This window comes from Kryptolebias marmoratus, linkage group LG2 (assembly GCF_001649575.2).
Source record: "Kryptolebias marmoratus isolate JLee-2015 linkage group LG2, ASM164957v2, whole genome shotgun sequence".
In the NCBI taxonomy this organism is placed as follows: Eukaryota; Metazoa; Chordata; class Actinopteri; order Cyprinodontiformes; family Rivulidae; genus Kryptolebias; species Kryptolebias marmoratus.
Genome location: NC_051431.1, coordinates 16,652,243 through 16,706,440, shown reverse-complemented (window position 1 = coordinate 16,706,440; position 54,198 = coordinate 16,652,243). Strand labels below are relative to the sequence as shown.

Sequence of the window (54,198 nt, the reverse complement as noted above, 5' to 3'; positions counted from 1 at the left end):
CCCCCCCCCCGCGCATCGCCTCGTGTCTCCATCAACTCCGCGCGCAGAAACAGAGACGAGCTTTGCGCCATTTCAGCCCATCTGACGCCAATCTGCACCCAGGCAGCTGAAGAGGAGGAGAAAAAAGGCTGGGGATTTTTATTATTATTATTATTATTATTATTATTATTATCTAAAAGATTATAACTATTTTGTGCTCAGATTCTTGATCTGACAATGGAAATATTTCCCCTCAAAATACAATTACAACAAAAGTCTGCCAAAGTCTTCATTAATTTAGGGTTAGACTTCGATTTCCTTCACAAATCTGATACATGCGAAGGTATTAATGTCTAACTGTAATGTCTACTTTGAGCATGTTTATTAAAGAGGCCCATATGTTTGTTAAAGAACATAAAAAACCAAACATAAAGGTCGTATTGTCTCTTTAAAGCTGCTGATCTAATGCGTCATATTTGTCCACAAGGTGGATAAATGGGTTCTGAATCTATATATTCTTTAATTCGATCTGATAAGAAAACAGGCAGCACGTTGTTTTTTTTAAATTTAGTTATTCCTTCCCAATAACCTGCGGGGTTCTAATCCTTATAATCGGGGTTCTCCTCTCTCTCTCGGGGTCCCTCAGGAGTCTCCAGGGGACCATTGTGGCCCTCCTCCCTCCCCTCCTCCCCCCTTGTTGACTCAGACGCCATGAATGCTAAAGCTTTCCCCCGTTACTGTTTCCGTCCCACCGCTGCCCCCCCATGAATGTAAGAGTCCAAAGTTAAAACCTCCGCGCTGCGTGGAGCTAAAGGGCGGATTAGCGGCCCCTGGAAGAGACCCGGGTCCCGCTTTGAAGGGATTAAAGTTTAAATGCGGCAGAGCTAGAGTCGCTCCTGGATGCTCCTTTTTTAAAAGTTCGGGAGGGGGGTGATGGGGGGAGAGTTTAACTTCGAAACAGTTTAAGTTTCTCGGTAAACTCACCTCTGAACCTCGCAGCAGACGGACGGGAGGCTCTGGGAGCCCAGGGCTGATCCATTTCCACCTTAATGTGCGCATCCGAGCGGCCTCCGTGGACCCACCTCATGGGGACGGATGCTTTTCCAGAGAGCGCTTCTGCTCCAATGTGGGAAAGAATTCCAGCCTCTCGTTGAGACTCTGATGGGTCTTGCGCGCCTGTGGAATCAGGTGTTAGAAAATTCCTCCTCGCAGCACAGTTTACTGGAGTCTCGATTTACATCAAGCGTTTTCCTCTAACCCCTGCGTGGAAATGACATCCATTAATGAGAACTAAAGAACCTAATACGCGTAAAAAGACGCACCAAACGTGCCTGGGTTTGCGCTTGGCTTTCAATTTGCTGTCTTTTAAGGTCAAATGAGCTAACACACACTAATTCTTTTCAGGGTTTTTTTTTCTTTTAAAACCTGTTCAGACTTTTATTAAAGTCCTTATGATAAAAACTGATCTGAGTTCAGGGCTCCTTATTTCATACAAGGTGCCAAATAAAGACGTTGGACACATTTTTACGCACAAAATTAAAACAGCCGGAAGTTATTTTTAATTAAACTAATAAGAAAGAAAATATGCAGAGGGATAAAGGAACGGAAGTGCAGGTCAGCCTTCATCCATCCATCCATCCATCCACCCATCCATCCATCCTTCCATTCATCCATTCTTCCATCCACAACTCCTAGAAACAGATCTTTATGCAACTTCAGTGGGGCGAACGCTCACGCGCGCGCGCGCGGAGAGCGGGTTAATGTCATTAAGAAGCAGCACCATGCAGCCTCTGGTCGAGGCAGAGATAAGAGCGCGCACTTTGGGCCACTTTACGCGCGGGCGCGCGAGCCAAACTCAATTAATTTCCTCCCTTTGCACGCACAACGCAATTTTGGTTTGCGGATTATATTATTTGGTGAAGTTTATCCACTAATAAAAAGCCTGTTCATTTCACGAAGAGAAGACATTAAAAGAAAGGAAAGGAAAGGAAAACGGCTGCGGGATTGGGAAAAAAACTTGCTGCCTGCCTGGTTCCAAAACCCTCCGTGTGTGTAGTGTGTGTGCGTGCGTGTGTGTGTGATGGGGTGGGGGGCCGTATGGGATATGACTTATCACATTGTATGACACCGTACAATAAACTTAAACCAATTTATGAAGCGTCAATGCGTTTATGGTTAGCCTGTCGCGGCTGCTCGGTTGTCTCTCCTCCTCTCTCTCTCTCTCTCTCTCTCTCTCTCTCTTTCTCTCTCTCTCCGGTCCTATACATCAAAGTGACGCGCGCTCTGGTGACATCTGGGTAAAAGTGATCGGAATCAAATCAAAGCTTTTAATCTGAGCAATCACCGTCACATCTGGACGGTTCCCCTCGCATAAAGACTCGTGTGGCTGAGCTGCGGCTGGTTCTGGGGCAGAGGAACGGTTCTGACCTGCTGCAGAGCATCCCTGGGGGGGATTGTGGGCTGTATTTTAGTCATATGGCTCACCTAATCGTAGTACAATAATTCTAATGACCAGTGTGGGAGATATCCTCCCACATTGGTCATGTTTGGTTTTTTTTAGGATGAAGCCTGATATTTTAACTCGGTTCCTAAAACCTTGGACAGGTTTTAGGCCTTTTTTGGTACAACTTCATCCTAAAAAAAAACAAAGAAACAGCCAAACTGCAGTCCTTTGCGCACAGATGGAGCGACCTGTTCGAAAGCGGTGTTTTATCCAAAATGCATGAAACAGCCTGTGAGCTGAGTAAACTCGAAATTAACTCGGATAATAGCAGCACATCAATACAACGCAGCCTCTCAAAGGAAGTTTGATTTTTGTTCCATTTGAGATAAATAGAAGAGGTGGATTGACCCAAATTTTGGCGCGTCCGATAAAGGAAGCACGCGGTTTCTAGCCGATTTAAATGAAGAAACTCCCCCCCCCCCTTCCCTTCTTAAGCTTCTTGATTTCAACCTGCGCTGCTGCCGGTGCTGCGGACGGGGTGGGCGGCGCTGCGAGCTGCGGGAGGGGAGGGGAGAGGGGAGAGGGGAGCGTCCGTTTTCCACGCTCACTCGCCCTGCTGCCATTGTCATGGAAACAGGACCACCGCTTCGCCATTGTCTCGCGCCCTGCCGAGTTTATTATAAACGCCGCGCGAGCCGTACCGCGCCGTCAAACGGAGCGCCGAGCGAGCTGAGCTGAGCTGAGCTGCGGCAGAGAGAGAAGGAGGCGAAGCCAACCGTGACAAGAACAAAACATCTGCATTTCAAACATCTGGCTGATTTAACTAACTAAAAAGAGGAGACGAAGTTCGGACATTCTGGGGGGACGAACTGCGGTCCGAACCGACACCCGGAGCCCGAAGCAGCTCACCGGCAGCCCGGTGTGTGTGTGTATGAGTGTGTGAGTGCGTGTCTCCACCGGCTTCTCCTCCATGTATAAGATGGATTACTCCTACCTGAACTCCTATGACTCCTGCATGGCGGCCATGGAAGCGTCGGCCTACGCGGACTTCAGCTCGTGCAGCCAGGCCAGCTCGTTCCAGTACAACCCGATCCGGACCGGGCCGTTCTCCAACCCGGGCTGCAGCCCCCTCAGCACGGCCAGCTGCACCCTGGGGGCCCTGCGCGAGCACCAGCCCACCCCGTACTCCTCAGGTGACAAAGAGCGCGAAATAATTATAATAATAATAGAAAAAAAATGTTTTTTTTAGAAGGACAGATTATAACAATTAAGGTTTATTTAACTAGATTTATTTTATAAATTGAGGCCCATAAAAACAAGCTGGACAAATGTGTTTGAAAGCCCAGCTTTTCATTAAAAAAACAACAAAAAAACTTGGGCCTAAACTCTTTGATTTGAATAAATAAAGTGGTTCACAGGAAACCAGACAGAAAATCCGCTGGAAGCGTAACTGATACATCTGAAATGTAGATAAACATGAATCTGACTCAGATCTATTATAAAGAAGCAGGACTTGAAAATAAAACACACAAAATAACTATTTTTCATTCTAGTACAAGCTAAACGGAACTTAGGATCTTAAACCTAATTTTTGTTTTTTTTTAATCATAAATGTCTTCATTGTGCGTAATTATTATTATTAATTTGATTGTTACAAATTGTTACAAAATGAAATGCTTATTTTGTTCACTGTTTATGATTTATAATGTCGTTAGATTTTTGTATACAAAACCTTGACATAAATTCTCAGAATAAACAGCCTGATTATTTTATTTATTTATTTATATTTTTTGGTAAAAAAATCTGCGGAATTTCAAATTTTATGGCACCAGAAAGGTCAAAAACTCTCAGTGCTCATATTATGCTTGGTAGATTAAATAAAATCGAACGTTTTCCATATTAAATTAGATTACATAATTGTGTTGAATGAAGCCTTTCTCTTACAGTTTTTATTTTCCACAATGCAGGACCGAAAAATTACTATTTTCTTTCTTTCAGGCATTATTTAGCCAAAACCTGAACCCGGTAAATCAATCAAATTATCAGCTTAATTATGTGCAGATTTATTCTAAACGAAAACTAAAATTTGAAAATGTAATTCCCTTTTTCATTTGCTAGATAATTCAATCAACGCGAGCCGGATTCTTCCTCTTGTCGCTGCGCTTTGCCCGTTTTAAACCCCGGTTTTATGGAAACCTTTTTTGCATCCTTTTATACGTTGAAAAAGACAATAATATTCCAATTTTTCCTCCCAGTCCCGTACAAGTTCTTCTCGGACCCCTCGGGCCTGAACGAGAAGAGGAAGCAGCGGCGCATCCGGACCACCTTCACCAGCTCGCAGCTGAAGGAGCTGGAGCGGGTCTTCGCGGAGACGCACTACCCGGACATCTACACGCGCGAGGAGCTGGCGCTGAAGATAGACCTGACCGAGGCCCGGGTCCAGGTGAGAGGGGCGGGGAAATCAGACCTTTTTATTCCTCCACCCATGCGCCAATCAGTCACGAGCGCTTGCTTGTGTCTCCAGGTGTGGTTCCAGAACAGACGCGCCAAATTCCGCAAGCAGGAGCGCGCAGCCAACGCCAAGGCCAACAGCTCCGGCAGCGCCGCGGGCTCCAACAGCAGCAGCAGCAGCAGCTCCGGGGGCAAGAAAGGCGGGGAGGCCAGGTCTTCGTCGGACGACGACGAGTCCAAGGAGTCCACCTGCAGCCCCACCCCGGACAGCACGGCCTCCCTGCCCGGCTCGGCCGGCGGGAACCTGGGGAGCCCCGCCCGGCTGAGCCCCAGCCCGGCTCCGCCCGCCAACGGCGGCTACGCGCCCAACGCCTCCGCCTCGCCGGTTCTCCAGGGGCTGAAGCCGCCCAGCTGGTCCAGCCTGGGCCCGTCCAACCCGGCCGTGGCCCAGCCGGCTGCCCAGACCCAGGAGATCCTGAAGGCCTGGCAGCCGGCGGACAGTATGACGGGGCCTTTCGCCGGGGTCCTGTCCTCCTTCCACAGAAAGCCCAACCCGGCCATCAAGACCAACCTGTTCTGAAGCACAGAGGAAGGGGAGCTCAGGGGGGGCTAAAAGAAAGAGGAAAAAAAATATAAAAAATAAATAAAAAAAACAGGAACAGAGAGGAGTCTCTAGCTTATATGGGAGAGTTAAAAAAAAGCTGCTCAAGGTGAAGCTGAATTCACTGAGGGGAGTCAGCTCAGATAAAACACAGGTCTGGGAACCCCAACCTGTTCCACATCTGTGTTCCTCCAGGAACCTGCCTGGATCCTGGATCCTGACAGTTTGTCTTACAGTTCGGCCACAAACCCCTTCACTAGAAGATATTAACCACGTTGAGCTACACATGAACTGACCCATCCCTTATTTACACACACACAGGTCTTGTTTTCTGCATCTTCCTCTGTCTTTGTTGCACACACACACACACACACACACACATTCCCACACTTGCACTGCAGCGGCTCTGATGAGCATGGAGGTCAGGTATGACTCTAAAGCAGAAGTCCAAACATCAGTTCTCTGCAGAGGAAACAAAGCGAACCTTTTACCCCCTCGAGCACAACTTGACTCACAGACTTCTAGCAGAGGGAACAGGGTCCCCCTCCCACTCCCCCCTCCCACTCCTTCAAAAGTCTCTTTGCTGAGCGGAGCCAGGGCACCCCCAAAATCCAATTAGAGCAGCCGGGTCCAGACCAGACACCTCCCCAGATCCACCCGTCCCTTCCTTCCTCCTTCTCGGCCACACTGGGTCCCGACTCCCACACTCCGACAAACAGATGTTACTTTGTTAAAAACCCAGGACAGGATGGAGAACTCGAGGCGTTTGACCCACTCCCCCCCTCCCTTCCTCCCCATTTACTGCAGCCCTGTTGGGTAAAGAGGAGTGGGGTGATGGTGAATGCAGAACTGAGCGCATCCTAAAAATGAGAGAATTTAACTCACTTCAACCCACTGTTTTTGGACGAAAGCAGGCTCAGATCTTCACAGAAACACTTGTTGAGAAATCTGCTGAAACACGTGCAGTTCTGTTTTCTTTAAAAACAACAACAGCACCAAAAAAAGGTGCACCTCTCTTTGTACTTCCTTTCTCCTTGCAAAGTTGCTTTTGTTCAGTTTGGTTCAAGAGCCACCGCCACGAGACTCTTCTCCAAATGGACAAAACCTCATATTTATTAACAATTTTTAAGTCGGTAAGAAGCTCGGGCTTTTCTTTGAATTGCTCCATGAAAAGTTTGTGACTGTAAATTCTGTAATTAGTAATATAAATATTAGATAGTTGGATTTTCTTTTCTCTTTGGTTTTGTTTGTTTTTCGGCCTCCACAGATCTATTTCATCGCAGAGCATCTTTGTCTCACAGGCGGGGAGCTCGGGTGAATGAGAAGTTATAGCACTACTCTGAATATTCTAATAAATCTACATTATGAAGGCACTGCCTGACGCATCCTGTCGTCTGGTTTCCTTGCGTGTGACAAAACGACGAGTGTGTTTTTGCATTGAAACTGACTGAGGAACTGCCTGGTAACAAACAAAAAACATCATTTTACCTAGAGTCTTGCTTCATCTCCTTAGAAACGACAGAGGGAATCTAAAAAAAATAAAAAATACAAAAGATATTAGAGTTTAATTGAAAAAAAAAAAACAAAATACAAAGGATGAAGGATTTACATTAACTTAAACACAACCAAAGCAGAAGACTTCATGAAAACAAATAGGGAGAGTGAGAGGAAAATAATAACGGGAAGTCTCCTTTTTTCTCCCCCTCACAAGAAAATACACACACACACACACACACACACACACACACACACACATCTCTGCAAACACTGATAGGCCTCGGAGGCTTAAAAAAAAGACTAAATTTAACACATCTGTAGGACAGATCCATGGTCTTATTTGGTTGTTTATAGATTAAACACATGAAACATGAGACAATACAATCTGATTTTGTGTGAGGGGAGGAGCAGACAAAAGTATATGGGAGCAAAAAGAGGACAGTTTTTATAACACTGAGCCTCGATTATATGTCAGAGCAATAGTTTTAGGATTTAGTGTGGTCCTAGAAAAGGTGTCAGGCATTACTAAAAAAAATGAGGTTAAGAAGTTAAAACTGCAGTCAGTCTCTGCTAAGGGTGTTTGTTTGGGGCAGCAGCACCACCTACTGGTTCAATCAGGAACTGCGTCTCTGCTCATTTAACAGCAAATCTGCAGTTTTTTTTTTTTTTTTTTTATTTTCCTTTACATATCTTTATTACTTTTGAAATTTGATTTCTCTTTTACATCTTTTTTTTTTTTTTTTTAATTTTCCTTTTTGTTTGTTTCTACTGTCTTGTAAGATGTGAACTCTTCTCCCATATATACAACAGCTTAAAACAAAGAAACGTGAACAGGTAGTTTAAAAACAAAACAAAAAAAACATTCTGGCTACAAATGACAACGTGACGGCTTACTATTGCTCCGTTCAGCTTCGTTTAATTCCCTGAAAATTGCACCATTCGGAACATTTAAAATGAAATGAGTAAAAAACGAAAGCTGGGTTGTGTGACGTTAAATAAAAACACCTTCAGTAAATTGAAATTTAGTGTCTTAACAGACAAAACATAAACATGTGAAATGTATTATTCAGTCATCGCTCACCTTGATGCAGCATTCATTATCTTACGTCTACTTACAGGTTTTTGTATGCATATAAGAAATTTGTACAGTAATGTTTGGGGATAATAACAGCCTCTAGTAGTATATAAAAATATTGCAAAATGTATCAGAAAAAAGGTTAGAACATCAGTTAAGAGAAAAAGAAATGTGCTTGTGACAAACACTAAAAATATTAATTTGGTTTGATGAAGATTCCCTTTTGACACAAAATAATAAACATACAATCATAAATACATGCAGACAAACTCTGCACAGGCCACCTCTCAACAGAAAGTGACCCGAACATCACAACAACGATACACAATTTAAAAAAAGCCGAGTTGAGCTCACTTGAATCAGACCAACTAGCTTTTTTTTCTTTTTTCCTGTCACCACATCCTGTTCGCCCTCGTAGCTGAGCTTAATGAGATAATTTGTGCAACATTTTCCTCCGGAGAGCTCGCTAATGATCCCCTCGGTTCACCCACACTGATGACGAGTGGTGAAAGAAACCCTGAGACTCAGTGTCTTTGAAAGAATTCAGATTGTGTGAAACACAAGCAGCGGGTTTAAAAAGTTTCCAAATTGTGAATTAAGTGAGAAAAATCTCCCCCCACTGCTGATGGGGCCTAAACTCAGCTCCTCCTCAGCTCTAAACATGCTCTAAAATGTGCAGCTACAGGTCAGATCTGATGGTGCAGCAAACATGACACAGCATCTTGAAATCTGTCTTAAAGGAACACTTACATTTACGGTTATGTAGTGATGTTGGACAGACTGAAACGATTATCGTTAAATAAGGCAACATCTCGAGCGACGACATTGCGCAGACAGTACAAATGAAACAGGACGGTGGTTCAGAAAGTGTTTTTTGAAAAAGTTAATGGAGTGCAATTTCTCTCAGAAGGCACTGTGCGGCATCACTTCCATCCAGCGCAGTTTGGTGCAGTTCTGCTGAAATTCGGCCTCTCGGGAACCCTGATGTGGTTCCAGGCCGGTTTGGACCGGTCAAAGGTGCAGTTTATTTCTGCTGCTGCTGCTGCCTGAGGCTCTCCAGCAGGATTTTCTTATGAGTGGGATCCAGAACTCCGGCCTCCTCCAGGTCCTCCTCAGTGATGTCGCTGGGGAGAAAATAAAAAAGGAAATTCTATTCAATTCAGTTTTTTTTATGTAGCACCAAGTCACAACAGAAGTCATCCCAGGGCACTGTGCAAAAACATTCACTTGCATTATAAAAACCAATTAATTAAAGTTATCTATCTAAGGAAGCCAGATGAGGAAGTGGGAAACAAGTGATGACAAACCAAGCTAACGAGGATTTAATGGAACAACTGATGTTTTACCAAAACATAACAAGATTATTAGCAAAAAATTTCAAAAAAACTCACATCCTTTGTACTTGGTTAGACCCTGTATTCCAGTCTCGTGATGTATTAACCGAAACATAAATGTTTCCATTTAAGCGTGCGCCGGTGCGTACCTGAGGAACTCCAGATCGTCCCAGCCGTTGTGTAGGAGACCCTGCTCATACCGCTCCAGGCCCAGTCTCTGCAGCCACTCCCCGACTGAAGACTCCCCCACGGAGAGCGATGAGCTGCTGCTGCCCCAGAGTGCCTGCACCAGAGAAATGCAATGCAGGATCAACTAAAACTGCTTCGAAAACTTCTCAGCTCGTTGCAGCAACATAAATAATGCTGATCACAATCCAGGGGCGGTAAGAGACACAAAACATGGAGGCTGGAATAGTTTTGTTTTTTTCTTCATACCAAAAAAGCGGAACTAAAACAAACAAAAAATAGAAATCCAGATCCTGTGGTAAAGCAATAAATTGTTTGAAACTAATGTGTCCTCAAAGAAATGAGCACAATCCAGTTGAAGTGGATCTAAAAACAGCCTGATAAAGAGAACTGAGCTGTTTACCTCCTCTGGCATGTCCTCGGCGATGCTCTCTGGGATGGGGTTTCTGGGAGGGAACGTGCGGCAGGCTTCCAGACCCAAACCCATCGGCTGCCCTCGAAGAGGCGGAGGTGCCGAGGGCGCGCGAGGAGGCTGTCCGGGAAACTCCGTCTCACTCAGAGTCTTTGCCATCTGCAGGACGGAGCACGACTGATCGTCCAGCGCCCCCGCGCCAACCCCTCCTCGCCTAAAGCCCTCTCCGGGTGCGCCTGGGCCGCCAGGACCAGCGGCGGCGCCGGGGCCAGACGGTGGGATCCTGACCTCGGCCAGGTCCGGGTACAGAGAGCGAGGCTTGTTGAACGGGGCCTCTGCAACCATTTCCAGGGCTCCTTTAGGGAGAGGCGGCGGGGGGAAGTCAGGAGGGGGTCGATTGAGCGTGCCTCCGACTGTTCCTGCCGTACCTCCGCCCTGTGCCCCCACCAGACCAGCACCTCCGTCCTCCTCCGAGGGGCTCTCTTGTCCTGCTGCAGGTCTGCGTGAATGAGGAGGCCCTGAAGGTGCAGGGGGGGGTTTGGTCCGAGCCCCGGCTGAGGGAGGGAGGGCTTTTGGTGCTGGGGGGTTTGTGGAGGTGGGAGATGGGAGGAGCTCGGGGGAAAGCGCAGCAGCGGATTGGTTGGGAACACCCTCCAGGATGTAGTAGGCAGGGTTGTTGTAGCTGTTCTTGCCGACAGACAAATCAGGATCCGATGTGTCCTGTTTGGGTCTTTACAGCATAAACAAAAACAGAACAGATAATTTAAAACCATTTTTAATAGCTTTCATTTGTGTTTTGTATCATAAAACAATGTCTCTGTAGTTAACTAAGAGTGTGAAGGACATAAGGATCTCTCATGAATTCGGACCTTGCAGCGGTTTCCTCTTTGGCGCTTCTTTCTCCCTCTTCGCTGACCTTTCCCAGCTCTCCGAGCTGTTTACGCACCACAGACTGTCTGCATTGGGAAAAAAAACAACAAAACAAAGCAGAACAAGTTAGAAGATGAAATAAAACAGGGAATTCTAACTGATGTGTGCACATCATTCACACAGGATATAGGACGCAAAAATATGTAAGCTTGCTTAATTAAAACTTAACTATAAAGACAAAAGAAAACATTTAAATCCCTCTGGGTCAAAAAATGGCCACTGTGACAGATTCAGTCAAAGGTTTTGGGGGTTTTAAACCTTACTTTACTTACTCATCCAAGTCACTGCAATCATAAATATTTAAGCAGAAGCAACGGGCTTTCTTTCTTGGTTCTTGAAGATATTTCACCTCTCATTCAAAAGGCTTCTTCAGTTGGAGCTGACCTTTGACCCCGTGACCTTGAAATCAGTAAGGATCATCGTTTACCCATGAGGTGTCCAGCCTTGCAGTTTGGCATTCCTACATTAAAAGGTTATCAATTTCGAGCATATATTAAAAAAAATAAAACACAACCAAACCCTTAAGCAGGAGCTGGCTTCAGGATCCACCTGTCAACACCTACAGCAGTTTTTACTCTCCTCCTGATGTGGGGAGTGAAATGAATCTTGGAGAGTGACCCAAAAAAAACCAGCAGATTAATGACTGGGTCAGTCACCCCAATGTGATTGTTCCAACGATAAATCATAAACTAGAAATCAGTCAGAATCAAAAAAGCCTATGGTCGAGAAGTCAATCCTACCTTCAAGAACCAAGAAAGGAAGTCCAGTTTCTTTTTACTTACATTCACAAAGTTACATTAAAAAAACACTTAGTCCAAGAAAAAAACATTCACATCTTTCTCACCTACAAAGATTGTAGTTATAACACGTTTTAAATAATTGATATATTATTACTTCTGCTGAATTTAACCACATAAAGAGTATGAACGAAGAGCAGAAACTCAAAAGAGCAGCATGTACTGACTTGACATACTCATGTCCCGCTCTGGATACCATGGTGGATTTCCCTTTAGGTCCACCGGTCTCATCATTGTCCACGCTGATCCACTCTGAAATAAAACCATAAAAAAAAAAACTGTTTTCAGCTTTTTCAGTCTTTGGTAAAACTCCATTCCCTCGACAAATCATGTCTGCAAATATAATATTTAAAAACTCCTCAATTTGGATCTCTCTTTGCTGTTTTCTGTTTTTTTTTTAAATGATTTGATCTGAATTCCTATTCAAGCTTGTTGCCTTTAGCTGCCTGCAAAGTACAGCTGCATTACCATACAGCCTCTCTCTGGTTCCCATCCTCTCAGCAGGGACTCTAACCCTCATGGACCCTCGGATATTTCCTGTCTCCTCGCCTCGGTGGGACAGGTACGTGTGGAACTGCTGCGCCGTGCTGCCGATCATCGACTTAAGGGCCAACACACACTCTCCTGACAGTGGAAACCAGACACACAAATGGTTGTCAGACAACACAAACACCATCTCTTTGTCTGCGTCAAACACAAAAACACGTTGAGTCTCCTTTTACCGTAGGACTCGTATCCGTCCACAGATTTGACAGTGAGCAGCAGATGCTGGTCCTGCAGGTACTCGATCTCTGACAGCAGCGGTTTGAGGGTCGTCAGCTGCTTGTTGGACCAGCCCACACGCAGGAAGTTGACGTTGTCGCTGTTCTGGCTGTCGTTCTCGTAGCTCTTCTTAAACTCTTTGCGTGTGAGGATTAGCGGAGGGAAGAAAAGGGCGAAGGGAACAAGGTGGGAACGAGAGAAGGGGAGAGGAGGGAGACATTTCAATCACATTTCACTCAAAAGTACATGGACAGGAAGGCGAGCATGCAGCGCAGGTCAAATATGGATACTGACTGTCTGATATAAGGAGGAAGGACAAAGGAGGGAAGGAAGGGAGGATGCAAAACAAAATCAGACTCAGATTTATGACATCTGGACTGTATCTCCTTGTGTTTTTCTTTCTGTGAGCATGACTGAGAACAGAAAGGCGCGTTTGTCTCACCTTCCAGACAAGTAGAGTAGAACTCAATGAAGAACTTAGTCCTGCTCGCTGTCTTCACGATGGCCTCGATGCTCTCAAACTCAATGTAGGCCTGCTCCGAAGACTTTGGCAAACCTGCAGAGGGAAAACAAAGGTAAAGAGGAAGAAACGGAGGATCGAGGAAGAGAACTGAAAGAGAAAAATACTAAGAAGTGACTCAGCTGGAAAGTTTTAACATCACTTACGGCAGACAAAACTAGCAAGAATCAAAGTGATTTTTGCTCGAATGAGTGACCAGAAACATGCTTTTAATCACCCACTGCCACAAAAAGCGGGCGATAATGTAACTGGATGTCTGTTTGGATGTATTTTAATGAAACTCTTAGAAAGTAATCATTGAATATACGTCTATAACTGATTAACCTTTGGAATCAACCTGATTCACAGCTATTTAAAAACACAGAAATGGCTATAACTCAGTAAATTTGACATATACTGAGCTAAAGTTTAGTGTGGTAGTCGCTGAGAGTCATCCTCAACACACACAGATCATGATGTTTGTATAAAACTCTGGCATACGAGGTGACGAGCAATATGCAATCCTTCAAGGAATGCTAGTTAGTTTGCTTAAAAAAGTGACCAAAACAATTTACAGATATTATTTATGTGCTTATGTCCAGTGTTGTGAACAAAGGAGCAGGCAGAAAAAGAAACGAGATGAAGTAAAACCAGATGGAAGAAAAAAAAATAAATAAATAAAAATAAATATATATAAAATGAAAACCAAAGATAAATTTTTACCTTTTTTAGAGACGAACTGAGACGTCACTCCAACCTCAAATGTAGCAAATACAGGCGAATGGTCGCTGGTCACGATGTCATCCGTACAGCCTTGGTAAAACATAACCAATCACTTCATTATAGGACACATTTGGAGTTTAAATCTTGTTTCAATAACTGTTGAAAATGGATTTCCGTCTCACCATAAGAGTTGCACACAGTGTAGGTTTCTGGGTACGACTTCCACAGGATTCGGTCACACCAGGACGGCACGTTAGTCCTCATCTGAAGAACCAGAAAATACAAGACGAGTCAGAACTATCATTTCGTATAAAGAGGAAATAAAAGTGGATCATTGTTTGCCAGGACTGTCCGTGACGTTCAAACCCACCCCTGTGGCTTTCTGCTTCTGCCAGACGTACGTGTCCCTGGAGCCTCGCTCGTAACGGTATGTTGGAGGGAACGAGATCTCCTCCTCCGCTGCAAAAAGCAAAACAACCATCTTTATTGTTGGGAGTGTGCAAAGGGTAGGACTTTTAAATCGAAGTCACACGTTTTCAGACATCTCAATTGTTCCCCCCCACACACACACATTTGAGCAAAAATTGTCAGATTTTTATCAAACAATCGACATCTAGTGGTGAACATGAATGTTACATTAACTGTGCAAGCAAGATGATGACCTCACTGTTCATGTTTATTTGTTACTTGTTTTCCTAAAGAGTTTAGCATCTTTAGCATTAGATTAAAGTCTTTTTTTTAACCCAAAATGTTGTTCTATTGTTAAAGAATACAATCCAGGTTGGTAAACCTTACAGCTCTGATAACTTGTTATTGACATGATGCTCACAGCCCCCTTTCAAAAAAAAAACCAAACAAGTTCAAGTAGGTCCTGAGATGCCTTCCTGCTCTCTTGGTGTGATTATTGAAAGGAACGAGGCAGCAGAGGGGGGTTGAAGACAACCTGCTACTGTTAACTCTGAGACACCAAACAAGGTAGTCACAGAAAGGACTGATGCATAAAAGGGTAAGCATTGGGATTCAAGGATGTAATGTAGTGATGACAGGCAGTCTCTGTGTGACCAGAAGATATCAGACACATTTTTTACGTGGCACTCTACATCAGTGCGTTAGAGTTATACTCCATGGTAACATGACTCCTCTGTTTCAGCTTCATTTATGAAAGATGTGGTGATTTAGGAACACCCAAAGGAAGCTTAAAGAGGGCCTCATCTTTGCAGCCATTTCACAAAACTGGGTGAGACGTACTGAACTTGTCTGAGCAACTCCATTTTATAGTTTTTTTTTTTTTTAATATTTTATTTAGGAAACAACAGAAAAACTGTTTCATTATTCGTCCTTATCCAGACTTGCCAAATGCTAAAAACTAATGCCTTACTTTTCAAGATTGTGTAAGATTAATACATTTTAATGAGCACATCTCAATGCTTGAATCAAGCAAATTAGCAGCTTCTAAGATTTAATAAAAATTCTCTCCTCTGTGTGAAAACAACAAGCCTGAGTTGGATTTTCTGCAGGGTGTCTAAGGCAGGACACACATTTGGTTTTCCCAGCTGACTTCTGTTTGTGGTGGAGCACACTCTTTGTGATACACAGCAGTCAGTGAAAGCCACTTTTCTTGTTATGATTAAAGCTTTAAAAAAGCAAATATGTGATGCAAATCAGCTGCCACAGACTGAAACAGTGAATAATGTTGCTTTAATCCTTTATAATAACCAGTAAAGGGGGTGTAAAACTAAATAATAAATTCTGTGTTACTTAAACAATAACGAAGAATATTCAAAGCAAAAAAATAACAAGGGGCCTAATTTGAGCTATTTTAGATCATGATGTGTTTTCTTTAAGTTTCAGAAGCCCGAGTGACGAAAATGTGAAAGGTTGAGCTTCGTATTTCTACATTTACTGCCCAGCTTAACCTTTTTCTCTGGTTTCTTTCTTTCTCATCGTAAACTCAGGAAACCAGTGGTTTTGGTGAACTGACTCAGAGGCAGCAGTGCACAGAAGGTGCTTTTGGCAACTCTGAGTCATAACCGAAGCTGCAGTTGTTAGACCACCAAAACTTTGTTTTTGGAACAGGAACTTCCCGGTAATAAGGAGATTTTACTGTTCCTAAATATTATTTCCCTACATTTAAACAAATCTTGACCTGAAGATTTGTTTATATAAAATAATAGCTATTTATATCTTCTTGTGCACAAAGAAAAAAGGAACCGTGAGTGGCCAAGTCATACTCACCAAAACGTAAAAAGACTTTATTCTTTTCCCTCTCCAGGTTGAGCTGGTCCACTTTTAGCAGCGGCTCAAATTCCTTCCTGTTTATGTAGTTTAAAATTTCCTGCAGAGTCAGAAACAAAGAAGCCCAGGGTCAGAAAGTGAGGTTTCATTCAGCTTTCAGGGCACGTCATCGTTGTTTTGACTGCTTGTTCCGCTTCACCTGAATGTCCATATCCAGCCTGTAGTTGAGGTCTCCGAGCCAGAACAGATGTGTGAAGCGCAGCGAAATGTCGAAGGAATTCAGCTGTTTGTCTCCGAGTGATAGCAGCCGTAAAATATCAAGGTAGTTCTGGTTCCTCCTGGACGGGTCGCAGACAGAGGAGAAATCCAAATCAATTTATTTTTTTTTATTAAATGAAGCTCAACATAAAAACAAAAAGAGGACTGATTTAAGCAGCAGAGTGATCCAAATTATTGCCTCTTTGTGTCTCTAAAGGACTACAAAATTATGTTTTTGAAACGACCGTTTTCATGTCCTTTTTGCATCAAAATAATTAAACAACTTATTCCACTTCAGTCCATTAGGTGACAGAAAAGATTAAGACAAGAAGAACAGAGAAGAGTCAAGGCTGCGGTTTGAAACAAATACTTTAAAGCTCTGGAAATAAGACCATTAGTTTAATGCTGAAAGAACGCCACAAAAGTCATTTCCAAATGTCTGAAAAGTTGAATTAAAAAGAGGCAAACACATGTTTTTTTTTACCAAATGATTACAAAGTTTTACTGTACAATGACTCGAACAGGTTGGCTAAAAATAGTTTTATCCAACAAAAACAGTTCAACACAAAAGGTTTAACATTCAGAAAACTGCAGCTCTAGAGCAGCAGGAGACACCAAGTGTGACTCTTAGATTATCTCTGGTTGTCAAGTGGTGTTTAAAAATGATTGATCTTGGCATGTTTTCACCATAATTGTTGTAAAGAATACAAGCAATAGTCATAAATGAATGCAAAACATGGTAATGTCGTTGTTAAGACTGTCTGTGTTGCCATTGTGCCTTTGTTTAACAGCCTTATCAGAAAAGTTTGTACGTTTAAACCAACAGTAGATGGGGTCACAAGCCTTCGTTGATGCCATTTGGTGGCTCAGAAGCTAAAAGGTTTAAAGCATAGACTTGCAGAGGTGTGTGATGCAGGTGATACCTGGCAATCTTCTCATTCCCTGACGTCAAGTGACAATTCACAAAGCCAAACGACGTTCCATTGAACATGAACGACACGCCCACTGCTCCTTTGTTGCCTAGACAACCATCGAAATAAACATCCAAAATGAACAAAGAGCAGTGTATGTCTAACGGAAGAAGGTTTTCTTGTAAAATGAATTCCAAAGTTCAGACAAAAGCTTTGATTGTTCCCTTATTTCCTTCACAAAAATGACTGGCAACTGTGAGTTTTTGTTACCCAACGTGTTAGCAATCCCTGTCTTGACACTGGACATCCCCACGTGGCTGATCCTGTTCTCGTGTTCCGGTTTCGCCAACACAGCTAGTTTTATGTTCCACAGGGTCTGCACTGCGATCTGACAAAACAAACCAAAACGACGAGGTCATCATTTTTGCATTCAGACCACATTAAAAACAGCTCAGTTTGAAACACATCCACTCCATTTGTTTCCCCTTATACCTTCTTCACGATTTAAACTGATTTGGAAGACATAAACAACATTTTATTTCCCGTTTCCTCACCGACTTGTAGTCCAGCTCTGTCTGTTCTTTCAGAATGGCGCGTAGCGACTCCACCCATTCTCTGTCGCACACCGAGTTCTCCTGGGTTCCAAACACATAAAGGTCGTGAGGGATGGTGACGGTCATCTCATCCAGAGTTTTCCCCAGGCCGCGACACAAAACCCACGAAGCCACAGACTTCGGCGAAGGAACCGAGCCTGAAGACAAGAAATCAAAGCTGCCTGTTCTCATCAAACACTTCACACACTGCGGATGAAGGAATTAATCCACGTTGAAGGGTGTAGCTGGGTGTCTGACCCATGTTCCAGGTGCCTATGAAGATGGAGATCATGTCTGGCTCGTCCTGGTTGGAATGTTTGTTCTTCATCAGCTGCAGCAGCTGACAAAACGCCTCCCGCTTCTGAATCAAGCACACAAATCCGTGAGCGCAAAAGGATCCAGAGATCATCTGTGACTCAACATGGTTTGGTACATTGACTAAAATATTTCTGATTAAACATACAGAAGTCTTGAGTCACTCCTCAGTTTTTTGCAGTTGTTTAAATTGGTCTTGATTAATCTTTTTCCAGACTTTTGGAGTTTCTCGTGTTTTTTTCGTGGAGATTTAAAGTTTCTCTTTTCTGAGTTTGCCTGCTTTTTCACTCATGATCACCCCAACTCTTTACCCATTTCAGAAGAATGTTTATTTTGTTTGTTTCCAGTGAACCATTCAGGCATTAAAAAGGCTCCTAAACTCAAGGGATAAACCAGCGTTGTTCACTGGGTCACAGTAGACAATCAAGTGAGGAATGACGGTCTATCAGGACCTGTGTCAGGAATTTGGTAATTTTTTGGTAATTAAAGACATGACTGTAACTTGCTGTTCAGAAGGTTTGTTCTTTGGCCTCACATTTTTTTTTATCTGTTGTCTTTCACTTGGCCACTTTCCTTCAGAAAACCTGGAGAACTACCAATCAAGACCATTTTTTCTAAATTACAAGAAAGTCTGGCTGCTTGGAAACAAAATATATTAGAATGAGGGGTGGTTTAAAACACCTTAGTGTTTCTGTAGTTTATACCATTTAATAGCTATACCATATGACAGCTGCATCTATGGGTTTGAAGAGTGAACTAGCTATATTAAGTCTTTGTGTGGTTATATGTGTACGAGCCTTGGCACTAGCAAAGATGAAGTCTTTCCTCTGACTCTTATCCTTCTCCTTCTCGAACACAATGCCCAGTTTATTCTGAACCCGCTGAGACTTGATCAGCTGACGGACTGGAAGAGACGGACAGACGAGGGACAGCGGGGTTAGAGATGGGTATGCAGAGGGGGAAAAAAAAATTGGACTGGGGATGAAACACCTCGACAGGAACATTTGTAGTGTTTTGTGTGCGACTCTTACTTTTGTCATGAGTGAAGGTGTTCCAGTCCTCCTGGTTGTCCTTCACCTTCTTCATCACCACCAGCCTCCCTCCCTCCACGTCCACAGATAACGTGTACTTCTGACTCTTTCCGATCTTTGTCAGCTCCGCAAGGTACACGTCAAGCTTCACCTGGGATGAACCACACGGGGAGGATAGTAAACACACACGCTGAGAAAACAACCGTGTAAAAACTGCCCCGGGCGTCAGCAAATATTTGTCCGCATCATTTTACGGTGTCCTCCAGTGTCGTCATTGTCATGTTTTTCAGTCTCTTGTGTCAGTCAGTAAGGGAGATGACTCTGACTCGCTGTTCTGCATACGTTTGTGTTATTTTTAGACACACAAAGCTTCAAAACCTTTGTTAGGTTTAGGGGAGCAGCTCAAATCTGACGGTCAACTGCACGGCTGGTTTGAGACTCTTTTGTTTGGCTTCCACCTCCTTTGTTCTCTGGGTTTTCTAAGGATCAATTTCACTGAGCTTATTTTAAAACACTGCAACCATCCAGAGCAGCGGTATTCCAATCTTGGTCCTGGAGGGCCACTATCCTGCATGTTTTAGTTGTGTCTCTGCTTTGCACAGCCTGAAGACCAGCTAAAGAGCAGGGAAACATCTAAAACATGCAGGATAATGGCCCTCCAGGACCAGGATGGAACACCACTGATCTACAGCTACGTTAAATGCAATAAAACTACAAAGAAACCAAATTTACTCAAACTTGGATGAGAGTTCATTCTGCGCTTGTAGAGTTTCATTTCGCCCAAGTGACTTTTTGATACTTTCCAGAGCTTTTCTTTCCTGAAATGGAGGCGACATGAAGAGAAACGTCAGGGCGGTCTTTTGTTGTTTTGATGGAAATTGGGCAAGTGACGTGGAAAACATGCACACGAGTCCACCATGGTCATTTCACACCACCAGGGGTCTCCAAGTTTAAACAAATTAAGTTCTATTCTTAATTTAAAATCCTCTTTGTAATAATAATAATTGTAAAAAATAAATAAATTGGACTTTTATCTAACAGAGAAAATGTCCAGAGTCTCTCCACGCCTGTTTAATAAGGCAGTAAAGTCATTTCTGTTCGTCACGAACTAAAGTCTTTACAAGAATAAGACCCATAATTACCCACTAAGACTTTCATTCTTCCAGAACACTGAATCATAACAGATAAATACTCACAGGGTGTGTTTGTGTGTAAACCTTTATGTTTCAGGGCATCAGGAAGTTTCTGAAAGGCTGTCACCACTAAAGGATGCCAACTTGGCTGACAGCTAATATTTAGATCACTTCTCTTCCTCCCTCTTTGCCTCGCCTCCCTACGTCTACATGAGCGCCCTCTGACATTTTCCTCTTACCGTTTTCTCCTTACTTTCTTCACCTCACTCACTCTCACTCCAAACTCCAACGTGATTTTAAAACATTAATTAAAGTCTATTCTCTACATGGCAGCATGTTAAAAAGTAATAAACAGCATGATGACGTCACAGATGATACAAAAAGGAAGTGCATTGCAGGCATTCTTTTGGCCTCACATCAGCTGTGCTCACACACTTCCTGAGACAGAGAATACGCGGCTTTCCTGTTTTATTGTAATCTAGGTTCAGTGTGCCTTCTGTGACACCAAACCACCTTTCACTGAAAAATTATCTTTACAAAAAAAAATCAAAGCAAGAGCTGCTTAGGTTTCCTGCATGAATTAAAGGCATCAGAAAAATGATTCCTGTTGCTTACTAAGAAACAATAAATACAAAAGATGTACAATTTTTATGGCGTTTTTATTCATTTTTAAGGATTCGTTTACCTTTAAAACTCATAAGAATGTAAATAAAATACTCCTCATTAAGAGTATAAGGTAGGTTTTGTTGCTGATGGTGGACAGGTTTCAGTAAAGATGCACTGATTGTCATTACTGCGTAGTGAGATGTCCACAAATGAGGTGTGTATGTGCTCGTGGCTGCCGTGGACGTTGGCGTGTACCTCGAAGGCGTGCACAGGAATGGCTTTACTGTGACGTGTTGAGAAAAGAGGAAGGGAGCACGGAGACGACAAACTCATGTCCTGTAGAGCTTTCAGAGCCTGAGGAGGGGGGAAAAAAGAGAGAAGGAAGGTGAGATGTTGGATGGAAAAAAACAATTTAAAGTAAGACCGGGGGAGGGGGTGGGGGACTGTAAGGACAATTAAGTTAAGACACAGCTGCAAAGACATGATCAGGCATACATTTTTTTCAGCCTTTACAACTTGTGTCTGCAGCTGGTTGCAAAGGTTTCTCATTTCCTACGATGTTATCTAGAAGGCGCAAAGAAGGTGAAGCAAATCACACCACATGCGTATGGACATGTAGTTTTACTGCACTGTAGGCAGCTAAAGCGAAGTAAAACCAGAACCAGGACAAGCTGAGTTAGAGTTTATTTATTCTGGACTATGTACAAGAAAGGAAGCAATTAAAAAGGACATCAGCTTGTCCTTTTGCCACTCCAGCGGTTCGTTGTACAACTCATTTTGTGTTTATGGCCGAGAAACAAAAGTGTTGCAGAGCTGAAAGTCTGTGCAGGCAGTAGCTGCTGCTGCGGCAGAAAGGTCAGGGGTGTAAATACACAAAGTGTCACCGCTGCAGTTCCAACTAATGCACATGTAAAACACATGGTCCACAGCAGGTGGGAATGCAAACCAGAGTTTATCAGCTGTTCTGAAGCTGATACAAAGTCTTCAACCACTCTGGTAGCACTAATTTACCAAAACACTAATTGTTACCCACAGCAACAAAGTCTTTTTAATTTTTATTTAATACAATAAAAAACAATGTTTTCAGTGTCTTCATGTTCTATTTAAAAAAAAATGTAAACAAACCTATGGTTCGATGCACATGAAAAGTTTGGAAAGAGGCAAAGAAAGAAACAAAACAAGAATATACAGATAAAATCATTACATTCGTCAGAATTATTATCTGCTGACAGGTCAGGGTATCAGAGATGTCGACTCGTGTGCAGAATCTTGCAGACTCTGCACACAAGACTCATAAACTATCTATCTCACACAAGTTGGTCGAATCTTTATTTTTTTCACAATAAAAAAATGTATTTGCATGCATGTTTGAAAATTAAAAGAAAGAAAGAAGAGGAAGCAGATGTAATCACATGTGAGGCTTAAAGCTCACGTTCTACTGAGTGTTTGTTTGTGTTTACCTTCTTCTCTATGGAGGACAGCAGGTCTTTGAGGATCGCCAGTTTGGTCACCAAGTTCTCCAGCTCCTGGTCTCCACCCTGATTCACTGACTGATGGACGAAAGACAAACCCGAAACCAAACAATCATCTGACTGAGCTTCATGCAAATATGAAACTATAAGTCAGAGTCTGAAATAAATTAAAATGTTTCTACACACTAAAAACGTCTGAGCTGTTATAATAAGAGTGGAGCTGAGTCTCTGAGTGCTTCAATACTATTGTTGTATTTTGACCAAAATGTGTCACAAACATTTCATTAAAGCCTTGAGAAGTTCTGCCAAATTGTGGGGGGCAAAAAAAAGAGCATGTCAAATATTAAAACTGTTGCAATAACAACAAAAAGGTTCAAAGAACCTGGTATAAGACTGCAGCACAACACCACGGGTGTACAAATGCACATTGAAGTTAGATTATTGGTTCAAACTAGGTGTGCATGATCAGGTTCTGATGTCCCAGAAAGATACTGAAGCCTGCAGACAGATGGCCTAGAAACAGCTGCCTGGTTACATCTGCTTCTGTGATTCTGTGTGTAAACATCAGAGACAAGCAACCCAAACTGCTTTAAAAGCTGGGATGCCGTCATACAAACAAACTGAAAACATCAGATCAAAAGCTAAAAAGTACAACCTATTAACTTTTCTAAGTTTTATTCATCTCTTATTTGTAAAGCTGTGCTGTAAATGTGTTAGTCTTGTTCCAGAGGCGGTTAGTAAAACGTCTTTAAAAGCCAGGAGGACAGGAGCAACAACAAGGTGTAAACCAGCGAGGTACAAACGCCATTTGGACAATCTCCCTTTTATCTTTAGAGATCCTTAGATTTTAAATAGTTTGGTGATATAAAAACAGTAATATGTATATATACAGTACAGGTTGCCTGAGTTTTTCAATGCCTGATACGAATGCAGATTTCTAGAAATCAGAGCAGCTAATGGCCGATGTTCAACAAATATTTGGCCAATAACAATTATTGCTTAACCCAAATAAATGTATTTAAAACCCCTTAGAAGAACTTGTACACGAAAATATGATAAAGAAGAGCTTTCTCACTGAAAAACTAAACAGTGAGCTGATTGCAGATGTTTTTTTAAACAGGGTCAATATCAGCTGAATAAAATTAGCTGGCCAATAAATGGGTCTATCTCTAATTTACAGTAGGAGTGTTTCTTCTTACCTGAACAAGCCCCAGTATGACCTCCCAATTACACCGATTTGTTTTTAATTTGCTTACTTTTGCATGAAGTGCTTACTGAGTTGGTGTATCCTTTTCTTATGAGCAGCTATTGTTTGCAAGGAGTTTTCTTAAAGAAACACAGCTCCAACAGAAAGGTTACTCAAGCACCATATTATACATCCTACCATCTGTGATTTATAATATCATATTATTAATAATATGCCTGTGTAATATAAACAATCTGAACCAAATCTTAGACTGGCTGCATGTACATGTAGGGCTCTGAGTCCAGAATAAAAGTTATGTATAATGATTTGTAGTATGTATATATGAAGTGTATGATTCAAACAGATCTCAAGGACTGATTGTAAAGTCTGTTAGGAGATGAGACTGGTTTTAATTCTTTGAGTGAAATAAAAGCCAAAAATATCTACATGGTTTAGTTGATGCGCAGTGAAAGCCATACTCGAAGCCTTATAGTTTAAATATAACAGAGCATGAACACATGATTGATTATACATAAAAAAGTAAAGTTATGTACCTGTTGGATCATCTTAGAGACCATGAAAGCACTCTGCTGATCAAACACTTTTGACAGGATCTCCAGACCAGACAGGACCTTATCCACCTCCCTGGAAACAAAAACAGATTCAACAACTTCTCTTTAGACTAAAAATTCTCCTCATTTCGATTCTTCTACAAGAAAACATATTTCTCCTACACACATATGAGTCTATTGTTTGTTTCCTGTCACAATATTTAAATGTGCAACATGAGGACATTTAAAGAAAACAACAAAAGCAGAGGAAGCTGGCAGCTCTGTCGGGACTTTTAAACACATAAAGCACAGCTCCGTACGTCTGGAGAAAAACAGTGTGTGCCTGTAAAAATCGGTGTCTGTAACAACGTGCTGGTGCGTGCAGCTCACCCGTTGAGGCGTTTGCAGGAAGACACTAGTGTTTTGTTGAGGTGAGGCAGCGAGGAAGCTCCCTGTTTGACAGCTTCAAGGTCCAACGCGTAGCTGCCCTTCAGGTACTCGTGTGAGATGGTGCTCAGGCCGTTAGCTGCCGGGGCGCTAAAACAAATCCAGCGGAAGTCCAGTAAGTGTGCTGCTTACATGTCATACTGTCAAAGATATGCTTGCCTGTTCTCTGTTTTTCTAGGAAACTTTATTATATGATGTTTATGTCAATGCTAATCACACAGGGGCATTTCTAAAACATAGTCTGCAGATAAGTCACACTTCTTGTAGGGAAACACTGAGCCATCTTTGACTTCCTCAAATCCAGCTTGTCCACATGACACTAAGACAAATAAAATGGTGACGCAGCAGTGCCAGCAGCCTGTAGCCAATGAACTGCTTTGCTGTGACCTAATTTGCATTAAAGGCTGTCACGCCATTGTGGTTGTTTAATGGGATGTTGTTTCACTTTGAGATTAACATTTTAGACAATCTAAAGTAAAGTTTTTGATACGTTTTTCACCTGAATTGTTTTTCAAAACATCTTGACACGTGAACACGTTTGTACCACAAACATGAAATAGGTCCAAACAGGTCACAAATTTTGTGTAACCCCAAAAACTACAACTCAAACCTTAAATATGGTTCTGATTCTGGCTTTGAAGTAGAATAAATGTGGGGTTTTTTTACATGTCAGCAAACCCACTGATTTTAAGACAAAAAAGTACCGTATTTTCTGCACTTCAGGGCGCACTGGATTATAAGACGCACTGTCAATGAATGGTCCATTTTTGAACTTTTGTCATATATAAAGCTGAGCTGGTTCTCCTGTATCAGCATTTATATGATCCCTGCACCAACGTAAGCGTCAAATATAAATGTCTACACCGCTCGCTCAGGTCCACCATGCGCACAGCCCTGTCAAAACTACAAAGAGCGACTATAACTGAGCCTTAAAGCTGCGAGCGGTGCAGCTTTGTAGTTTACCAAAGTCGTACTAAAACATCACGACTTCTTACATATATAAGGAGCTCCGGATTATAAGATGCACTGTCGTTTTTTGAGAAAATTGAAGGCTTTCAAGTGCGCCTTTATAGTCCGGAAAATACGATAAGTGACACTTTGTTCCTTCTCTGTTCTTTGATGTAATTTCCTCTCATTCTGGTACTTTATGAACATTTTGTGACTCATTCGCAGCAAGCGCCACGGCTAATTTCCATGATCGAGTTCATGCTTTGTTTCGCGACAACCCGACAAACGAGAACTGCGGCGACGAGCTCTCAAGGGCCAAAGAATTATCACAAATAAAATCAAACTAGTTTCTTCAAGTACAGAAAAAATAACAGTCTGAGCGAAGAAACTGGGTGAAGCTCAATAATCTACGCAGATTCAAGCTGCTGACACAAACTACAGCTCTCAGCCTCATCTGTGAGCTCTGTGGTTTTCAGCAGGATGTGGTTCACCTTTAATGAGGACACATGTGTAAAGTGGGGATATCGGAATGAGTGTGTGATTGGTCGCGAATTGAATCTGAAAGCTTAAGGTCGAGTGTTGTGAGTGTTAATGTGACAGCACATGACAAACAGATAGAAAGTGGTTGATAGGCCTATTTGTCATCAATAACCTTTACTGACTAATGTGATGATAATCACGTGAAGCGGCTCGCTTCCTCTCTGTGTGCGTTTAAAACATGGCTGTGTTTGTGCAGCTGGGTGGATGGTGACGTTTTCTCCAGCCGTTTGCGTTTAATGCCGCTTCGTGATTGTGAGCTGGACACGACTAAATGATCCATAACGCAGACTTTGTACCTTTCTGTGGGTGTTTCTGGTCCGGGGGGAGTGGAGGTGGAGGCAGAGCGAGGCGGGAGGGGCGGCTTCTCATCCTCTCCATCTACAGGTTACAGAAAATGAGTCAACGTTTGACAAAAAAAAAAAAAAAAAACAGTAGAGACAGCTGGGTGGCGTGTTTGTCACCTGAATAGTCCCGGTCATCTGGGACAGCCGTCTCCTCTCTGTCCACAGCGTAGAGCAGCGTGGTGACCAGGCCCTGACTGGGCTGCAGGTACAACGACACCAACTCCGGTAACGTCTTAAAGCGCTTAGGCTGCACGCCCTGAGACGTCTGAGAGTGGGAGCAAGGAAGACAAACACAGAGAAGTGTCATTTCCTACACAGAGCCATCACAACGATCACATCCAAACTCCTGAGCTGCAGGAGCGCTTGTTTCTGAAATCTCTGGTGGCCCCTATTGTTCCATATTTAATGTTGTGTAAGCAGGAGGAGCCCAAAGAGCTAAATGTAGTCCAAACCAGGAAGAGCTGGCTTGATAAACATTTCCCATCAGCCCCAGGAAGAAAAATTAAGACTTTTCCCTGAATAACCCAGGCCCGAAAGTCAAACAGGAGGGAGAAACACCATCTGCTCTGAAGCACCATGTTGTCGTGTGCATGTCTGCGTTGGAGAGGACTTCACAGCTGTTAGGCACGAGGCACAAAGAGGCTGCTATGTGTGTGTGTGTGTGTGTGTGTTTAAGAGAGCGAGCTCAGAGCCAACACAAGCATCTCCGCCTGCCAGCTGTTGGTGCAGCGCGGTGAGGGAGAGTGTGTGCCACTTCTGTACCTGCACCGCCAGAAATCCCTCTTCGTCTGGGAGGATTCTGTACGTGTGGACGTGCTTCTGAAACCTGCAGGGGAACACGGACAGAAAAGTTTAGGAAAGCAAGCGGGGGGGAGAAAAAAAAAAAAGAGAGAGCACAAAGTTAACAGAATGTTAGGGCTAAAAATAAAACGGGAAGGAAATGAAAGGGAAGCATGAATATTTAGGCAACGGAGTTTACTTGTGTACTTGGCCTCAGTTGTTAGGGGAGTGTGTGTGTGAGTGTGTCTGGGTGTGTGTGTGTGTGTATTTGAGGGGGGGTCAGACACTGCAGAGCGCTCCAACCTGCTGCTGTCTATCAAGCTTGTAAGCTTTATCCTTACTGTAGCATGATACAATAAATCAGAACAGTGTTTACATGTCATTCTGTCTGTCTATCCTATAGAAAGGTACAAATTAAATCACCCTCTCATTCAGAACATCTCTGACAGAAGTTTATATTCTACAGCAGCTGAACTGTGGACTGCATTTTCTCATTGAACCACGGGCTGTTTTTTGTCTCGTTTTACCCACAGCCAATCCCCGATCAATGCTCACATACTGCGATCACCCCGCTGTGACAAGTCGCCTGCAGGGGAATAATGATTTACATGCACATCGTGCCGGCTCTCGACCAGTAGAGAAAAAAAGGTTACATTTGCCAACCAAACGCGGTGGTTTTTGTCATCTGTTGGTGAATAAATGTGTGCGTGTGTCTTCACATGTGAATGTGCTGGCATGGCCTCATATGCAAAATACTTGAGTTATAGGCTTTTACTTCCGCTTCATCCCTTTCTGTACTTATTTATACCAACACTGTGTGAAAAAACACAAGCCACGTTAGAAATTTACATCTGTTTTCAAAGTTACTTGTTTGAAACTGTAAACCAGTGACTACAGTAAGGTTTATAAACTTTTCAGTAATGAGGTTATCTATTTTAAAGCCTGAACAAAACCCAGTAACCACAGTATTGTGCTGTACTAGAATACATGATGTCATGAATGCGGTCGCATTTTATACATTTTTATATCCCTCTTACACCTCCCAGCATATTCATGTTGAATAAACACCTGTTCTAACCATCTGAGTCCATTCGTAGGCCAGCACTGTCTGTGAAACTTTAACTACTTCGACCATGACGCCCAAAAGAAAACAATATTTAACTGGTGACTCAAAATTATTAGGAGAAAACCGATCAGCTGTTAGAGCGAGACACAGATTCGCTCTACAACCGATGGGCAATATTTGTGATGCCATTTTTAGCTTAAACAAAGCGCGACTTGTTTGTATGTTACTGGAAATTATTATTTCAAATTCTAAATGGACTTACACAGCTGCTTACAATTAAATGCAAGCACAGTCAAATAAACCCCAAGAGGATCATTTTGTTAAATAAACCCAAACACAGAGAAATAAATATTAATAGTTAAGGCACAAATTGTTGTCATGATATAAATTAATGTTGAGAAAACTAACTTGACAATAACTTTTACAGAAGCATTATAAACTACCTCAGGTGATATTATAGGCTATTATAGGCTAACCCTCGTTTTCTTCCTGCATTGGATCATGTTTTCCCTCAGGCTGTTCCTCAGTAATTCCCAATTCTCTTCCTTGAGCATTTAATATGAGTTTTTGACGAGCTGCTGCACTCAGAGCGGGCTACATGCGATAATTACACGAGTTAATGTCAGACCAGCACAATGTGGAACTAACATTTCTCAACACCTAGGACACAAGTTCCTATATATATATACACAGCAGCTTTGTTCAGACTCTTGCCAACACAGTTCCACATGTCAGCTCGGTGTGACGCTAAAAACAAGATGCATATTTATCAATTATCAGTTATCAACACGATGCATCAGAGGTCGCCTGGCACAGACTCTACACACAGGCGTCTCTGCAGTGTTACAGTGTGTCGGTGTCAGCCTGTGTGTTTGTGTGCGTCTTCCTGCTGGCAGCTGATGAGATCCTCTGCAGGTCTGTGGAGTAAATACTATTGTTTCTCTAGCTGCACAGTTAACAGGGGGGATGGGGGAGAGGAAGACGGAGAAAGAGAGCAAGGGTTATTGTGGAATAGAGATAAACTGAATGTTTACTGTGTCCCAGGATTGTCAACAAAGGTCTGTTTTGAGGGCAAAGACTGATTCTGTGTGTCCTGTTAGCTCAGTCCATCACCCCCCTCCCCTCCTGACCCACTCAAAGAAGAGACCCAACCCTCCCCCATCTTTACAGCTCACATACAGCTAACTATTTGTTATACAAGTTAGTTTTTTTTTAAGGAATTACACTGTTGGATTACTCCAGTCACACAGGATTAACTATCACACACTGAAGCTGTCTAAGTATGGGATTCCTTTGCTCATCCAGTCACTTAGAATATGTTTTTAACTCTGGTTGTGGCTTAATGATGCAGAATAGGGGTAACAACTGGACAAGATGACACTGCCTACTGAAAATACAAGAATCAATGCATTGGCACCAAATATCAATATTTAAATTGATAGGAGAAAGTGGTAAACAGATTCACCTGCTTAGGGGATTACTCATTTATTACTCTTTCTAAAACACATGTATGAGGGTAACCAGCCAAAGCAAAGAAAATTGATTATAACCGAGGGATGATGACAAATAACTGCATAATTTTACTATTATTATTATTATTTTTTTAAGCTTAAAGTGCTACTTGTGCATCTCTGCGTGGTGTCATCCAGGGAAGTGATAGCAGACAGAGCAAGTTACAGTATGTAAAAACTGAGCAACAAAAATGTGTCACGAGCAAAAAAAAGAAGGAAAAACAAAACCACAGCATTATGTGAACCCAATACTAATACTACTGAATGTCATCAAAATCATTTATACAGTGCTTCTACCTAAAAATATAACAGAATCCAACACCTGAAAGGCAGTACATACATCTCTCACCTCAATAAAAGTGTGTTCTGACAGAAACATCCATGTTTCAAACACACACACACACACACAGTCTAAACCCTGACATGTTAAGACGTGCTTGTGGAGAACACAAAAATAGAAAATTATCTATTGTGTTTGTGTTCCAGAGATTTGTCAGTGTTTAGTTTTTACTGCTGGGTGGAAAATCTATTCTTAGGAGTCTAAAAACACTTCGGCAAACTTATTTGAATATTTAATCACGCTGTTTCAAAGTTTATTGCGGTACTAAAGCTGTTTAGTACGGTGTTAAACTTTGAAACGGTGTGATTAAATATTAGTCATGGGGGGAAAAAAAAGTCCACCACTTTTCACTGTTAGGGTTTTACGTATCATGATATAATACGAATGATTTTGTCTCTACCAGGTTCTAAAATAGTTCAAACCACCATGTCGATATTTATCAAACGGAAATTAAGCCAAAATAGAAAAGCTGTGTGTGGAAAAACTACGTCCACCCCATGAACCATCTTTAGCATCAATAACTTGAAGTAGTTGTTTTCTGTAGGACTTCAGCAGCCTTTCACATGGTTGTAGAGGAATTCGGGCCCACTCCTGTCTACAACATTGCTTAAAAATTACCTTTAACCCCTTCCCAGGTTGGTGAACAGCAACAGTTGTGACTCGAAGGTCATTGCTGATGTCTTTCCTGCTCGGCATTGCGTTAACACACACACCTGCACACTCCAAACCAAAACTCCTGCGTTTATAGATTCAGCAGCAGACCCTAGTAAGTTTTCGCTGTTTCTCTTAGTCTTCCGAACATTAAAAATAGACAGTTAAAGAAACCGCTCCTAAGACGCGTTTGTGTGGTCAAACTTGCATGCAGACGCACAATGCAAACTCTGCAGACGGACATGTGCACAAAGAGGAAACGAAAGGCAGAGTCAGACAGAAAGAGTCAGCTTCGGAACAAAACTGGAAACACTTCCCAAACAGCCAGTGTGTCCAAAGTCCTAAAAAAGGAAGTCACGATGGCAAGCTCAGTAAGCCACTTCCTTACAAAACAAAACAAATAACTTAATGTGCACTTCATGGGCAGATTTACAGAAGCTGACCTAACAAAAGCAGTGTGAAGGTGAGACTGTAGTCTAATAAACAGGTTAAAAAAGGTCCGAAAATATGTTTCCTTTTAAAGCTTCTTTGTCTACTCTCACATTGACCCCTAGAATATAATATTGTATTCAGTCATTAGTCAGGACACCTTAAGTGGTCACCAGCTGATTCCACTAAACTCACAACTGCGACAAAAAGACGTAAACAAGTCCTACCTGCGCTCGTAGATCACAGTTTACAACAAACTTAGGCTCAACCTTTTCTAATAATGAAAAATAAAAGCTTCCTTTGAATCATCTTTGTCTTCATTAAAAGGTTTTGTCACCTAAGATTCCTAATAGAAGTATTCAATGATGCTTCACTATTACTGAATTTATTATTGTTTATAAAGGTTTTGAGGTTTCCTTCAAAGTTGTTGAAATGTTCAGGTGCTTCTTAAAACTGTTCCTTATGCCCCTCTCCCTCTCAGCAACAACAAAGACTCACAGATTTTTACGCTTGGGAGACTTTTATCTAGTTCGTGAGTTTAAAATGATAAATCAAACCAGTGCATCTGAAAATCAGGGTTAAATCCCCCCATCCCTCACAACCCACTTCCTCTGAGGTCAGCCTGCTGCCTTCGCGTTTCCTTCCCATCGAGCCGCTTTTACCAACAGACCAGACTTCAACTCCAATTTGGACTGACATCATACTGGACTAATTTTATTAATAATGCTTTTATTTTTTACATCTTTCTGTTACTGCTGTCTTACAAAGAAACGGGCGTGACATTGACCCACTAACCACATGTAGGTTTTATATCCTACGGATGCAGCAGCTGGTTTTCAGCAACAGAACAGTCAGCCATGTTTAAGACTGAAGCTGTGCTTTAAATTCATTTAAAATTTAACATAAATCAGTAAGAGAGACGCTTGGAAACAAGATATCTGCTTTTTAAACCACAGTCTTTTGCACTGAATGAAAATCTAAAATTTATCAACAACAAAACACAAAACCTACGACCCTAAAAGAATATATTTTGTTCAACTTTAATACGGCCAAACTTTAAGCAAGATGAGTGCCTACAAATTAAGGCTGTGCAGAACATCACAAATTTATTGTAAATGCAATATTAGTGAGCGCAGCATGGATTTCGCAATAAATCTCTGGCTGTTATATTTCAAGAACCACACATTTCTGTTCTGCATGCTAATAATATATTTGGTTGATCTAAGAGACTCGCTGCTCTTGATGCCCACGCCTGATTTAGATGATCGAGATGACGGAAGAGACAGGGAGGAGGGAGGAAGATGTGGGTTTATTGTTGTCGAGATCGTCAGCGCAATGTTAAACTTGTTTTTTTCTAATTCGGTGCATCTCTACTACAAATGATCTAAACCTCAATGTCATACAAAAAAAAAAGAACAAACCGATGAAGAAACATTAGCGCTTCACCCAAACAGCATTGGCTGCTGCTTTTGTTTAGGTCTGGCGGATAAGGAAAACCTAAAAACCAAATTAAAAAATATGTATTTTTTAAAAACACACTGGTTAAATTGTTATTAATCCAAAGAGGCGACAACAAAAAGACATTTTGTTACGGCTCAGGAAACTGACGATGTCAAATAAACAATAAACACCAGTTAAAGAGAAAAGGTAAAGGGGAATGAAGTTTGCAGAAACTGAAATTAAACTTCAGTATTTTCTGCCAATCTTTTAAAAACTGTCTTATTATTTTTATTCGACTTGATTATTTTCTGTTTTATTATTTCTCTACCTGTGATGTTGTGATTTGTTGTGAAGCACTTTGGTCTGCTGTGGCTGTTGTAAATGTGCTAAATGAATAAACTTTGATTTGATAAAGACTGAAAAACAAAAAACAAAAAAAATTCAAATTGAACTGAAAAGAAACTAGTGGCGTTTCTTAAAACTCATACTTTATTTTCCCCCTGAAAAATAAACTGATAAGAGTGAAACATAACGCCACGATGTTAACACATTGTTTAGTTTGACTAACAAAGTAAAAAAAAATAATAAAGTGACATTTTTAGTCGTACACGAGATAAAGGAAATGCTGCTCGGCGTCATGTTACACGTCTGTCTCGACAGTAAACGATATAGCACACATTGCTCGTGGCTAACGAGTCTAAAGAACAGCTCATCGTTCAGTGATTGAAGCCTCTTCACACCTCGGGTAATTCATAATCCTTCCAGGAAGTAGTTTAACTTAACGCACAGGCCTCATTAACGACATGTGATAAGAGCCTCGTCTGATGCGACGATCTTTCCGCCTCGGTCTCAGGGACCGGCGAGAAACAATGAGTCACTCCTGCTCTCAAAATAATTTGTTTTTGGAGTTGCTTTTTTGTCTAGAATGACACAAATTTAGCAACCGTGCTCCTCGTGTCTGAGAACTGAGCTGGGTTCAGACTTACTGCCACACTGTTAACGTTCCTGCTCCCTTTCATTACTTTTGCTGTTCATGTTAGCGAGTTCGCAGAGGGAGGGAGTTTAAAGTTTAGTCTCCCCTTTTTGTTGCATCAGTATGTTCACTCCATCACGCCGGACTCTCCTAAGGTTTCGAGACGACGCGCAGTAGGGCTCCCTTTCAAGCAGACCTCGAAGGAGGTCAAACAAAGTCCCCAAAGTTAAAACTGAAAGTAGTGAAGGAAGGGAGAGGCGGGGACGAAGTAGGAAGCGAATGGACGTCAGGAGTGTTGCTGCTCGTGGAATAATCTTCTACACGGATCCAGGAAACAATAAAAGATAAATTAAGTGACAGCTGCTTGTCCTCAGCCTTTGAAAAGAAAAGAACAGAAAAAAAGGGCATTGAAAACAGAAAGCAAGATCTTCAGAAAGAGATAATGACACGTAACAACGGAGGACATTACTCTACAAACGGGGGATTCACACTGAAGAACGGCTGTGCATCGTGTAGTTTCACGAAGGCGTTCAGACGGCTCGTTTTGTCGAAAGGTTCCAGATTTTCGACTGATGCACGACAGAAGCGCCAAAGAAGCCCGTAACTTTACCAAAAAAAAAAACAGATGCTCTTCTGCTGCAGGTGCACACGCGTGTAAACACTCCACAGAGCATGGGGTAAACGCTCAGATAGGGGATGTAGGTCATGCCAATGTCGGCGCTCTGAACCACATGGACCTCAGCTTTCTGCATCTGCACAAGACCTGCTGTCCGGGCGTATCTGCTTTAGCTTTTGTGTTTAAAGAGAGGGGTGCGATGACACATTTTGCCATTTCTAAGTTTTCACACCTCATTCTCTCGGCACATTCGACCACAAGGTGCTTGAGGTGGTTGGTGGCGAGGTCTTCCTTGAGTAAAGATGGCTTTAGATAACAAAAAATAAAAAAAAGAGGCCTTTTAAAGTCCCACTAAATAGGAACAGCTTTGCAAACGCTGTTGTCAATCTATGGTACAGTTTGTGAGAACACATGGAACTCCTTAGACACACTGCTTCCCACTTATCTTATATGAGCCTTAAATTATACCCTCAGGGAGAGACAGAGAGACAGGCTTCATTCATCTTCACAGCCATTCGGTTTAGTGCTCCAGGCACCACATCACAGACAAGACAGACAGACAGACAGACAGGAGGACAGACAGACAGACAGACAGACAGACAGGGACAGCCCTAAAAGTTGGGTGCCATGCTGGAGTTTCACTGGGCAGAAAAAAGGCAGTGCCTCTCTCTCCTACTCATTTTCCTTCAGGGGAAAGTAAACACAGCCTTCACCTACTTCAGTTTAATCACATCGGTTTGCAGCAGTTTATATATAACTTATACAAGCCCAGCTTCGCGGGGTAATAACAGCCTGTGACTTTAAACCCTCTGGGAACATGACTGCTAACTTTTGGGGTTATTTTTATTTATTTATTTATTTTTGGCCAAAGCTCAAAGTGAAGTAAAAGCATATAAAAGGACGGCGATGTTTACTCACAACACACACAAAGCGTAAGCTCCGCTGACGCTCTCGCTGTCCCGCACCAGGAAGCTGCCATCTCTGCCCGCCCGGGCGAGCAGCTCCTCGGCCGCCGCGCGACTGAGGTCCCGGTGATACCACATCGGCGGTGTGGGCCCCAGCGGAGAAACCCCTCCACCAGCACCACCACCACCTCCCCCGGCCATGGCCACAGCCCTTCAAACCGGGTCCAAGTCTCCGACGAAACCCCCCCCTCGAGTCCGGGCGAGAAAAAGAAAAAGAAGAAGAAGAAAAATTTACCCAGTCCAACCCGAAGGGAGAGCCGAGAAGTTCACGTTATCCCAACCCGAGGAACGTGGCGACGGCACGGCTACAAGTTGTCCATGATTTTTTGTTTTGTTTTGTTTTTTAGTAAAAGTTACGCAGTCTGCGGCTGTTTTTCCCCTCAGTTCCTGAAAGGCGCAACACCCTCCTCTTTCGCTTCCCAGTCCGACGGAAATCAGGGGCATGTAAATCCACAGTGGCAGCGCTGAATCAACCGCAGACGAGCCGCGCGCAAGAGGCTAAACGTTTCCGGTTAGGCTTTTCAAAATAAGAAACAAAACAGGTCTGTTTACATCAGTGGGCTTTTATTAGAGGGACATTACTTCCTTACACATCTAACTCTGTTCAGCTTGATAGAAAAGAAAGACGAAGGGATGATAGATGGAAAAAAAAGTAAAGGTAAAAGAAGGTGGCACGCAAAGTTAGGGCTTGAAACTAAAGAATAAAGTGCATATATTTAATGTAACTTTCACTCCACATTTAAGTTCAAGACTAATGTTTTTTTTTCAACATGTTTATGCAGTGGTACAAAGTAATAAAATACGTTTTTCAATACATGAATATCGAAACTTTAATGTACGTTTCAATTAAAGGTTTTACAAAATGAGAAAACACTTTTTCCCCCTAATAGACCACATTATTAAATCAGTTCAAAATTTAGCATTTGACAACTAAAAGCGTGGGATGGTATTAAGATATTATTTCAGGTGCCTTTGAGTTTTTAACAGCTCCAGAAAACAAAAGTTTCATTTTTAATTTATTCACATTATCCAACAGGTATACATCATAATGATAAAACACAAGAGATGATATCACAACATCTGTTTTAGATTTATATTTAACTTCTTCTCTCCTTTAAGATGTAATCTTTTTTGTCATTTTAATCATTATTAATTTAAAAGGGACAAAGACATTTTAATGAACATGAATCCATTATGTTATAAATCTGCTATTTAGATAAACACGCTAATGTATATCTGCGGTCCCTGGCAGCTTCAAAGATAAACAATAAATCACAAAACAAATGACCCAAACCACATGATAAAGAAAAGAACACAGTCATCGCATATAATCAAAAACATTCAGAAAAAAAACAGCAAGTCACACTGAAGTGTGTATGATGGGAAGGTTTATTTGTTAATCATCATGTTTTGTAGATTTAGAGAATAATCTGTAAAATGTAATGTGTGTTAGTTCTGCAGAGACAGAATTCCAAGGTCTGCTTGATAAGACAAAGCTGACTGCCTGAAGGCACTTTTTTTTTTTTTTTACATGAGATTTTCTTTTTGCTCACGACTCTAATGCACAAATTGCAGTTCTTTTCAGTGAACTTACTCAGCAAAGAGGGGGCGAAACTGTGCAAAATATCACACATCTGCACATTTATTCCTGTTTTACCAAGATAAAATAAATACATTTAGTTAAAACTCAATGTATGTTTGACTTTTCGTCCGTTACTTTCTAAGCTTGTTTGTATAATCTTTCAGCTGGTCGGAGCACAGTCCTCCCTGTTCGTCTCCAACTGGTCGGACAGTAAAATGGAAGAAATAAATCCATGTTGTGCGTCATTAAAAACGGCACATAAAGCAGAATAAACTGGATCCACCCTCAGCTTTTACAGTTACAGGCTGGTCCCACCCAGATTCTGCAATGCTCATCATCCAGTAATGTGGCGCACAACAACGCAAATCACGTCACTACTTTCACTTTTATACTTTTGCGACTTCATGCGTAGTTTATTTTAAGTTCTTAATTTACTTTGCAGCTTAAAGGCTTGAAATAGCCCAAGGAAAATCAGTCAGATGAGCAACAGAGGATAACTGCAGTGTGTAAATCGGTTTAAATCAGCCCCATCTTCACAATTTGCACCGATAAGCTGTTCTGCCTCGGTGCATCTATAAACATTCACTTATCTGTTTTTTTTGTCGACAACATGTTAAATCTATATGTCATTTTAAAATGTGGAGGGAAGGAGAGTAAACAAGTCTTGTTTTGTTTGTTTTAAGCATTTTTTTGTAGTCGTCAAAACCATCACAAATGCCAGTGGGATTTCCTCTCTGATTACCTACAGCCTCTGGAGAGATCAGGCTGCAGTAATTTCTCAACACAAGCTGTAATCTATAGTTATGCAATCTTATTCTTTTTCCAGACCACACACACACACACAGAAGGTGTAACTGCCAATCCTGAGGCCTCACAGATCACAAGAAATGAGCCGTTTCACATTTTCAGATCGTTGCTCATTACTGTGATTTAATTCTGTTCCTCTCACAACACAAGTATGATTCATTAAATGTTGTTAATCCTCCTAAATACAGAGAGAGTAAAAGCAAAGAGAGGGTGAGAGTCAGACAGGGAGGTGTATGTGTGTGTGTGAGTGTGTGTGTGGGTTGCCCAATGACCTCAGAAAAGCTGAGTATTAATAACCACAGGGACAGCAGCCATCCCAGTGATATTTCTGGTTTTGTGTTTGCGTGTGTGCGTTGACTGTTAAACTCTGCGGTTTAACAATATGTCTGCAGACAAAGAGCTGGAAAGTCTAAAGCAAATGTTTCATCACAATAAAACGGCTTTTTTAAAAAACAGATAAATTCCTGGCTTTGCATTGTTTTGTGTTACTTACATCTTATAATTGTCTCTGGTGGGTGTTAAAGGATCTAAAGTCACAAACAGCAGTACAAACAGACCAGCACTGCCCACAAAAATATACGCAACACACAGAAAACCTGTGTGAAAACTGTTGTTCTTCGGCATTTGCAAACACGAGTCCAACTGGGAAGGTACATAATATGGAAGTTAGGTTTTTTTTGTGACTTGTGAATATTCTGCACTTCACTATTTAAGCAGACGCAATATTAGTAATGCCACTGATGTAATGTTTTCAGTTCCACTTACTGCAGCACAATCCACCAAAATGCACTGTACGCACTCTCATGCCTAAAAGTTGTTGCTGGATTTGTTTTGTTCTTTAAGAAATCCCAGCTCAGATATTCTTTTGCCAAGCACTGCTAAATCAATAAATAACTAAATAATAACAATACTCGTCCAAATGTTGACAAAGTTAAAGAGAAGTTAAAATTATAAAACAAGATCCTAATCGTTTTAACAAGTCCAACCACTTCCCACTATTCTCCAGCACAGCTGTTAAGATTAAGTTCCTTAAGTGAGGTAACAGATTAAAGACTGACAGATTCTCTGCAAATATATTACAAATTTTATTTCACAACATTTTAACAATTATTTGCTCAATTTACTTGTGAAATGTTGGAACTCCAAATCAACGATTAAAACTTTTTGACACAAAACCAGGCCAACCGAAGAGTTGAGGACCCAAATGGAGACACGAGAGGTGACTTAATGAAAACAGTTGTTTTATTTGCAGATCAGACACAAGTGAGCACACAAACCCAGCAGTGACGAAACCATGATAACACAAGGATCTGACAAACACTCAAAGGAAAACCAGGACTTTAAACACTCAGAGGGATGACGACCACGAGGAACAGGTGTGCTGATTACAAACACAGGACAGGCGTGGAAAAAGAGACAGGAAGGCCACAAGAAGAAACCAAAGAGAAACAAATTCTAGCAAAATCCCAAACCCCAAAATCCAAATGTAGTCCTAGAACCCTACGAGCCGTATCACATGATTGTGTGTCTCAGTGTTAATCTTATGATGGTGTTGAGCTCCATGTTAGTCGGGACAGCCTTTGATTTTAGGTGTGAGGTGTAAGGACCCCATCCAGTCCACTAGATGTTTCTGTAGTTTTCTTCTCTTTCAGGGAGCAGGTGGATGGTTAGGCTGCCTAACTGAGGACACCTGGGCTGATGTTAAAAGATCAGCTTCCAGCCGGTTACAACTCTGCTTTTTTTGGTTTGGCCTCCAGATTAGATCTGGTTGGAGCGGGCAGCAGTGCTTGTGCACACATTTCCCAGATGGCGGTGATTTATCGTTTCTCACAGAGCTATTTTTGTAGAAATAAATTATCTTTCACATAGATCTGCTCGTCTGTTTCCCATTTTTTTTGTCACAGCCTTTGAGACGGGCGTTACATAGGATCATTTCTTCACATTAAAGACCTCTGCATATTCTCTTCCATACATCCAACCTTAGCACAAAAAGTCAGGAAATTTGTATTTGGATGATTGTTTTTTTTTGTTTGTTTGTTTTGTTTTAACAATGCTTCTTGGCAATAAATCGTGTACCGCTGAAAAGCCTGTTTATTTCCCCTTAAATGGTGCTACATTTGTTAGGAAATTGCATTTGTGGGTTGCAGCCATGGAAAACTTGCCAAATCTTCTCTGCTAATGGAAACAGCTTATTCTGTTATTGACTCTTGTTTTGAGCTCCTAGTACCCCAGGTGCCAATCATCAGACCAGCGGCAACCTCATACCTCCACAGTCTGGGACTGAACTCTACCCTTCAAGATGACAACGCTTCCCCCCACAGAGCGGGGTTGATCAGAGACTACCTCCAGAATCTGGGAGTGGAGAGGATGGAGTAGCCTGCCTGCGATCCTGACATCAACCTCACCGAACACCTGTGGGATCAGCCTGGGTGTGCCATTTCTTCCAGAGTGACCACCACAACCATACTGGCTGACTTAGAGCCAATGCTTGTTGAGACTGGGAGGCCATCCCATAGAAACGAGTGACCAAGCTGGTCAGCAGCACGAGGAGGAGCTGCCAGGCTGCTGTGGCTGTGTATGGTTCTTCCACATGCTACTGAGGTCCCTGTTTGTTAAATGAATATATTGTTAAATTGCTAATTGAGCTGAACTTGCAAGTAGCTAGACTTAATTTTTGATTCTTAAAAGTGTTTGACCTCTTCTCTAAAAGCATCTTCCTTTTTTTTTGATTTAAGTATGGACACGTTGTCAGAGATTATGATGGTAGATTATTTCTCTCTCCCATTCTCCGTTAAACACCCATCACACACACAAACACACACCCTGGGGATTGGAACCTCATAACTGCAGAGCGCTGGAGCCCATTAACCACTGGCATGGTCCTCACTTAGTCCCGGTGCAGAGGAACATTTTCCCCTTTGAACCGAGATCAGTTTTACAGCTTTCTCACTGCTGGATGAGTTTACAAAAGATGATTTTTAAACAGCCTGTACAGTCATACAATAAGTTGGCATGTTTGTTCATGGTCAGTCCAGATGTAGCAGTTTATTTGAGTTTTATTTTCTTCGTACAAACACACATTTTTACAGATTTACTTTACTTTCCAGGAAACAATGTTGTCACGTTGCCTTGATTTTGGCTTTTTTTTACATTTTGATGTTGAAATTGTACCTTTGTATGTATCTGTCTGTGTATGCCTGATGATGTTCTTTGTTTTTCTGACGTTATCCTAGGGGTTGGGAAAGCTAAATGTCTGGCATGTTTTCAGAAAGAACAGCTATCCGCATTAAAAATTAAGAGCTGAATTTATTCTATTGTACAGAAAAATATAGAGAGGTGTTTTTTGGCCTGTGAAAGACTTATGCAACCCACTGTATTAAAATTAATTTAATTTGCTTCAGTTTTACATGAAAGGCAGGCTCAGGATTAAATCACAGGCAGAAATCTAAGACAGCAAAATAAGACATGAGACGATCTGGAGCAAACAGGGGGGTCTGACCACTGACTGAGAAACCCTGAGGTAAACAGGGAGGGGTGACCGTGACTCACTGAGTTAAAAGAAGAGCAACGGACACACAGGAGTGCTACCAACCACTTTAATAAGTGTCTCCAATACCACAGAATATGTCAAAGGGGTTACTTTAATACATCACTATAGAGAAAGACATGGCAGCCAAGAAGAGCAGCATCGTCAGAGCAAAGCTTTGTCTCTGCTCAGCGCCACTATAGTACTTAGCTACCTCCCTGTTGGGGTTCGGTCCTGAGAACCAGAGCTGCATGCAGCGGCCGGAGCTTTTGGTATAGGTGGTGTACAGGTAAGAGTTGGACCAGATTTGTTCACACATGGATTTGGGTGTTGGGAAAACTTCAGTCCACTTTCTGCATTTGCTGCCTTCAGGGCACTTATTGATCTCTGAGAGAAAGACATGAGGACAGAGACAAGTCTTTAACAAACAAATACAGGTAGCAACGCACAACGCAGCCTGGTATTCACCGGGTACTTATCCCGTACATATCTAGTGCATTCCCTGTACAGTATTTATATGGTATGTATCAAGTACTTACTAGGTATGTATCTGGTACCTACAGAGTTTTTACCTGGTACTTCCTGTGGACTTACTGGGTATGTACCTGATATGTTTCTGGTCATTATGTACAGGGTACATACCTTGTACAGTATTTAGCTGGTATTTAGCTGGTACGTACCTAGTACTTAACGGGTATGCACGCAGTACTTACCTGGTACATATTTTATTATTTAATTGCTGGTACTTACCATATATGTACCAGGTAAGTATTTGGTATGTACTGGGTACGTATTGGGTACCAGGTAAGCACCCTATACAAACAGGTATATACCCAGTAAGTTTCTGGTACTTACCTGGTATGTACCAGTCTGTACTTTTTCTTGCTGCCAGTCACTTCATTATGCTGCCTGGTCCCCATAGGTACCAGATGCAAAGCAGGTAAATACCTGGTAAGTACCAGGTCAACCTAGTGTTTACCTGTTACATATATCTATATTGTGTAATTTTATAGATTCATTTCACATCATCCAGTCATAGCAGGTAACTGGAAAAAATTTTCATCCGTGCTTTCTGCTCAGAGGAAACTGAGTGTTGACGTCTTTAAGGTTTTGAATGTCTTACTTGAGGTCCAGTCCCATCCCTTGTGCCAGTTCGTCTTGCAGGTGAAATCGTTCTTGCAGTCTTCCCACCATTGTTCGCAGTCCTCCTTACAGAGAGGCACATCCAGGATTCGCTCCTTTCGCCAGCTGTCGTCTGCCTGAAACGTGCACACAAAGGTCTCCGTTTTATGACTCATAATATCAGAGCAAAAGTGACACATATGGAAAAAAAACCTTTCCTCACACATGCATTGTGATAGTCCATATGATGAGCTCTTTTCTAATTAAACTGTGGCAAAACATAAAGCTCCTTCATAAAACTATTTTAACCCTCCCGTGGCCTACGAGGGCTTCTCTACCTCTCTTCATCTTTCTCTGTCTTTTGAGGGCTTTAAAACCACAGGATGTGTGGACTCAGCAGCTTTCAATTAAATTCTTGTGCTGCCATCTAGTGTTACTGTCACGCTTGTGCACTGCAACACTTTTAGACAATACATACCAGCTGTATCCAGGGCCCCAGGTGAGGTGAGCACTCGTAAAAGCAAGTGTCCTGGATGAAATGTTTCTTGCACTTAGGGCTCATAACACCACAGTGATCCCAGTTGAAGTTGTACAGGTACGAGTTGTCTTCGTGGGCCCCTTCCGTGGTGTTTGCAGTGCAACATGCATTGTCCTTCCAGGGGGAACACTGGAAAAAGAAAAAGGGGATCATTATCCGCAGTTATACCCACAAATACATAAACAACCCATATATTTTTCAGCTCAAGCATGAATAGCTGTCAGATATTAGGCCAATTTCAGCATCGGTTTGCTCTTTATTGCCAAAAGTCGAAAGGTGGAAATGTTTTTGGCTATATGTGTGTGCGCGCATCTGTCTGTTGGCAAAATATTTCATGAACCACTGGATGAATTTTGCTGAAACTTGCCGAAACTAATCATTGGATGTGCAGCTACAACCGATAGACCTTTGGATTCAGTTCAATTCAGTATGGCCTCCACAGATATTGAGCTAAATTTTGATGTGATTCTCAATACAAGCTCTGAGTGTGGCATTGCATGTAACATTACTTTCGAGGTTTGACCAAAATGGCTACAACTCAACAGTGTCATTTATCAACACAAAATTATCTTATTCTCAAATGAAAGATGAAAGGTGGCGGGCGTTGGCTTTTTTAATTGGATGTCAGTGGATGTTTCTATGTATCACCTGGAGGTAGAGCTCTCCCTCGGGACCAGGCTCTGTTTTGTGGTGTTTTCCGTCCATGCACATGTTGAGCGGGTCCAGAGACAGAACCCTGCTGGAGAGGGCGAGCAGCGAGGCCAGGAGCAGCAGCATGACTATACAGAGGACAGAAATATAAAAAGAAGTCTGGGGGTCATCCTCGTGAAACGATAAAAATACAAACGGCTCTCAGAATGCAATATGGGTAAAAAGTCCACTTTGTTTCGTGGATTTCTTTTAACCTTCAGTCATTTCTTTTACTCAGCATTGTGTGGATGTTCCTCTAATATGTTCTGACTGGAAATGTTACCATTCAGGCTTCCTGTTTGTGCGTTTAGGAGAAGAACATTAAACCAACACCGTGCTTCACTTGTCGATTTCACGCAGAGACTCATATGAGGGGTCACTATGTATTGTTTCCCTGCTGTCATAATCTGGTGTTGGAGCATCTTGCAGATAAAATCAAGCTGGAACACTCAGGTCAGTGGAAAAGCTGTTGAATATATAGCATCTGCAAGTATGTTCCCAGCTCTGCTGTCAGATCGTCATCACTCAACAAATGCTTGAGTGGGAATTGCCTTGAAGTGTTATATTTCGTGTGTAACTCATAATAATTTTCATCTTCTGTGTCAAACACTCAAGCCATCTGTGAAGATGGAACATTTTGTGTGTACCGTGCCCAATACAAACCCATGTGGATGAGCTTTAAAACTGAATCCAATTTAAGATTTGTTTCATGCAAGTGACAAAATTGTGTTTCAGTCCAAACATTTGGTTACAGGAGGGATACTTGAGGAAAAAAAAACATGAATTGTGATCAAAGTGTTGGCCTAAACGTTCTTTCTGAGCATAACACCTGCATCATTATGACCGGAACGGACTTTGTAGCATCCAGTCAATAAGAAGAAGGCCAGAACTGATGGCTAAACGATGATTTATTAAAGCCATCTGTGTCATCAACCACTGTAAGAGCGAGACAAGAATAAGTAACAGTAATTACAATTATTTTATCATCCATCGTTACATTTCTTTCTATTCACACAACCTATCGCATCTTTTCCCATAAACATTTCAATTTTAATCACAGTTACAAACCTTGTTCTCCTATCGACTGAAGCTAAACTTGAGCTGCTTTGTAACCTTTTCCTTGATCTTTTCTCTCTGTTGCCGTTAGCTCCATTCACTTTCCCTTTTAGTCAACCTTTTCTTGTCGAGCTGAGCTCCGTTGGCATGCTTTCACTCACGAGGAAGTTGCCAAAAATTAAGGTGTAATAAATTACAACATAATGACCTTAAATCATAGTTGCTAGTAACTTTACTCTGCTGGCATGTACTGACTTTTTTTTAACTTCTTAATGCTGTGATACATTATGTTTTACAAGAACTGAGCCAGATCAGAACAATTTTAACTAAACTCTCCCATGATGCCAGAATGATATCAGAAGAAAGAAAGTGATATTAAACAATTATAATACACAAAAAACTCTTTAAAGTATACTTAGCATTACAGTTGCATCCTTTTACTCTAGCTTTTGTTCTTGAATTAAAGAAAATATATATTTTTTGTTTTGTAGAGGGATGGTTTAGTGTAATAAAAATGATTCAAAGTGAAAACCACGTGAGAACATAAGGTGGATGTGTAAGTCTTGCGGGTCATGTCTTAAACCTTTGGAGCCTTGTTTCTTTTTTTGACAACAGAGCTGCTGAGCCATTCAAAATCCACTTCATCTAAGCACATGTCAGAGAAATATAACTGTGGAAGCCCTGCTTGATTGACCAATAATTTGAGGTAACAAGATGAACGACTTGAGTAACGCGAATAATTAAGAAAAAAAAAAAGGAAAACTTAACAAATCCAACGCAGAGACAGCTCACTTTCTTCATTTTTAGGGTTATGCAGAGCTGTAACTTGATGAAGGGCCTTTAATCTCAACCTCTGGTTGTAAGAGCAGGCGTGACTCACTTTTATCAGATAACGTGTGCAGCTGACAGCGAATCCAACTTGAGCTCTGATACCTGCGCCCCATCTGTGGCTGATATAAGTTTAGACACAACAACAAATTCAGCCAAAGCAGGCGTCGTAACTGGTTTTCACTCCACAGTGAATCTGTTTTGGTTATGTTTCTACTGGTCACTTTTTCCTCACATTTCCATTTAACTTGGATGAAGATTTCCCCGAAAGGGCTTCTAAAGATAACTAAAAATGTCACGGGTAAAGCAGAAAACAACGAGAAAAATATGTAATGCATAAACTGCAAAGATTAAGCTTGTCGTAAGTTATAAAAACTTATGGCTCTGTTTTAAAATTGTCTCAATACAGCAGAAGCAGAAACAGTTTTATCAAACAAGTAAATCATCTTTTCGAGTTCATGTAAAAGAACTCCAAATGAGTACAACAATCCGCATGAAATCACATTATTTTACGTCAGAAATAACTGGAGCCGTACTTTACCTTGTTAACTCCTGAGATGATTCGGTGGGGAAGAACTCGTCTGACAAACCTGTGTCTCCCGTCAACCTCTCACACACTTCTCAAGACCAGTCAGGCGGTACAGAACACACATCTGTGAGAGGAGTGTGACCGAGCACAAGGTTGGCCCTGACTCATCTAAAAATATGAAGAACCTGCACCTGCTACTGGTACGCTGGATTCCTAAGTCCGAAGTCTAGTACCTGTGTGTGCACGTGTGTGCGCCCATGTGTGTGTGTGTGCGTGTGCTAAAAGCAGAAAGAAACTGCGAAGAATGAGAAAGACAGTGTGTGTGTTTAGCCCATGTACTTGTGTGTGATATTTATTTTATGGCATCTTACTGATTGGACAGTTTGTCTTATCTCAAGGTCTTTCCATCCCCTCTCTCTCTCTCTCTCTCTCTCTCTCTCTCTCTCTCTCTCTCTCTCTCTCTCTCTCACTCACACACACACACACACAAACCTTGTGCAGCACTGTGCGACTCGTAAAGGCCATAAGAGCAACGGGGCCGTGCAGAGACCTTTAAAGGAGCAGGCTCAAAATGTAAAAACTACAAGATAGGATAAACTTTTCATACATCTACAAACAATATAATCCACAACATGAGCTGCTGAGTTTGTGCAATTCATGTTTAATCATCTGATCCCATCCTCCTTCATCTCTACCTGGAACCACCAGAGTCTGCTGTTGCAGGGTTTTATTTATTTATTTATTTTTTTGAAAGATTTTTCTACAGTTAGCACAACGTCACTCTCAAGCGGTCAAACACCAGCCCAGAGCTACGAGCGCAGAGGCAGCAGGATGTCACTTGCTGCCACACCTATGAACAAGTCGGCTGAACCCATCCACCAGGTGTGCACGCCTGTATGTGTAGTTGGATTTCGCACACTGGAGTTTTTTTTCATTTATCGATTACCGCCGCCAAGGAGGTTCTGTTGTCGGCGGCGACTGTCTGTCTGTCTGTCTGTGTAAAAGATTACTCAGAGGTTTGTGAACAGATTCTCACAACATTTTCAGGAAACATCAAACATGGTACAAGTAACACGTGGTTAAATTCTGGTAATGATCCAGACAAAGTTAAAGGTCAAAGGTCAAGGCCACAGCTCACCATACACTGTGTAATTTGATTATACATTTAAAGGCCTGCCATAATTGTGATGAGTCCAGCAGCAAACAGGCGGCGGTGGGACATTATCGTTTGCTCAGATTAATGTGTGCGTGCTCATCTATCTGATACAAACATAACTAAAACTATCTCCCCTCTGTTTCATCATAATGATGAAGGAAATCACTGACACTGAGTTACATTTAGGCTTTGACGCAAAGAAAATATACAGTTGATCATTTTTGTTTCTTATTTTTTATGTATTTGTTTTTCTTTTCGTGATGGCAGCCTGTGAGAGGTGAGCCAGTCCTCCACTCCTCCACTCTCTTCTCCTTCTTTCATAACCCTGTGTGACCCAAGGTGGTCAGGAGACGTAAATATCTGGAGCTGCAGCTGGATGACAAACTGGACTGGCCATTGAACATGGAGACGCTCCACAGAAAGGGACAAGACTGCCTCTGCTTCCTCAGGAGTCCTTCAACATCTGAAACATCTGCAGGTGTTTTGTCAGCCTGCGGTGACCGACGTCCTCCTCAGTGCTGGGGATGAAACAGCAAGGAGAGGGGAAATGACAAGACTGGACAGGCTGATGAGGAGGGCTGATAACCCCCTCAGATGACTCAGAAAAAGCGGACAAGTTCCTCTTTTATGTCAAACATATTGTCTCTGTCCTATGTCCAACTGCTCCCAGCTTTTTAAAACAGACAGTGCTGTCTGTTTTATCCTGCAGGATACAAAAAAAAAACCCAAAACAAACAAAAAACAAACAAACAAACAAACAACAAAACCTAATGATTTAGTTTAAAAAGATTGTAAAGAGTTTCTTTAATGATATAATGAATATTAACGTAATTAGTTAATTTTAAAGGAGTTTATTAAGTTTTTTTTTTACTGTGTTTATTATGACTGAACATTCAGTTGAGTATTTTAATTTATTTTTTATTTTTGTATGTTTAATTTCAGTTGAGTTTAATGTGTATAATGTGGATGTGTTTATTTTTTGTCATGGTGCTACAGGACTTCTTCAGTTTTCCTCTGAAATCAATAAAAGTTTATATCTGGTGCGCGCGCTCTGCATCCATCTGTCTTAAAGCGCAATTTATGATTTATCCGCACGTGCCCGCGCAGAGCGCAGAAAGGCCACAGATTATCAGCTGGGGCTGAAATAATATTCAACTGTATAACAACCATAATAAATGCCCATATTTGATAGAAAAACATGTGTTTTTTCAGTGTAAGTTAATATTATAATCAGTAAATGAAGCTGTCAGTAGAACGTTCGGAAAGTCACGTGACTCGAACCTTTTCTTAAAATTCTTCTTCTCTAAACTCCAAGATTCGATCAGAAACACAAGATTCATTTCTCCTGAGTTACTCAAAGAGTTCAGAGCAAAAAACCCTTTTCTGCATCTGTTTGTGTAAAACATGGAAAAGCTGCATCAACGAGGCTCCGCCGTGGAAGAAGTAAGACTGATTTCATTCATTTAACAAGTTTTTTTTTAATTTAAACTAAAATAAAAGTCATTTTATGATTCCCAGATCTGTAGTTTATAATATTTAAATAAATAAAATAAGTTGTTCGACGGGTATGAACAGTTTAAATGATTAAAAATCAGAATAAATTCCTAATTAAATTTACTCAACTTTCCGCACAATCCTGTTCAGAAAAACGACTTTTAGTTCAGTTTATTTATATTAAACCGATTCACAACAAAAGTCATGTCAGGGACTCAAAGCTGCAGGTCCGCTTCAGATCACATTGAAGGTAACATTATTTAAATGAATGCATGTCGCCCGCGGCCTGTCATGCAGGAGTTTGAAACTGAAATCACCTCATGTTAAGAAATGACGGAGTTAAAACTGTTTAAAACTGTTTAAACTGGTCGAATATTAAAAATAACATTATGTACGATCTCACGCTCATAGTTTCTGATATGAATGACTCTCCGCTACTACCACACCAAATTTTAGCTCAATATCTGTAAAACCGACTGAGTTAAAGCCGTCTGTGTGTTTTCTACGTTTGTTTAGCTGTGGCAGCCATCTTAAATCGGACTGATTCAAAAAGTTAATCAATTGTAAATCTTCATTTAGTGAATACTTACTGAAAGTTTCATTAACATCCGAGCTCTGGTTCTTGAGATATTTTGCTAACAGAAAAACACGGTTGACTCCAACATTTTAATGCCTAAGTTTTAAGTAAAGGTAAGGTGCAATAAGTAGCGCTTTGGGTATGTATTAGAGATAAGTCTCAGCTACCACCACACTAAGTTTTAGCTCAGTATCTGTAAAACTTACTGACTTATAGCTACTTTTGTGTTTTCTATGTTTAATTAGCTGTGGCGGCCATCTTGAATCAGGCCGACTCCAAAAGTAAATCAACTGTAAATATTGATTCAGTGATTACTTACAGTGAGTTTCATTGAAATCTGAGCTCTGGTTCATGAGATATTTTGCTAACAGACAAACTAACACGCACACACACAGACAGGTAAATCACGATCGCTTAATCACTTAATTATGACGGGTTTAGAGTCACTCTTGTGACGTCACAGCAATGGAAGGTTTTCATAAAATGCTTCATTTAATTCCAGAGTCATTATTTCGTCATAAACTGAAAGATTCGATCAGGAACATAAGATTCATTTCTCCAGAGTTACTCAAAGAGTTCAGAGAGAAAACACCTTTTTCTGCATCTGTTTGTGTAAAACATGGAAAAGCTGCATCAACGAGGCTCTGCCGTGGAAGAAGTAAGACTGATTTCATTGCTGCTTCGTGTTTTCACCTGAAAACTTTCACTGATGGCTTTAAAACGCGACTTTCACGGATTGTTTCTGTAATGAAAAGTTAATTATGTTTCCTGAACATGTAGTTTACATGATTACAACCAAGAAAAAAGTTACTCAGCAAGTTTAAACAACTTCAGTTAACAGAAATCTGCATAAACACCTGTCAGAGACTGTAACTTAGATTACTGAAGCTAAAATCTCAGAGGGTGGGGTGAATGCATATCGCCCGCCGCCTGTCGTGTCAGAGTTTTAATCTGAGAAATGATAAAATTATGACTGTTTGGGTCAAACATTAAAAATAAAGTTATGTGTTAGCTAATGTCACTGTGACGGCCATCTTGAATTGTGTTGACTTCAGTAGTTACTCAGGTGTAGATGTGTTTACCAGAGCTTCATTAGGAGAGGAGGGAGGAGTTTATGAAATATTTTGCTAACAGACAAACAGGATCGGCTCCAGTGGTTTAATGATAAATCTTGAAGCTAACATCTTGATTAATGAGTCGCTCTCAGAATACGTGTTGTGATTCTCAGCTACTACCACACCAAACTTTAGTTTAAGATCTGTAAAGCTGGCTGGGACAGCTATCTGTAATTAGATTGGCTGTGGCGGCCATTTTGAATGTTGTTGGCACCAAAAGTGACCTCAGGGCACTAAAAGCAAACAGGTCCAGTTCAGATCAGATTCCAGATAATCCAGTTCAGTCCAAAACATTCAGGTTCAAATCGAACAACAGAGATCTGAGCTGAACAGCATCAAAGTCTTCAGATCCATTTATCTCTCGTTAAAACACGACAAAGAGGACAGATAAAGATGAGTTCAACAGTAAAACGAGACATCTGCTGCTTTCAGAGTAACTTGTACCAAATGGTTTCAAGTACATCAACTTTCTAATCTTTCTTTAAGTTCTTACAGTGACACGTTAACATAAATGTTTGTTTCTGTCCTCAGAACAACTACCTCCACGTCTGGGGGAGAAGTCCGCTTCTGGATCCAAACAGGCCCGACTCTCTTCGAGCTCCGTCACCAGAGCTGACTGCTCCAAAAACCCCTGGGCGTTCATGGTTCCCATCAGACTCCTCTTCAGAGTCAGAGCAATGTCACCTGGACTGTGAGGTACTGGATACTACTACTGCTGATACTACTATTACTACTACTACTACTACTACTACTACTACTACTACTACGACTACTACTACTACTACTACTACTACTACTACTACTGCTGATACTACTAATAATAGTAATATATTAAATATTGTCTGCCTCTTGGTGCATACGATCCAACACCATATTCCACCTTTTCATTGCTGGTTTCGGCTCATTAGGAATTTGGATCCTAATCAAACTTATGAAAGAATGAAACTTTTATTTTGAAGAGTATGTTGAAGCTTTATTTTTAAAGGTCAGCATAATCAGAGGTGTTGAACCTGTTCTGTTCATTTCCTGTCAGTGACTTTCAATACAAGACTTTCTCTAAAAACACATTTTATTTCATTTTAAATACATCATACAAGTTTTACAGCATATTAAAGTCATTAGTAAGATGTTTATCCAGCAGAAAGCTAACGTTTATGATTGTTTCTTTCTTCAGCCTGCCCAGCGCTGCACATGGTCTGTAGCTGAGGTTACAGACCCAAACAGGCCCAGCAGCCTGAGACTAGTCTTTCGTAGACACCCAACGTCAAGAAAGACATCAACTTCTGACAATCCCTCCGGCTCCAAACTGACCATCTCCTCAGAGTCAGAGGAGCACAGCCTGCTTAAACAGGTACTGAAGAAGAATAAGCTTTGTTTTGAAAGGTCAACATAATTCCTTTTTAATTGCTGCTTTGGGCCCGTTTGCTTTTTTATGACTTTAAATATTGAGTTTTGCAGAGCTCCTCAGTTAATTCTTTGTGTTATAAAAGGTCTAATCAGTAAAGACAAGGTATTTAAATGTTTACAGGGTTTATGGGGGCAGCCATGATGTTTGCTCCTATCATTTTAGGGTGGAAAGTTTTTAGTTGTATATTTGCATTTTCATTGAGGGATTTTATTTTATCTGTTTTGATGAGCTGTAGTAAAATGCATAACTGAGCTTAATTTAACTATTCTATCAGTTTATTTATATAGGGTCAATTCACAACTAAAGTCATCTCTCAGGCCAAAACATGAAGATTTAAATCTAGTAGCCTAATAGAGATCTGAACTGGATGGCATAAAAAGCTTAAAGTTTCAAATGGTTTCAAAAATAACAATTTCAATTTGTTCTGTAAATGTATTCATTATTAGTGGCGTTTAACCTGTTATATACCCTTAATGTCAGTCACTTTCAAGGCAAGACTTTTTCTAAAAACATGTTTTATTTAATTTTATTTAAACATTTCATAAAGTCTTTACAGCTCATTAAAGCCCTTATTATGAGATGTTAATCCAGCAGAAAGCTAACATATAGGCTTGTTTCTGTCCTCAGGTTGACCCTCTGTCAGCATCAGAGAAAGTCAAAAACCAGCGTCTTGCTGCAGTACGTGCTCCATCAAAGCCAAAACCCGTCAAACGACGGCCTCTGGCTGCAAACCCTGGTCCCTCAAAACCAGAGCTTCCTGTTGCAGCACCTGCTCCGTCAAAACGCCAGACTACTGCTGAAGTACGTCCTCCACAAAAGCTCACGCTTATTGATCTGTTTTCTGTTCCATCAATAAGCTACAATCCTGCTGGAGACACTGTCCCCTCAAAACGAATGTGTCCTCAACGAAAGAGCATACTTATTGATGCATTACCTCTTCCTCCAAAACACCGTTGTCACGCTGCAGACCCTGGCCACTAAAAACGCCAGCCTCCTGCTGCTGTACCTGCTCTGCCAAAACGCTGTCTTCCTGCTGCAGGCCCTGTCTCCTCAAAACCTGAGCTTCCTCCTCCAGGACGTACTCCTTCAAGCCCAAAACTGACTGAGCTCTTACCGGCATTCAAGCAAAATGCCAAGAGGACGATGAACTTTCAAAGAAAGAAGCAGCTAGTCCTCCACCTGCTCTTTCTCTCCTCCTCCAGCTCCTCCTCCTCCTCAGGCTCAGTTCATGCCTGGGGTCATGGCTCAGTCCTGGCATTTTATTCTAAATAAAATATTTGAAACATTTGAAATACTTTGTAAAAACGTGTATTTATCACATCTCAAATAATATTTATGTCAATAAGCTCTTTGGCAAAGTGCAATATGTGTATATTAATAAAGTTTACCTCAGCTGATGCTGAGAATGGGCTGTCATCAGCATTTATCTCTTTTTACAGACTTTCAAAGGTCAACAATTTAATGTTTCCTATTTTATGGAGAAAATATGATAAAATGTATTAAACAGTGCTTTTGATATTTCTGAATATGTCATTTTCACAGAGGTGATCTGAACTGTTAAGAACTGTTCAGTAATTTCTCAAGGCCCAAAAATACCAGGGGCCTCATAAATAATCCAATAAACTCAACATGGAGTTTAATATTTACCTTTGAGTGGTTAAACGAGTGTTATGTGAGTTAAATGTGTGCTTAATTTTTAAAGTATAGTGTAAAATAACTTAAAAGGAGGAATGATCAAAAATGTCTTTTTTTACTGGGAGTAAAGTTTTTATTGTTGCATTCAGTCAGGGTTTGATTTTATGCTTCAACGGTCTGACTAAAGAAAAAGAGCATTTAAAGGAAGGTTTATTCAGTAATAAATTGAGTGAAATTCAAACAAGACAAACTATTCACAAACAAAGTTATTTATAAATGTTCGATTGTGAAGGATGTACATACACAGGGTGATTTCTACCCCTCCAGCCATGACCAGGAGTCAGCACAACAAAAGTCACACATCTAAAAGTATCAGTTCACAAACTGTAGGAGCAGAAACTGCAAACATCCACAGCTCCTGATTAACTGAACCAACATCTTACTACAAAGAGATTTTAATAAGACTCTAGTTTTTAATCACTTCACAGGTAAGATTAATTTGTAACAACAACCAACAATAAGTGACACATTGTTTTTAGATCATATATGTAAAAAAAAAGATTAAAAAAAATGAAACAAGCTGAAGCGGAGGGCACCATAACTGTGTTTTGTCTTAGACCCCAAAAAGACTAAATCCACATCTGCCATTGTTTCAAACATCCAAACTGTCATACAGATCCCCAAATACTGTAAAACAAAGTATTGTCAAAGTACTTGTCCAAAGTACTGTCCTGGTTAAAGTTATAACACAGCTAAAGTGTAGTAATTCTCCAGAAACTGAGCTGTTGGTGACACCAGAGGAGGCTTCCAAACATGCAGCACATCGCTGGGATTTCCACCTGGAAGGTGCTGATCAGACTTCAGAGATAAGAACTTGTGCTCATATCTGAGGGAGCGAGAAAAAGTAAGAAAAAAAAGAGAGATAAAAAGACAAAAAGAAAAAGTGCAAAAAAACAACAACAACAAAAAAAAAAAAAAAAAAAAAAAAAAAAAAAATTAAAGGGAAAAAAAAATTTTGAGTCTCCCTCACACAAGCAGAGTCGGGCAGACTTTGTCTCCTACCAGGCAGATGTCCTTCATGGAACAAAACTCTGGATTTTGTTTT

The 54,198-nt window shown here is 41.3% G+C and overlaps 3 protein-coding genes across 5 annotated transcripts; 1 reads left to right on the top strand and 2 right to left on the bottom strand.

The window, feature by feature from the left end:
- Positions 1-3,031: 3,031 nt before the first annotated feature.
- On the top strand, positions 3,032-5,473 carry phox2a (paired like homeobox 2A). Its single transcript, XM_017423948.2, has 3 exons — positions 3,032-3,615; positions 4,678-4,865; positions 4,947-5,473. The coding sequence occupies exons 1-3, from the start codon at positions 3,393-3,395 to the stop codon at positions 5,451-5,453; spliced, it is 918 nt and encodes a 305-aa protein (XP_017279437.1). The 5' UTR covers positions 3,032-3,392; the 3' UTR covers positions 5,454-5,473.
- A 2,225-nt stretch (positions 5,474-7,698) lies between these two features.
- On the bottom strand, positions 7,699-35,503 carry inppl1a (inositol polyphosphate phosphatase-like 1a). 3 transcript variants are annotated; one of them, XM_025007587.2, is made up of 27 exons: positions 35,266-35,503; positions 27,022-27,085; positions 26,377-26,524; positions 26,212-26,293; positions 24,371-24,517; positions 23,984-24,074; positions 22,232-22,321; positions 21,027-21,125; positions 19,033-19,183; positions 18,799-18,905; positions 17,945-18,047; positions 17,648-17,844; positions 17,364-17,481; positions 17,106-17,202; positions 16,124-16,262; positions 15,925-16,024; positions 14,060-14,148; positions 13,872-13,953; positions 13,690-13,779; positions 12,910-13,023; positions 12,428-12,604; positions 12,174-12,329; positions 11,873-11,957; positions 10,848-10,934; positions 9,970-10,708; positions 9,530-9,663; positions 7,699-9,170 (listed from the first exon to the last, which is right to left on the bottom strand). In XM_025007587.2, the coding sequence occupies exons 1-27, from the start codon at positions 35,472-35,474 to the stop codon at positions 9,071-9,073; spliced, it is 3,795 nt and encodes a 1,264-aa protein (XP_024863355.1). In that variant the 5' UTR covers positions 35,475-35,503; the 3' UTR covers positions 7,699-9,070. The 3 variants fall into 3 exon arrangements, with proteins under 3 accessions (XP_024863355.1, XP_024863356.1, XP_017279524.1); XM_025007588.2 differs by having other exon boundaries at positions 11,882-11,957; XM_017424035.3 differs by having other exon boundaries at positions 34,984-35,408.
- A 4,941-nt stretch (positions 35,504-40,444) lies between these two features.
- Positions 40,445-46,001, bottom strand: folr (folate receptor). Its single transcript, XM_017423947.3, has 5 exons — positions 45,721-46,001; positions 43,254-43,384; positions 42,546-42,734; positions 42,069-42,204; positions 40,445-41,332 (listed from the first exon to the last, which is right to left on the bottom strand). The coding sequence occupies exons 2-5, from the start codon at positions 43,380-43,382 to the stop codon at positions 41,061-41,063; spliced, it is 726 nt and encodes a 241-aa protein (XP_017279436.1). The 5' UTR covers positions 43,383-43,384; positions 45,721-46,001; the 3' UTR covers positions 40,445-41,060.
- Between the last annotated feature and the right edge of the window lie 8,197 nt (positions 46,002-54,198).

Bases quoted from the DNA above. Each gene is read 5' to 3' on its own strand.
- phox2a (XM_017423948.2), top strand. From the start codon at position 3,393: ATGTATAAGATGGATTACTCCTACCTGAACTCCTATGACTCCTGCATG. The intron at 3,616-4,677 runs GTGACAAAGAGC...TTTTCCTCCCAG, and splicing joins GCCCACCCCGTACTCCTCAG to TCCCGTACAAGTTCTTCTCG. The intron at 4,866-4,946 runs GTGAGAGGGGCG...TTGTGTCTCCAG, and splicing joins TGACCGAGGCCCGGGTCCAG to GTGTGGTTCCAGAACAGACG.
- inppl1a (XM_025007587.2), bottom strand. From the start codon at position 35,474: ATGCCCCTGATTTCCGTCGGACTGGGAAGCGAAAGAGGAGGGTGTTGC. The intron at 26,294-26,376 runs GTGACAAACACG...TGTAACCTGTAG, and splicing joins AGATGACCGGGACTATTCAG to ATGGAGAGGATGAGAAGCCG. The intron at 16,263-17,105 runs GTATCACCTGCA...CGACCCGTCCAG, and splicing joins GGGAATGAGAAGATTGCCAG to GAGGAACCAGAACTACCTTG.
- folr (XM_017423947.3), bottom strand. From the start codon at position 43,382: ATGCTGCTGCTCCTGGCCTCGCTGCTCGCCCTCTCCAGCAGGGTTCTG. The intron at 42,205-42,545 runs GTATGTATTGTC...TGCACGTTTCAG, and splicing joins TGGGGCCCTGGATACAGCTG to GCAGACGACAGCTGGCGAAA. The intron at 41,333-42,068 runs GTAAGACATTCA...TCTTTCTCTCAG, and splicing joins GGGATGGGACTGGACCTCAA to AGATCAATAAGTGCCCTGAA.